The sequence below is a fragment of the Lactuca virosa genome, chromosome 9 (genome assembly GCF_052849685.1).
Source record: "Lactuca virosa cultivar CGN04683 chromosome 9, Lactuca_virosa_CGN04683_v6, whole genome shotgun sequence".
NCBI lineage: Eukaryota > Viridiplantae > Streptophyta > Magnoliopsida > Asterales > Asteraceae > Lactuca > Lactuca virosa.
In genome coordinates, this window is record NC_136434.1 from 120,371,776 (window position 1) to 120,443,864 (window position 72,089).

At 33.8% G+C, this 72,089-nt stretch overlaps 1 long non-coding RNA gene, 2 other non-coding genes and 1 pseudogene across 4 annotated transcripts; 3 read left to right on the forward strand and 1 right to left on the reverse strand.

The window, feature by feature from the left end:
• The first annotated feature begins 35,329 nt into the window (after nucleotides 1-35,329).
• On the forward strand, nucleotides 35,330-36,591 carry LOC145140956 (uncharacterized). 2 transcript variants are annotated; one of them, XR_013722372.1, is made up of 3 exons: nucleotides 35,330-35,560; nucleotides 35,627-35,719; nucleotides 35,984-36,591. It is a non-coding gene; the product is annotated as an uncharacterized LOC145140956 (long non-coding RNA). The 2 variants fall into 2 exon arrangements; XR_013722371.1 differs by having other exon boundaries at nucleotides 35,659-35,719.
• An 11,580-nt stretch (nucleotides 36,592-48,171) lies between these two features.
• Nucleotides 48,172-48,253, forward strand: TRNAS-GCU (transfer RNA serine (anticodon GCU)). The gene has a single exon. It is a non-coding gene; the product is annotated as a tRNA-Ser (tRNA).
• A 761-nt stretch (nucleotides 48,254-49,014) lies between these two features.
• LOC145139728 (E3 ubiquitin-protein ligase UPL4 pseudogene) lies at nucleotides 49,015-49,698 on the reverse strand (annotated as a pseudogene).
• A 14,336-nt stretch (nucleotides 49,699-64,034) lies between these two features.
• On the forward strand, nucleotides 64,035-64,141 carry LOC145141728 (small nucleolar RNA R71). The gene has a single exon (XR_013722922.1). It is a non-coding gene; the product is annotated as a small nucleolar RNA R71 (small nucleolar RNA).
• The last annotated feature ends 7,948 nt before the right edge of the window (nucleotides 64,142-72,089 follow it).

Below are 72,089 nucleotides of genomic sequence, written 5' to 3' on the forward strand. Positions count from 1 at the left end.
GATCTAACATGTGATAATCAATATAAACATAAGAATAGGGTTTAGATCTTACCTTGATTGTTATGTAGCAATAACAATCTATTCCTTGTTGTAATTGGCTTCTGAAAAGCTTAGAGTCACAAATGTCACTCCTCTAATGGCTCACAAACACCAAGAGCAAGAGGATGAAGAAGGAGAAGAGAAGAGGCACTCAAAAACGTCTAGAAACCCTAAGGAAACTCTTAGCCACGTTTTTGGTGCCCTAGGGGTGCTTAAATAGTGAGGCTATTAGGGTTATCTAACAAGGAAACCCTAATTTGACTGCTTAGGCCCTAAGCAACCCATGGACTCCTCTTTTAGAGGCATTGGACGATTTCTAATGGGTTTCCCCATAGATTTTGTCCACTCCTTTAATAAGAAGTCCATTAGCCCAATATTCAACTATCACACAATTGATAGTTCTAGTCCCCTAAGTTTAATTAATCTCTTTTAGCCACAAAATTAATTCTCAATTAATTATTGACTAATATTAATTAAACAATATGATTTCTCCTTTAATATATTATTCTCATAATATATTAATAAATCATAATTAATCCTCTCTCTCCATAGTTCATCCTATCAAGTTGTTTTGGTGAAGGCAACCCAAAAGGACCATGCACCATCGGGTCAAGTACATACCAAAATAATTATGGGCTTAGACACTAATCCAACAGTCTCCCACTTGGATAAGTCTAATAACTATTCTGCGTATGACTTCAGATCCTGATCCGCAATCGTAGCTTTCAAAAGCAGCTGTCAACTCTGATCTTATCATATACGCGTCCTTTAGATAAGGGATCATATATTCCTCCATTCTAGATATCGTATAGACGTGAGACATGGATTGAAATCATTCTCTCAGTCTATGTGTCATTTCCCGATTTCTGATTTATGACAACTGACTAATTGAACAAATCAAATCAGTCCTGGCCCGGCCGAGCACTTTCCTTTGTCATCACTAAATCATCGAGGGGCCCACAGATATCGCTTTTATCCTACTTTGGGTAAAAGGAACAGATAAACTTCGACTCAATGCTCGCTTGTACTCACTCACCTAATTACACACAACAATACGTTTTATAACACCAAGTTACTGGTGCGTTTACATATTATCAATGTGCAACCAACTCGCAAGATACAACTCACACATCTCGGTTTCAAGAACATAATATATTATCGTCTCACCAATCACTCGTGATAAAATCCATGAAGTGATCCAAGTGAGTGTGGGTTTAATCCAATGCTCAAATCATATTCGTAAGCACTCATGAACGTTGTAGCAAACTTTTGCTATGCCTAATACACTTTAGACAATCTACACACCAATTCATGACAATCTTCTTTCATACCTACTCCCAAAGTATGAGCGACTGTGGAACGTTCAAATAATTCGATTATTCTCAAATAACTCAATTATTTAGGAAGTCAAAACATGCAAAGTGAAACACAAGAATAATACTAATCTTATATGGCCCCAAACTTTTGAGTATAAATAAAACACTTTTATTTAATCACCATATTGATTACTCATTATTTGTTGTTTCGGGTAATCAACTTCTTACTTGAATTAAAACGACAATTGTCCCATGCTCTTAGCATGCACACTATGTTTACTTATGGTCCTTACTCTGTGAAATAGTATAATTGAATAACATTTTCAATCACACTCATTTTACAATTCCCAATCCTTACCACAAGTGTAAGAATACCAAATTCTTGCCACTTATAGAATATGTTAGATTCTAACACTTTATGCAACGGTCTTTTCGTAATGTCATGGCACAAAAGTCACCAAGACGCAGCCAATGAAATTACAAAGTCTTCTATTGGATATTTTTGCAAGACAATTCCATAGATGTGAAGTCTCACATTCAAAGTACATTCCTTTGAACATCCTTCTTGCATAAAAGTTTCTAATCTAGACATAGATCCTTAACGTCCAACTCCCAATAAGGAAACATTTCCATATTTGCCATATGATAACTCATTATTAATAGAATCGTATCTAATAACAATAATGTCAATATGGTCCTTCCATTACTATACTTCCAACTGTTCAAAAACGACCAATCCTTGGCGAACCTTAGATTATCCTTGACAGTTGTTTAACTAATTCAGTCAAATCCAATTCTAGTCCTCTTTCCCTCTTAATGCCCTAGGCATTCGGAAAATTTTAGAACGGTCGAATATTACTACGACATGATACTTTACCAGTCTTTTGCTATAATATTTCTATTTGTCATGTTCTCACGATTCGAACTATGAAAAGGGATGCCGTAATCATAATCGAGTGTGAGAACGCAACAAATATTTCCATATATATATATATATATATATATATATATATATATATATATATATATATATATATAGAATTCTCTTATGTTGAATCCTTTCAACATAACATTCATATATCTTTTTGACTAAATTTGATTAAAATTTCTCGATCTAAACCTTTAGATTTGAAACGAAGTATACTATTCTATCCCTTAATTATAGCAAAACAACTTTTCAACCTATGCAACTTTGCAAAGTGAAACTTTTGTTTTCTATAATTAACATTGCTAACTTGCAATAATAATCATGCTCCCACTAACATGATGATTATACCAGCATAACATTTATGCTCCCACTAGCTTTGACACGTATTCAGAAAACAGTTGGACTTTTAAAAGACAATACTTATTGACTTTCCAAAGTTCATTGTTTGTAATACGATATGCTTTGATAAGCTTTTATCTAAGCATCTCAAACTCATACACCTTACTTTAGATAGCTCACATGTGTGTCTAAACAATTCCAGAACTTATAGCAATAAGTCTCGATTGTTCAAACTAATTGCCAAATCTCACAATTCGAACTATGAAAAGGGATGTCGTAATCATAATCGAATTTGAGAATGCAATTTACATAATCGCTATCTCCTTAAAATCTCTCTTAGTGAAAGCGTTTCCTCATAATCATTCTCATGAAGGAGAGAAACCTTATGACACTTAGATTTTATGGTGCGTGCGTTCCTATCCATGCAAATTTGTCATAAGCATAATCGTAAGATAATGTTTGTGACAAATTCAACCTTTTATGGACAGAACTTGTTCATTCTTAATTTCTTGACATCAAGGGTCCCTCCATTGCTTCGAAGTTATTTAGCAGCTCACCTATGCCAGTCAATGTACTTTCATTGATCAAGGTGTTTTCCCTTATGCATTTAATTGAGAACTCGTAGAACTCATATGCATAATCACTCAACTGGATTGGCACAGAAATAAAATTTTGTCAACACGATAGGTTACAATCCTCAAGTCGTGTGCTAGTGTTTATTATGTTTACTTCTTGATTTGTTCTTGAAACTTTTCAAGATCTTTAGACTCCCACTGACCTCTTGACATATAAGATTCTTTTGTCAAGAAACATTTCTTGACAAAACAAATATTCAAGAGTGAGTGTGTGTCTTTATCAAGACAAACCTACACACAATTTGGTACTAGTTGGTCTTTGTCTTATCCAAGACATCACAACTTACCAAAATGTGCTAGTGTAAGAACATTCCTACTTAAGATTATGTCACTCAATTCACAATCTTCGAGTATGACTCTAATACTTGATATTGGAACGAAGTACGATACATCTTATTGACTTAACCATTTCTACAATTCACCATTCCTCTTCTTAGCCAAACTAGTGCACTAAGTTATCCTTAGAGGATGAATTGTAATATGGTTCCTACAATAACCAAGACGATCATAAAACACGATACAAAAGTACTCTCCCTTCTTCTTAGATTGGAGAACTTTTTTATCTTTCTGCCTTCATTGATTCTTCTTATTCGTTCTGCCATTCATTGAAACTTTTCAATGATTCAGAATTACACTTAATCTTGTAAGCATAATCACGTTTACTAGACTTTTAGTAAATCATGACGAATAATCTTATCGTTCTTTGTGGTGGACTTGACCAGTGCACAACATTGTGTACCAGATTTCTTAGTCCTTCACTTGACTCACATACTTATGTGAACAAAGAATTAGTCTCAATTTCCCAAATACGAAGGTTTTCATTCATCACACAATACCAGTTGCATGATTCCAAGTTTCTGTCCAATTGAAACTTGGGCGATGAGAATCTTTCCTCATTTGGTAAATTTCTGACATTACCACAAATAACATAACTAAGAATCAAATCCATTCACAATATTGCTAACAATAGAACCATTCAAACACCAATTTTCATAAAATCCATCGCAAGGAAACATAAATAAGATAAATCAAAATTTATTTTATTGCGGAAAAAATATTGTCCTTACAATGCGATTACAAATGAAAACTATGTAAATATTACTTAGCAATTTATCCTAACTCTAAAGTAGTAGCTTAAAAATCTGATCCTTGAATCATGCGATCGAAATCCATTTCTTCGCGATCAGATTCAGATTGCTCCTTCCTCTAAGCTTCCTTTCCTTTCTTTGATCCTTCAAAACATCAAAATGTAATCTTATCACATCATGTATTAAGAATCTTCAAATAGGAACTTAATAGAGTTAGATCGTGGATATTTCCTAAAGCAGAGTCATACATCTTGACTCTCCCATCTCTTAGATCTCTTAGGTAGTCAGGGCAGCTTCGTAACCAATGCCCCTTCTTTTGGCAGTAGAAACATATAGATTCTTATGGAATGGTACACAGGACTATCTCAGACTCAGCCTTTCTCTTGCGTAGAGAAAACTTTTATGGACTTCTAATGTTACCATTGTCCATAGAGGGTTGGGATATTGATTTACCAGACAGATTTGCTGACCAGTGTGCCAAATCATTTCTGATTCAGGAGCAATGAGCAAATAAGTCAAATCAACACGGGTCATGTCGTGGTCCATCATATAGTACTCTCTAACGAACTTACCATATGATTCGGGAAGTGACTAAAGAACCAAGTCAACAGCCAACTTCCTTTAAACATCGACACCTAACAATCCCAATCTATCAATATGTAACCTTTTATCCAAGACATGAGCACATATAGACTTTCCATTTCCATGTCTTTTGCCAATAGGGCTTTGACCTTTGAAATTTTCAAGTCTTCGAACATGTGGGTCAGGGAGAATTATTGGAGGAGGTGGAGGAAATGAAGCATGATTTCTATTTCCACAATACAATCGTGGAACATCATCTTCACGTGGAAAACTTTTTCCAACGGATTTAGGAAGACCATAGTTGTCAGACTTTGACATCTATAAAACAGGAGAAAACTCAAGTTTAGTTGATTAAGTCCTTAATAAAACACCCAAATGAGAAATTAAGGCTAGGACCCAACACAATATCCTACAAATAGGAAGAGGGATGCCGTAATCCAACTCGCAGAACATTTGAAGGTAGGTAAATGACGATTTACCAATTTCCACCATGAAAAACGAAAAGAAGGTTAAGTTTTAAATGAATTGAAACTCCTAGATCTTTTGAGATTCATTGAACTTTTCAATGTCATGTTTAATCTCGATCATGCCCTTCATTTGTGACTGGGATGCCGAGGATCACAAATAAGGTGTGAACAACCATGCGAATGTACGTGGTGCCCTCAATGTTACAATCACCTAATCGACGTGTCGGTTAACCACACACGCTCCATCGATCTATGACAAACATGGAGTCACCCTTCGCTACTAATGCCAATCCCAACTTAGTGTGTCGGTTAACCACACACACTCCACTAATTGTCTCGACAAGGGTACAAAGTGTAATTCCATGGAATTGCATCGATTTCATTTTTTCCTAAAGTAACTAAGATTTGGGAATTTAGTAAAAACATTTAGTTACTTTATTCATTATACTTTTAATGAGGAGAGGGGGTTTCCCTATCCTACCCGTTCGGCTAACGACCCTCCACTAGTCAAGAGTGCGGTGGGTAAGAGTGGATACCCATTCAATCGCCATTTTATAGGCAATTTCCTTATACACCCATTATAGATCAGCTTCATGAATGAGGCCTACTAATGGTAAGACTAGCAGTTTAAGTTATACATATATAATATTAGACTTTTAATGTTATATATAGTATAGGGTGTATTTTACACTTTTAAAATACTAGGTGGTTTAATTTTATAAATTATACTTTTAATTTAATTAAATATAAACCATATCATTATGGATTTATTAACTCTCTTTTAATTATACTATTAATTAACTTAATAAAACCATAAGAGTGTAATTCGAACTTTTTCAAAACTAGGGTTTTAGAATTTAAAATTTCAAAAATTAAACTTCTAATCAAAAAATTTTAATTCCAAAACTTGAGGGCAAGTTTTGAAACATTTCAAAACATTAGGGTTTAACTATTTAAATTTCAAAACTAAAACTTTTATGGTTCAAATTTAAACTATAAAACCTAAAAGGTGAAAAATTGAAACTTTTCCAAACTTTATCAAGAACATTCTAGATCAACAATTCAAATAAGGCAATTAACAATTAATTTGGTTATCTAATTTTGACCTAGTCCAATTACTTGCAAGATAATTCACCAAATAACTAAAATAATTAAACATTATCTTATAAGGCAACAAATATTTGATTAATTGGAAATTATCTACTATTTTGGCAAGGATATTCACTCAAAATCAATAAAAATCGGATTTTACTAATTAAAAACGTTTATGGTAAGTATCCCAAGCCAAAACAGGAAGCAAATCGCGATTTTTAGCTGCCAGACCCTCTGACTCGTCGAGTCCAGGCCTGGATTCGTCGAGTACAGCCGACTCGGCGAGTTCACCAAGTGACTCGGCGAGTCAAGCAGTCAGAACCAAAAAAATTCGATTTTTAAGCAATTTTCGATCAATTAAGCATCAAATTCATTAACAAACAGCCCTAGGCTCTGATATCACTGATGGGTTATGAGCACTACAACATTCCTATGGTGTACATGCAAACCCTAAAGCTTTGGATCTAGTTTGTCTAATGAACATGCAATAATCATCCAAAGCCATAAACCCTAGATCTAGCATGTGATAATCAATATAAACATAAGAATAGGGTTTAGATCTTACCTTGATTGTTATGTAGCAATAACAATCTATTCCTTGTTGTAATTGGCTTCTGAAAAGCTTAGAGTCACAAATGTCACTCCTCTAATGGCTCACAAACACCAAGAGCAAGAGGATGAAGAAGGAGAAGAGAAGAGGCACTAAAAAACGTCTAGAAACCCTAAGGAAACTCTTAGCCACGTTTTTGGTGCCCTAGGGGTGCTTAAATAGTGAGGCTATTAAGGTTATCTAACAAGGAAACCCTAATTTGACTGCTTAGGCCCTAAGCAACCCATGGACTCCTCCTTTAGAGGCCTTGGACGATTTCTAATGGGTTTCCCCATAGATTTCGTCCACTCCTTTAATAAGAAGTCCATTAGCCCAATATTCAACTATCACACAATTGATAGTTCTAGTCCCCTAAGTTTAATTAATCTCTTTTAGCCACAAAATTAATTCTCAATTAATTATTGACTAATATTAATTAAACAATATGATTTCTCCTTTAATATATTATTCTCATAATATATTAATAAATCATAATTAATCCTCTCTCTCCATAATTCATCCTATCAAGTTGCTTTGGTGAAGGCAACCCAAAAGGACCATGCACCATCGGGTCAAGTACATACCAAAATAGTTATGGGCTTAGACACTAATCCAACATTTATATCATCCCTGACCCTAGATCTTTCTAATTTCTTGTTTCAACATATTTTCACGTCTTGATAGAATCGACCGATGAATTACGACTTAAGGTTTTTGTGCTCATAATCGCGCCTCTCTAGATCCTCGAGGACTACTTCCATTTTTCCATTGTTCTCTCTCAAAATTTCGGGCTTTAGTATTGATATTGTTGAATGAACCATAGAAGCAACTTATGGTCACCAGGCCTCTATCTCTCAAAACCAAAATCACCAACTTGAATGGCAACAAAAAAAAGAGGAATCCAGTCAACCGTTGTCACTGGGGGCGGATCCAAGAAGATGACAATGGGGGGGGGTGTCCCCCCAAGTGTTATTATTTTTTTTACATATTTGTTCAAGTTTCTGGGAGGTGCCCCCAACACAACAACCAAACTTGCAGCATAATCAAATTGGAGTTGGAGAGTTCGAACCCTAGATGCTAAAGATTGAGAAAAGAATGTGTGTTCTCAAATATGAGAAATCAAATTGGAGTTGGAGTAAGGAACTGGCTGCTGCTTGATTGATCCCTAGAAAAACCTCTCGCATCTGCAAAGAGTGTGAATAGGTGCCCCTAATATGAGTCTCATGTATCTGTTCAATTGAGCCCTACAAAAACTCAATCACAAATGATCATCTTTTAGTCTCTCAATTTCAACGATTTCTTGTAAAATGGAATCTAGTGCCTATAGGTTCTCTCTAATTTCTTGATGTGAATTTTTTTCCGAGAGTGTTGCTCTGTAATTACGATGTTATTTGTGTTCCCCATAAGAGGTAAAATTATTGGTGTATTTATGATTGTAAACTTCTCAATCCTAGTGTGCTTTCGAGTTTTGTTGCTAGAATTCTTCTTCAACGCAAGAAGTTATATATGTGTTATTTAATCTATAGATGAAATTTCGAATGTTATTGTTGCTTCCTTTAATGAAACTGGGATTTGGATGAAGAATCATTAACATTTATAAGCACCAAATAGCATTATGGCTTTTGGTAGATAAAATAGATTCATATGTGCTCGTCTACTACAAAAGTCACGAGCACAAGAGATTAATAGCCAAAGGTACAACCTTTTCCATACATGCAAGTTAAAACAAAAGATTATGTAAAGAAAAATCTTACCTTTGTCCTACCCCTAGTGTGGCCCATGGGTTTAGGGATATGTTTATTCTTGCTTTTGTTGAGAGGTTATTCATAGTTATGTAATAATAGGTGAGTATCTTATAGATACACTCTCATTATTACTTCTGACTGTTTATTTCTTTATTAATAGTCTGGCGCATCTAACATTGTTTCATGTTAAAATTACATGTTTTGTGGGTGAAATTCTTCTTTTACGACGATGACAATATGATTTATGTTGGGAAAGAAATTTATTGAGGAAGATTTTGGTGGTGTTTATAGAGTTTCCTAAAGTAAGAAACCCTCTTCAAATGTACCTGCCATGTGTTTGTATAATTGTCTAAGTGAACTTTTAGTGTTGTTGATAGTCTATTTATAGTTGGTTTTTATTAAAAAAAAAATGGTCTGGTATAGGAAAAGATATTACATCTGGTTTGATGTCATATTTTTGGCTTTGATTCGTGTTTCAACTTCATATGAAAGAAGAAGATTTTATTAGAGCTATGATGGCATATCCAAAGAAAAACAACATACACACAACAATAAAAAAGAACATTAGGGACGCCACTTTTAGCGACAACTAGTCCTTTAGCGACGACATCAGACAAGACATGCCTCGTGTCGGCGCTAAAGGTGCATGTCGTCGCTACTAGAGACATTGCTCCGTCGAAGCCACACTACTTTCAATCTTGGTTATACGTTTAAAAGATGATCCAACGCACAAGATTTATGTAACATCCCAAAAATCAAGGCAAACTTTTTGTTTTTAAAACCATTCTAAAAATCCATAAGTATTACAAAACAAGTTCTCAAAAGTCACTGTCATAAATCAGAGTATCCCAGATCATAAAAACACATCAAATCCATAGATGATGTGCACAATCAAGCCTTCGCCTTTCCCAAGTCCTCTGAAGTACATGAAACTATAAACATCAAACTGTAAGCCAAAACTTAGTGAGTTCCCCCAAAATACCCCACACATTAGAATATATACAATCATGCATGTTCGTCCACAGGCATATTACCCTCGGGTCCACAGTCATCGGACTTGATTACCCCTGGCCCACAGTCATCATAGTAGATTGTCTCGTCCCAATCGGTCATCAAACTGGAATGCCCCGCTCTGTTGGCTTACGCACATAGCAGTAAATCCTTAACCCAAACCACACTATGTCGACATATGCAACTGCTAAATCATAAAAGAGAAACAAATAAACATGCAGATCTAACAGATCACCGCACATAACAATATCTTATATATTAGGATACATAACCTAGTGGACCGACATTGGTTCCTTCGACCCACAAGTACAGTAAGGAAAACTCACCTCATAGTCTGAAAAGATAGCTGAACAAATTACTACTCCAAATACTGCCTCTACTGATCACATATGCAATTAGCAAGGACTCAAGCTTTAAATCTCCTACTCAAAATACCCCAAATGACCTAAATTCAATCTTCGTCAAAGTCAACGCTCAACGGTCAATTTCAAAGTCAACTCCAGTTGGTCGCCACGTCGTGGCTGCTAAACGGAAAAACAGAGGGGTTGCAACCCATTCGTCACGTTGTAACAACCTCAGGCCATGCCGTAGGGACTGGTCTAGATAGCTTAATACATTAAGTCATCTTCCCACAACTTCAGGAGCTCTAATGTCACACCCCCGGCCGCCGGCGGAATCGCCGAGGTGCACGACATAATCAATAATCACAGTTATTAAACATACATTGAACAGTACAAGTATAATCATCTATTATTATCGAAATAAAAATTAAATTGACAAGACCATTGCTAAATCGAGACGTACGCCTAACAATTCGACGTTTACAAGGGTATGATAAAAATAATAGAGAGCCTCCGGAGCGAACACTTCCGACCTGCTAAATAACCTGAGAATACATGCATTTAAAATACATCAACAAAATTGTTGGTGAGTTCTATAGGTTTTGACACGAAGTATTTTTATAATTAAAAGCGTTTATAAATTTTATCTAGTTGAACAACTTTTAAAAATACATACCTTTCTATCAAAAGTATAAAATAATTGAGTTATAAAAATGTACATGGTCTCATTTAGCAACATAATGCATTCAAAACCAAATTTTCAAAATTTGGCAAAAAACATATAAGTAAGTGAAACTTATATAAAAAATTGTACGGTTTTCATGACCAAAATTCTTTTTAAAGGTAGCAACAATCGAAATTTGGGGGCTGTTTGTCTTGCTATTGTTCGATATTCACAGGAATGTTTGGCAGCTCCGATCAACAGGAAAGGAGGAAGAAAATGGTAGTTGCCGCCTCTTTGATCTCGCTAGAAAATGCATCACCTCTGGTGGAAGGTGTATAGCTGATACTCAGAACAAATCAACAAAAGAAAAAGAAGAGGGAGGGAGGATGGAAGTAGTATAGCAGGTGGGGTGCTTGGGTGGTGTTTCTCGATGGGAAAAGGTGGATGAGGTGGAGGAGAGCTTCCATGGTGGCCGACAACCTCTTCTTTTGGATGAAGACACTATCACCGGTGGTGAAGAAAAACGGGAAGGGAAAGAGAGAACGAGATGCAATGGATGAAAGAAACAATTATGTAGCTTCTCATATAAGCTACTTTGCATTACTGAGTCAATAGTTGACCTCCTAGAAGATATTTTGGGGTTTAATACATGTCTAATGTATATTTGTGGTATAAATCCCGATTCTCGATTCTCGTATCATCATTGTGTCTCGTCAAATTTTTCTAAAAGTGTCTGCTAATAGTTTCGATCGTTGTAATTCCTGAAACGCAGACGGAATTCAATTCGGATTTGACAGATTTTACGAATCTGATTTTGGTGGAGATTAAAAATGTTATAAAAATGTAATAAAATAATAGGCTATGGCCTGAGTTTAAAAACGTGCTCTGAAACAATTTTTGAGGTTCGTAGCTATTCCAAACAAAACAGTGTACAGTTCATTTCAAGAAAATCAGATAAATACTGCTTTTTATAACTTTAAAGAGGCGTAACTTTCCCATACGATTTCCGTTTGGACGTTCTTTATATCCACAAAATCATGAGAACGTAACCTACTCAAATATCTTATCCATAACTCTCAGATATACTTGATGCAAAATTTCACTTTTATCACAAATAAATTTAATTTTTGTTGATTTTCGATTCGATCTTCAATGGTAGATGATTTGAGCAGCTTAAGTTGTTCTAAAATCGATTATGAATATAATATATTTAATATACTTTACAAAAATAAAATTACACATAATTGGTCTTTAATACGCAACAGTTCGCGGTGGTTTGACCACCGAACTTTGACCAATTTTTACAAAGTGTTACATCTAAAGCTTAGATCTGGTCCTTTCCATGATTTGGATGGATAAAGTTTCCAACTTTATCCATCAAAACACCCCAACAAGACAAGATTCCAAACCCTAGATGCCTAAGGGTGGCTAAATGCATCAAGACACCCATTAAGCACCCTACCCCTAGAGTTTCTCACTCCTAACAAGCCTTAAGATATCACAGCCTTATGGACATGCATGTCCAATACATATCCCTTCCATTTTAGGTCAAAATCATGGAAATAAAGGCTTAAACTTGAGTATGGGGCCAAAACTACCTAGATCTTCATATGTGGAACATATAACATAGGAGTGATCCCATTGATCCATAAAGTTGCCTACTTTATGAGATCCAACTTTCTAATTCCTCTCATCATGAAAATATGGGGGCAAAATAGCCAGATCTAGACATATAAAGCATAAAAATTCAATTTTGAGGACATACAAGAGTCTAAAAATGTGCTCAATATAGAATAGGAGAGTTGCTTGCTAGAGCTAAGCTCAAGATGGTCGTCTTCTTCTTCAAAACACCACCAAAACACCACCAAAACACACACAAACTTAAGGGTAAGCAAAGGAGGCTAGGGTTTTCTCTTGGAGACTAAGAGAGAGTGAATGACGCTGAGGCTCAGCAACCATATCCGTTACATTCCTTAAAAAGGGGAACTTAAAGGCCACGAAAACTCCTGCCTTGGCCACGCCGTGGGATTCCATTACCACGTCGTGGCCACCAGAAATCCAAATTCAAATTATTAAGTTTACTTTAAAAGGAACATACCTGAAACTTGGCGTTACAATTCTCCCCCACTTGAATCATGCTTCATCCTCGAAGTATTCAGTTGCGAATAGCTCTGGGTAATGCTCCATCATTTCTGCCTTGGGTTCCCAAGTCCATTTAGAACCCTTCAGATGCTGCCACTGAACATTGACTAATTGTACCTCCTTGTTACACACTGACCTCTCAACATAGTTCAAGCGATCATCAACCTATATATTGTCCAAAGGAACCATTGTCGAATCATCAACTATACACTTTTGAAGCTGAGAGACATGGAAGTTGTTATGGATTTGGCTAAGCTCCTCAGACAGATCTAGTAGATAAGCTACCGTGCTACCCTGTCCACTACTCGAAACAGCCCAATGAATCGGGGTCCCAATTTTCCTCTCTTCCTGAAGTATATTACACCCTTCTAGGGTGATACCTTCAGTAAAACCATATCGCCAACCTGGAATTCCAACTCGGATCAATGTCTGTCAGCATAACTCTTTTGTAGACTTTGAGTTGTCTCTAACCTCTTCTTGATCTATTGGATAAGCTCTATCGTTTGAAGGACTACCTCGATCTTTCACATGATCCTGTAACCGACCTCCCCCAACAAATTGGTGTACGACACATCCTCCCATAAAGAAGTTCAAAAGGTGGCAAACCAATACTAGAGTGATAGTTTTTATTATATGAAAACTCAGGTAGGGGAACGTAGGAGTCCCAACTCCCACCGAAATCAATAACGCAGGCCCTCAACATATCATCAAGCGTCTGGATGGTCCGCTCGCTCTGTCCATCAGTCAGTGGATGATAAGTGGTGCTGAAATGCAATCTCATACCCAGTTCCTCGTGGAATCTCTGCCAAAATCGAGAAGTGAACTCAACATTCCGATCAGATACAATGGAAACCGGACCACCATGATGAGTGACAATCGCGCGCACATAAACTTCAGCTAAATTCTCGACCGACAAACTCTCCCAAATAGATAGAATGTAGGCTCTCTTAGTCAGGCATTCCATAATAACCCATATCGCATCAAATCCCTTAGCCGTCCTGGGTAATTTGGTGATAAAATCCATGGTGATCTGTCCCCATTTCCACATGGGAATCTCCAAGGGTTGAAGCTTGTCGAGTGGCCTTTGGTGCTCGGCCTTGACAATGTGACAGGTCAAGCACCTCTCAGCATACCATGTTATCTCCCTCTTCATGCACGAACACTAGTAAGTCTCAAATCCCGATACATCTTTATGACTTCGAGGTGTATTGAAAATATGGACTTATGTGCCTCCTTCATCACGGTCTGCCTAACTCCACCAAAATATGGAACGCAAACCCAACCGCACCGATTCTATAATCTGCGACTATCGGTAGAAAACCTGTCAATCTCATTCCTGATTCTCTCATGCTTCTAATTTTCCTTCTTGAATCCATCGGCCTAAGCCTCCATGATCAAATCAAGAAGTGGTGAAAGAGATATAAATCCTCATACATAGGCCCCCAATAGCAATACTAGCTGACTTGCGGCTAAAAACATCAGCAACCACATCCTCTTTTCTGGGATGATACAGAATTTCACAATCATAATCCTTGACCACGTCAAGCCATCTGCACTGCCACAGGTTCAGATTGGGCTAGTCCATGAGTTATCTAAAACTCTTATGATCCGTGTAGATGGTACACCAGACCTTATAAAGATAATTCTGTCAAATCTTGAGGGCAAACTGTTGGATTTAGTGTCTAAGCCCATAACTATAATTAGGATGTACTTGACCTGATTGTAGCATGGTCCTTTTGGGTTGCCTTCACCAGTGCAATTTGATAGGATCGACTTTTGAGAATAAGGTTATTTATGATTAATATATTATAAGTATAATATATTAATATGAAATCATATTATTTAATTAGTATTGATCAAGAATTAATTTGGAATTAATTTTATGATCAAAAGAGACTAATTAAATATGTGGGGATTGATTATGTAAATCAATGATTCTTATAGTATGGGCTAATGATCCATGGTTATTTAGGATTGGCTAAACCAATGAGATAATCCATGGAGGTTTAACCCATGGAGCCTAAGTAATATGAAAGGTCATTAGGGTTTGCAAGGTGTAACCCTAGCATTTGCTACACTATAAAAGGAACCCGTCATAGCCAAAACCGGTTACACTATGGTACACCATCATTCTAGAAGTTTGATATTGATTTTGTGCTAAGTAACTTATTCTCTCAAGCCTCCTCTTGCATATTGGTGTTTGTGAACCATTAGAGGCATCACACTTGGGGTGCTCAAGCTTTCAAAGGTCAAAAACTACAAGTCCTTCTAAGAGGTAAGTCATCTAACTAGTTGTATTGTTCATTTGACAATTTGTATGCTAGTTAGGATATATTTGGAAAATTGAAAATATGCATGTATAATTAGAGAAAATATAGATCCAAAGCATTTAAGGTTGCATGTGCACTATAGGAGTGTTATAGTGCTCAAAACCCAACAGTGGTATCAGAGCCTAGGATTATTTTCTCTTATACTTGATGCTTGTTGTTTTTCAAAGTTGAAAAAATCGATTTTTTGGCCTCTGACTGATGAACTCGCCGAGTCCACTTAATAATCTATTTCGTTTTTCATGGTAGAAATTGGTAAATCCTCAGTTACCTACCTTCAAATATTTTACAATTGGATTACGGCATCCTTCTTCGCAATTGTAAAATATTCTGTTGGGTCCTAGCGTTAATATTTCATTTTGGGTGTTATATTAAGGACTTAAATCAACTAACTTGAATTTCTCCCTTGTAGATGTCTAGTTCAGAAAACTATGGTCTTCCCGAATCTGTTGGAAAAGGCTTTCCACACGAAGATGATATTCCACAATATCATACTTCACTTCCTCCACCTCCTCCAATTATTCTCCCTGACCCACAAGTTCGAAGACTTGAAAAGTTCAAGGTCACTCAAGCCCTTTTGGCTAGTAAACACCAAGATGGAAGGTCTGTGTGTGCACATGTATTGGATATGAAGTCGCACATTGACAAGCTGGGCATGTTGGGTGTCGTTTTACCGAGGAAGTTGGTTGTTGACTTGGTTCTTCAGTCGCTTCCCGAGTCGTATAGTCAGTTTGTTAAAGACTACTACATGACAGACCGCGACATGACCCTTATTGATCTTACCTATTTGCTTATTGCTGCTGAATCAGAAATGATTTGGCGCCATGGTCAAGCAAATTTTATTGGAAGATCTACTTCCCAAGCTGCCATGGACATAGGCAGTGACATAGATAGTCCAGAAAAGATCCCTTCTCCTATAGGAAGGGAATTGGCTATGGTCAAAAGATTTGACCATAAGAGAAAAGCCAGTTCTGAGATAGTTCCATGTGCAAATGCCAAAGAGTCCACTTGTTTCTACTGCCATTTGAAGGGACATTGGAAGCGAAGCTGCCCTGAATACTTGAAAGATCTAACAGAAGGTAAAGTCAAAAAGGGTTTGACTCTACTTCAGGTAAGTCCACTATCTAACTCTATTAAGTTCATGTTTGTAGATTCTTAATACATGATGTGATAAGATTACATTTTGATGTTTTGTAGGATCAAAGGAAGCTTAAAGGAAAGATATGCAGAGTCTGATCGCGAAGAGATGGTTTTCAATCTCATGGTTCGATGATCGGATTTTTAAGCTGCTGCTTAGGAGTTATGATAGATTGCTTAGAAATATGTAGTAACATAGTTTTCATTTGTAATTGCATTGTAAGAGAAAAGTTTTTTCACCACCTTTTATAAATAAATAAAATTTTGATTTTTTATCTTATTTATATTTCCTTGCAATGACATATGTGAAAATTGATGTTTGTATTTTTAAGCAATATGGATTTGATTCTTTCGTTTGTGGTAGTGTCTAAATTTACCAAATAAGGAAAGATTCTCATCACCCAAGTTTCAGTTGGATAGAAACTTGGAATCATGCAAGATGTATTGTGTGATGAATGAGGACCTTCATCTTTGGGAAATTAAGACTAATTCCTTGTTCACATGTAGATGTGAATCAAGTGAAGGACTAGGGGATCGGGTACACTTGGTTGTGCACTGGTCAGGTCCACCACAAAGAACAATAAGACTATTCGTTATGGTTTACTAAAGTTAGTAAATATGGTTATGCTTAGAAGATTAAGTATAATTCTAAGTCATTGAAAAGTCTTAATGTATAGCAGAACGAATAAGAAGAATCAAAGTCGGCAGAAAGATAAAAGTTTCTCCAATCCGAAAAGATGGGAGAGCACTTGAGTATCGTGTTTTATGATTATCTTAGTGATTATGAAACCATATCATAATTGATTCTCTAAGGACATCTTAGTGCATTTGTTTGGCTAAGAAGAGGAATCAGGAATTGTTGAAATGGTTAAATCAGTTAAGATGAATCATACTTCGTTCCAAAATCAGGTCTTAAAGTCATACTCCAAGATTGCAACTTGAGTGACATAATCTTAAGAAAGGTTTATAACACTTATCAAATGTGGAGTAAAATGTTTTCTACTCTTGTACATTTGAAATTGGTAAGTTGTGATGTTTTAGATAAAACAAAGACCAACTAAGACCAATTGTGTGAAGTGTTTGTCTTGATAAGAAACCGCACTAACTCTTGAATATTTGTTTGTCAAGTAATGTTTCTTGACAAAGAGAATCTTATATGTCAAGAGGTTAGTGGGAGTCTTAAAGGTCTTGAAAATTTTCAAGAACTAATCAAGAGTAAACTTATTGTTAATCACTAGCACACGACTTGAGGTTTGTAACCTATCGTGTTGACATATTCTTGTTTCTGTGGCCATTCCGGTTAAAGTTGACTATGCATGTGAGTTCTATGAGTTCTCAATTGTTTGCATAACAACCTGGAAGCAATGGTAGGCCCTTGTGCTACCAGGTGGCAATAAATTAAGATTGAACAAGTTCAGTCCATATGAGTTTGGATTTGTCACTAATCTTGTCTTAAGATTTTGGTTATGACAAATTCACATGGATAGGAACACATACACCATAAAAAAATCTAAGTGTCATAAGGTTTCTCTCCAATTCATGAAAATGATTGTGAGGAAACACTTTCACTAAGTAGATTTTAAAGAGTTATCAATTGTGATATTTGTATTCTAAAATTCAATTATGATTACGACATCCCTCTTCATTGTTCGAATTGTGAGAAATTGCAAAAGGTCTACAACATTTGAGACTTATTGTTGTAAGTTCTAAAATTGCTTAGACACACATATGAGCTTTCTAATAAAAGGTGTGTGAGCTTAGATAAAGGCTTATCGAAGCATCTCATGTCAGAAATCTGAACTTTGGTAAGGAAGTCAATAAAGTATTGATTTCTAGAAGTCCAACTGATTTCTGGATTTATGTCACAGCTAGTGGGAGCATAAATGTTATGCAAGTAACAAAATAATTGTTATGCTAGTGGGAGCATAATTATTATGGTAAGTGTTGCAAGTTAGCAATATTAATTATAGAAAACAAAGGTTTCAATTCGCAAAGATGCAGGGTTGAAAAGTTGTTTTGCTATAATTAAGGGAGAGGAACTTATACTTCATTTCAATTCTAAAAGTTTAGATTGAGATTTTAATCAAATTTAGTCAAGGATTTATATGAATACCATGTTGAAATGCTTCAACATTGGAAATTCTATATATGGAAATATTATAGCAAAAGACTGGTCAAGTATCATGTCTTTATGTAAGACATTATGAATCGTATTCCATATGCTTCGGGTATAGGATCGATTGCATATGCTATAATATTCATGTGTTCTAATTTTCCAAATGCCTAGGGCATTAAGAGGGAAAAAGGACTAGAACTGGATATGACTAAAGTTATTAAACAACTTCTAAGAATAATCCAAGGTTCGCCAAAGATTGGTTGCTTATGGATAGTTGGAAGTATAGTAGTGGATGGACCATATTGACATTATTATGAATAGACAGGATTCTATTAACAATGAGTTGTCATATGGCAAATATGGAAATGTTTCCATAATGGGAGATGGATATCAAGAATCTATAAGAAAGTTAGAAACTTTTATGCAAGAAGGATGTTCAAAGGAATGTGCTTTGAATATGAGACTTCAGATCTATGGAATTGTCTTGTAACAATCTCCAATGGAAAGTTTTGTAATTGACAAAGTCTCTGTGACTTGTGTTTACATAGTCATTACAAAAGGATCACTGCATATAAGTTTAAAATCTAACAAATTACAGTAAATGGCAAGAACCTGGTATTCTTACACTTGTGATAAGGATTTGGAATTGTGAAATGAGTATAGTTGGAAATGTTTACAATTGATCTATTTCACAAAGTAAGGACCGTAGGTAAACATAGTGTGCATGCTTGGAGCATGGGATAGCTATTGTTTTAATTCAAGTATTAGTTGATAAATCGAAACAATATACGATGAATGATGTGTAATCAATATGGTGATTAAATAAAAGGTGTTTTATTTACACTCAAAAGTTTTGGGGCCATATAGGATTAGTATTATTCTTATGTTTCACTTTGCATGTTTTGACTTCCCGAATAATAAGATTATTCAAACCATCCACAATCGATCATACTTTGGAAGTAGGTAATGAGGCTAGACTATCATGAGTTGGCTTGTAGATTGTCTAAGGCGTTAGACATAGCAAAAGTTTGCTACACCATTTATGAGTGCTCCTCAAATAAGATTTGAGTATTGGATTAACCCATGCTCACCTGAATCACTTCATTAAATTTATCATGAGTGATTGTGAGACGATAATATCATATAATCTTCAAACTAAGATACATGAGTTGTTGACTACGAGTTAGTTGTGCATTGATGATACGAAAACGCATCAGTAACTTGATGTTATAAAAAGTATCTTTGTGCATGACTTAATGAGTAGTTAGTACAAGCATATAATGTCGAAGTTTATCTGTTCCTTTTATCCTAAGAGGATTAAAAGCGATATCTTGGGCCCCTCGATGATTCTGTTTTGACTATGTGTCGGGCCCGGTCAGAACTAAATTGATGTGTTCAGTTATATTCTATGTCAGACGAATCGGAAATCGGGAAACAAATTGCAGGACAATAAGTATGACTATGTTCCATGTATTTGTCCGCATAGATATCTTAAGAACAGAGGAATATATGATCCATTATCTAAAGGACGCGTCAGTGACTAGGTCAAAGTTCGACAGTGACATTTGAAAGCTTACGATTGCTAAGTCGGATCCTAAAGTCGCATTGGCAGCTATAGTTATTAGACTTATCCAAGTGGGAGACAGTTGGATTTAGTGTCTAAGCCCATAACTATAACTGGGATGTACTTGACCCGATTGTAGCATGGTCCTTTTGGGTTGCCTTCACCTGTGCAATTTGATAGGATGGAATTTTGAGAATAAGGTTATTTATGATTAATATATTATAAGTATAATATATTAATATGAAATCATATTATTTAATTAGCATTGATCAAGAATTAATTTGGAATTAATTTTGTGATCAAAATAGACTAATTAAATATGTGGGGATTGATTATGTAAATCAATGATTCTTATAGTGTGGGCTAATGATCCATGGTTATTTAGGATGGGCTAAACCAATGAGATAATCCATGGATAGTCCATGGAGGTTTAACCCATGGAGCCTAAGTAATATGAAAGGTCATTAGGGTTTGCTAGGTGTAACCCTAGCATTTGCTACACTATAAAAGGAACCCCTCATGGCCAAAATCGGTTACACTATGGTACACCATCATTCTAAGAAGTTTGATATTGATTTTGTGCTAAGTAAATTATTCTCTCAAGCCTCCTCTTGCATATTGGTGTTTGTGAACCATTACAGGCATCACACTTGGGGTGCTCAAGCTTTTAAAGGTCAAGAACTATAAGTCCTTCTAAGAGGTAAGTCATCTGACTAGTTGTATTGTTCATTTGACAATTTGTATGCTAGTTAGGATATATGCTTTGGAAAATTGAAAATATGCATGTATAATTAGAGAAAACATAGATCCAAAGCATTTAATGTTGCATGTGCACCATAGGAGTGTTATAGTGCTCAAAACCCAACACAAACACCACCGCCCCCAACTCTAGATCATGCGTTGGATATTGAACCTCATGCGGCTTCAACTGCATGGAAGAATATGCGGTAACCCTCCCTCTCTGCATGTGTACTGCCCCTAAACTAGTGATGGAAGCATCACAATATACGACAAAATACTTCACGTCCTCCAGAAGGGTCAACACCATGGCCTCACATAATTTTTGTCTCAGCGTCTCGAATACATCATGTTGCTTAGGGCCCCAGCGAAAATCTACGCACGTCATCGTCAGACGAGTGAGAGGTACAAAAACCTTGGAGAAATCCTGAATAAACCTCTGATAATTCCTTGCTAACCCCAGAAAACTCTTGATCTCCGAAGGAGACTTCAAAACCTCCCACTACATAATTGTCTCAATCTGGTTTGGGCCAGCCAGAATCCCGTTCTGGTTAACGAGGTGTCCCAAGAACTGGACTTCCCGTAACCAAAACTCATACTTTGAGAACTTGACAAAAAGCCTCTCCCTGCTCAAAACTCCCAACAGCACTCGAATGTGCTCCTCATGCTACTCCCTAGTCTTGGAATAGACCAGGATGTCATCGATGAAAACAATAACTGATCGATCCAGAATCGACCAGCATACTCGATTCATCAAATCCATAAATGCCACCGGTGCATTGGTGGGCCCAAAAGGCATCACCACAAACTCATAATGACCATAACGAGTCTGTATTGATGTGTTTTCTACGTCCCCCTCTCTGACCCTCGTCTGATGGTGCCCTGACCTCAAATCGATATTGGAAAACCAAGATGCACCCTGTAACTAATCTAAGATATCATAAAACCATAAAAGTGGGTAACGATTCTTCACCGTCACCTTGTTCAACTCCCGTTAATCAATTCACATCCGGTGTGAATCATCCTAATTTTTCACGAATAAAATCGATGCTCCCTACGGAGAACTGCTCGGTATGATAAACTGCTTACCCAACAGCTCTTGAAGTTGAGAGGAGAACTCATGCATCTTTGGTGGTGCTAATCGGTATGTCGCCTTCAATCAGCGTTGCACCGGATCGATCTTGAACTCCACTTGCCTCACGGGAGGCATGTCGGGTAAGTCCTCCGGGAATACATCTGGAAACTCTCTTACTGCAGGCACATTCGAAAATGAAACCCCCTTCTCCACCCGAGTGTCCACCACATACACGAGATAACCCAAACATCCATGTTGTAGATACTTTCGAGCCATGGAGGTTGAACAAAAACCTAAACCAACTATGGTACACTCGCCATAAATAATCAGTTCTCCCCCATGCATAAACACTGTGTTCGTTCGTGATGGAAACTCGCAACGGACACTCCAACTCTCAAAGAGGCATATCATAGCTCCTACTGAAGGACTGAGACACAAAAGACCGACTTGCACCCGAGTCAAAAAGCACAAGAGCAGGCAATGAATTTACTAACAAGGTACCTAGCTGAAATACAGTCATAAGCACATAACAAAATAACTTGACAAAATTAATAAAAGAGAACATACTAGTAACGACGCCTGGTGCCGTCTGGCCTCCTCCGCTATGAGATGAAAAGCATGAGCCCTAGCCTTCGGGCACTCAGCTCTCCCCTGACGTCCATCAGTAATCCTCAAAGTAGTTAGGTTCGGTGTCTGCACTGGTCTAGCGGCTAGCAAGGAATAGGTGGCCTTCACATGGCCAACCTGCTCATAATGGTAACAAATCCTGGTACTCGCTAACGGGTCCTGTTAATGACAATCCCTAGCAATATAGCCCTCCCTGCCATATTTGTGACACCCAAAAGAAGATCGACAAACACGCTTATGAACCTTGCCACACTTTCCACAAGTGCGACCCCTATGTCCCCCAGATCGTGAATCAGCAGACTTAAACCTCTTTACTATCAGCTATGGCTGAACCGGAGCCTTCCTTTCTGTTGGATTAGGTGTCTAAGCCCATAACTATAATTGGTATGTACTTGACCCGAGAGTAGCATGATCCATTTCGGGTTTCCTTCACCAGGACAATTTGATAGGATGGATATTTGAGAAAGAGGTTATTTGTGATTTATTAATATATTATAAGAATAATATATTGAGAAATCATACTATTTAATTGGTATTGATCAAGAATTAATTTGAAATTAATTTATTGATCAAAAGAGACTAATTAAATTTACGGGGACTGATTAGGTAAATTAGTAATACTTATAGTTTGGACTAATGATCCATGTTGATTAGGATTAGACTAAATCTTTGTGAGAGTCCATGAAGAGTTAGTCCAAAAGGCTAATGAGTTATTGGATTTAAAGCCCAAGTGAATTAGGGTTTACAAGTTTAAACTCTAGGAATTCCAAACTATAAATAAAGCCCCTAAGCTTGCAAAATTGGACACTAGCACTCCAAGGAAAAAGCTTAGCCGATTTTGAGCTCCATAACTTCTCTCTCATTATCCTCCACTTGTTCATGGTGTTTGTGACTTGTTTGAGGCATCACACTTAGGGTGCTAAGCTCTTGAAAGACGAACTTCTACAAGCTACATAAAAAGGTAATTTTTTAACTAGTTTTTATGATTCATATACACCTTTGTATGCTAGTTAGGTTCATGCTTTGGATAAAATGAAAATGCATGTATAATTAGAGAAAACTTAGATCCAAGGAATTAGGGTTGTATGTGCATCATAAAAGTGTTATAGTACTTAAAACCCAACAGTGGTATCAGATCTATGGGTGTTTTCTCTTATATAGGTGCATTTGTTTATTGTTTAAAGTTGAAAAAACTGCATTTCTGCATTCTGTCTGCTGGAATCGACGAGCCCCATGAGTGGACTCGACGAGTTGAGTCGAATGATGATGAACTCGACGAGTCCATTATCAGACTCGACGAGTTGGATCATCTGGTTGCAGGATTTTCGAGCTTTTTGGCCTGTTTTGGATTAGGATCATTACCACAAACTGTTTTGGTTCATGGTGTCGCAACGTCGATCTTTATATCAACCAAACGAGACTATTTAGCTCACATTTCCGCAACACCAATCTCGCCATAACTCAAATAGAACTATTTGGCTCACAGTGTCGCAACACCGATCTCACCATCACCCAACCAAATCATATAATCATACAATTTACGAGTAAACATGCACACATACCATAATTTCCCTAACCGTTTCCAATAATTTGACTAGCTTATATCTACTAAGTCTATCCAATTCACATTCTCTTTCTAATCTCCAGTTTAAGACTAGGAATCTATTAACAGACGCCTAATTCACTTAAACCACGTCTCTAATACCAACTTGTAACGCCTAGATTTTTTTATTACAAAGTACACCCAAATTGTTTTTTTATAAAACATGAATCAATACAAATTCGGTGTAAAACCGTATCACAAATCGGTACAAGTAATTATCAAGAGGATCTTACAAGAATCTAGTGTTAGAATCCTAAGTCGGGTGCTAATAACTCCACTTTCTTCTACACATCTATCTGAACCTGAAAGACATACAGACAACAAATAGATAAGATACAAAGAGCTTAGTGAGAAACCAAACTAACACAATCTAAATTAGTTATTCAACTAAATATATATCATCAAATTAGTTTATTTTTGTTCTATGGTATCTCAATCTCTAAGATCACCACTATAACTCATTCTCACTTTGTGGCATCTCAGAAACCAAGATTACCACTACTAATCATTCCCACATCGTGGCATCTCAATCACTAAGATTACCACTACAAATCATTCTCACACCGTGGTATCCCAATCACCAAGATTACTACTATAAATCATTATCACACCGTAGTATCCCATTCACCAAGATTATTGCTATAAATCATTCTCACATCGTGGTATCTCACTCACAAATATTACCACTATAAATCATTCTCACATTGTGGTATCTCGATAACAAAGATTACCACTATAAATCATTCTCACAACATGGTATCTCAATCACGAATATTACCACTATAAATTATTCAAATAAACTCACAATATAATACTATTCATGTTATAAGTCCATCAAAGTTATACGACCTCACTATTTTGCCTTATTGCATCATCACTACCTTAATCTAACACATACCTATACACTAACAGCATATCAATATCCCATCGAACAACGGATGTACAATGTCAAATTTAAGATAATGGAACAACTTCTCTAAAACCAATCAATAGTTATTAACCAAACTATCTGCATACAATCCACTATAATACTCCACTATATTAATTAACCATTTCTCATAGCCATAAACGGCTATACAAACATTCTACTATTCACATTTAATATAAATATATTAACTATATAATCTACATAACTCATTCATAATGCAGCTCAACCAATTCATTATTCCACATAACAATATCCTGATATAATATTCAATTATATTAGTTTCACACCACTCTTAACCATTCTTGAACCTTATAGGTTCTAATTCACTAACCCAAAAATCATAATATTGTATTTATCACAAAATTAACGCAATAGAGTAATAAGCAAACATCTAGATACATATATATATCTAGAAAGAAGTGTGGTTACCCACCTGTTTAATTAGTGAAGACTAACTACCACCCTCGGCTCCCAATCTCCAATTGATGCACTTGAATAATCTCCTTTGCCAAAAGCCTATTCATATATCATGTAGAGTTCTTTAGAAGTTATCTTAAACAATCAAGAGCTTAATAACATTCCAATTCACCAAAATCACATTTTTGTCCCAGAATACTAACTTGACAATTTCTTGTCAAGAAAATGATTAAGCTCCCGAAATTAAGCTTACATATGACTTAATTCATTAAGTTATATACTCAATTTCACTATTTTGGATTAAGGTGTCTAAACGAATAGCAAAATTGGTATATTCTTGAATTGGAAGCAAAGTCCTATTTTGGTTGCCCTCATAACCGGTAACTAAATAGAATGACTTTTAGAGAGAGATGTTGATTTGGTAATTTATTCTAAGATTACTAAATTAATTAGAAATTGAAATAAATGATTTATTAATATATTATATGATTAATATATTAATTTGAAATAGTAATAATTAATTAAGAATTAATCAGAAATTAATTAGAATTAATTACGGGTTAATTAGAATTAACTGGAAGTGCAAGGACTTAAACTATAATTGTTGAATAGTTGAATAATAGGGAATTCCAGAAGTTTCCTAGCCATGGGTGGTTTTGGGGAGGAAGATTAGGGTTTTTGGAATACACCTTATAGGTAAATAAGGAGTTGGATAATTACCTAATATAAGATATTATTATTATATTCAATTAGGATAATCCAAGGCATTAGAGACATTCAAGTTTTTGGTGTTTGCTTTCTAAAGAACTTCAAGAGGATTTTTTGTGATTATTTACTATAATAATCAAAATGTATGTAACCCTATTAATATATGAATTTCGATAGTAGTAGGGTATCCCTCGGGTTTCTTGATTTTCATTGTTTATTGCTACCAATAGAGAAAACATAGATCATTTCTAGGTTGTATGTGAACTTAAGTGTTTAAGTGTTTTTCCACTCATATGTAATCTTTATAACCTAGAAAACCCATCAGTGGCATCAGAGCTTTAGTTTTCTATTTGATTGTGCATAATAGTGAATATATCAAATTAGGGTTTATGGAAATTAAACCTTAATGACTTTAAATGTTTGCAAAAGGCTAGAGTTCTTGAAACCCTAGCCTCTACAATCTGAGACAGACGATCAAAGTTTAAAATCAAAGTAGTACAAATACACTATAAGAAAGGGTAATTAAGATAAAAAGTGTGGGTCATTCTTTTTTTTTTTCAACTATATTTATCTATATATCATGTGCCTACGATATATATATTCTTCAATATATATATATATATATATATATATATATATATATATATATATATATATATATATATATATAGCAAAAATGTAAAGAAAAGGTTAGACAAGACCTAAATTTTATCCCTAACCCGCCGGGAGAGCAGCAGATGAGAGTGGGGAGTTGTTCGTCACTTCCTTTTCTCTATAGAGGTTGTCAACGTAGGGTAAAATTGGTAAATGCGTAACCTACGTCCCAGTCCAACGATTCAAAGGGAAGGACCGAATCATCGTTTTTTCTTGGACCAAGTCCTTGATTGTAAAAACGAAATCAAACATCCTAATTTATCTTTTTTGGATCGGGTCCCCTATTGGACCCAATTAGAAGCAATATCAAACACCCCCTTAAAGACTAAGCAACCAGTAGCTAGAAATGCTACCTGCTATGATGTGGTTGTACCACATTATAACATGAAGGAATGTATATTTTGTGCTAGATTTTGACTCATAGAGACGTAAGTCTAGCCATTTCATAACGAAGTAAGGTCATTAGAGCACGACCATTCGATCTGTTATGATAGCCAAAGTAAAGACCTTATCTTGGGTTGAGTCTGTTCGAGAAGGAGCAGAAGTCTCCGATAAAGATCGAGTTTGTTAATCGAAAGTTAAGAGTAAAGGTCCAACAAAGGATGAAGAATGAGTGCAATATCGAGCACCATAAGTAGTTAGGAAGTGCAAAAGTTTCACACTCGAGTTAAGATAGATGTAAGAAGGACAACAAGACGCATGTCGACATAGAGTGGTTGGGTTGAGACTGTACTGCTTTGTGTTACCAGTCAAAAAACCGTGCAATCCAACCGAAAGGTTGTGGGCCGATGTCAATCCAACTGTGAGGTTGTGGGCTAGAAGGGGGCAATCCAATCGTAAGGTTGTGGACCCAATATGTATTATTTGTATATGTTCTATTGTGTGGTATTTAGGAGAAACACAATAAGCTTTGACTTACAGTTTAAGTTTCATGTTTCAGATACTTTAGATGACCGGGGCAAAACAAATGCATGATTGTGCACATTCTATTGATTTTGTGATATTTGATTTTGGAATACTATGATTCGTGATTATTACTTTTGGGAACTATGTTTTGTAAATAATTATGGTTTTTGTTCAGATTTTAAAAATGAAAAATTTACCTTGATTTTTGCGATGTTACAGCATACTTACAATAGTTTAATCATTAAATTAAATTAAATTATGCTTACAAAAACTTGTCATTCTTTCGGATAAGGTTTTTGTACATGTACATGTTTCTTTATATAAAAACTTTTTGCAAATAAAAGTAAAGGATCAACAATCCACTTTTACACAATAACCAAACCAACAGAATACGTATTCAAATAAAATTGGTTACAAAGATGATGAAAATTGTTTTTATCTTTCACCCTTAATATGGGTTTCCAATCTTTGAGGTCAAGGAAGGTCAACCCTTAGACCGGATGACGTTTTGATTTTTGGATGGGTCGGAGGGAAACATGAATGTGTGGACCTTACAGGGGTATCCCCTCTCGTGGGCTTGAGGGCTGGGGGTTTCACGGCGGGGCAGACTACTTTAAAGGCTGCTACAGGAGAAGTCACCAAGCATGAGAAATCGTGCATGAAAAATCAACATGTGTTCATACCATTTGCATTTAATACGTTTGGTTTGCTCGCACCGGATGCAGTGGAGCTTCTTAATAGAGTACAACGGATCATGCATAGCAATGTTATATCCCCTAGATCTAATGATGTAGTCTTCAAACGAATTAGCTTTGCCATACAAAAAGGCATAGCGGCGCAGCTTGTTGCCCGTTTGCCGTCTCATTCGTTGTACGATGATATTTAAAAAGAAGGTTAAATTTCAAAAAAAAAAATAATAAAAATAAAAATAGAAATTTAAAAAAAAAGGTGTTGTACACTACAAGTTTCATATAAAAAGTTCACATAAACACACGTCTCTCTCCCTAATAAAAGACTCTATACACCGCCACATGGCGCCCTTCTACACCTACTCTATGCCACATGTCAATCACAGAAAAACTCTTGGATTGATTTTCCAGCCCATGCGATTCTTCAGTTGTCAATAACTCATCTCCTAAAATTAAGGAAATTAGTTTTAATATCCAATTGCACTGCATTCAAATTACGTATTATATATGTAAAGAAAAATTTCAAACTTTAATAGAGATATGAAATCCCTTAAAATCAACTAATCATAATCCTCCAACTTACAAATATTAATTACGTGATTGACATCTTCTTCGCTTCTTCACTGACGTCTTGAAACCTGTCATTCAAGAATTCTTCTTCGTCTCTGCAAACTACCGAAGGTAAATCTCCATCTGTTTAGTCTACAAAAAAAAATTCTTCGTGAAAAGAATCATTATACCAAAAATGCCCTTTTATAATCTTTACACTCTAATTCCTGCCAACAAGCTTTAGTTCTTGAAAAAACTCAATCAAAATACACACCTGATCATTCATTGCTTTATATTTATGTAATCTGCAACATGTTATTTACTTTATTCCTTTTTTTCTTCTCCTTCTGTTACTTTTTTTCGAGGAATGGACCATGGAAAATCGGAATAGTAATCCAAGATTCCATTCCATGTCATGTTTGTTTCATTATAACCACTTTTATTATTAACATTGTAATTCATCATTCTAAATTTTATATGTAGAAAAAAAATTATAAGTAAGAAAAAAACTTTAAATGTATGCAAAAAATAGCATTGTACTTTGATAAAAAAAATTCTGCAATGTTATCTTTCTTTGTCTTCAAATATAATTATAAGTATGATGTTATAAAAAATACAAATGAGACCATAAGATGTATGATTTTTACTGTGTGACTGATTTGCCCCTAAAATTCTACATCTTTTACATAAAAAACAAAAAATAAAAAAAATAAAAAAAACTTCAAAAATGTGCCCGTGAAATTCATACTTTTCCTATCGTCAAGCAAAAAGTTACTCTACTTTGTATGATATATGTTTCTATTTTTTAACATTTGTTTTTGTTTTTTCATAAATCGTTCGTGTTTAAGATAACTTCATACAACTACCATATTATAGCATCATATTATTTGTATGTAAAACTCTTATAACATAAAGTTTTTTTGTCCAGCAAATAGCATCATAAGTTTTTGTTATAAGAGTTTAAAACAGAAAGTTTTAGTTTTTCATTTGTTAACTCAAAGTAACATTTAGGGCAATCTACTTTTGTTATTTCCTTATTAGCATATTATAACGTCTTACTTTTATGTTGTAACAATCTTGTAAAACTCATTTTACATAATGTTTATTTTTATCATTTTTTTACTCAAAGAGCAAAATGGCCAATTTACTTTTTGCTATGTCTATTTACCAAATGAATGAAAGTACGAATCTAAAATTGTCTACTATACTAATATAGATATATTGCTGATAGTTCTGGACATAACAGAAAAGGGACATATTTTTTTCTATTGAGAAATAAAAGATTAATAGAAAAGGGCATGATTGTCCTTTTTGCTCTAAAAGGGCAATGTAAAATAGCTATTGTCTTATTAGCATATTATACCATAATACTTTTGTGTTGTAACATTTTCATGACAAAAAGTTTATATTTTTCGTTTATTTTACTCTAATAGTAAATGACTTGGTGCTGACTTGGTGCAATTGAAAGAATAAATGACAAAAAGGGCAATTCGGTTTTTTCATGGCTGTTACCAAAACTACAACATAAAGACAAAGATGTCAAATGTTAATTATTACGAAAAAATATATATAACAATTTAAACGAAATATTTTTTTGTACTCACCACTCTATTCCTGCCATGGTTTTGATATATTGAATTCCAGTTTTGACATCCTATAACATTTACACAAAACATACATTATTTCATTTTTTTTAATTTCACTTCACTTTCAAATAAGAAAATAATGAACAGTCCACCTACCGGCACTCTACCCTTCATGCAAGAGTTTGAAAATAGAAAAAATGATATAAAACACAAACATTATTCATTAAACATTGCATTAACCAATAAGAACATAATAATGGTAGACGTTTGCTTTCTTTTAAAAGGCTAAGGTGGTTAGTCTATGTTATTTCATACATTTACCATTTTTAGATAAAATATAGATTAAAAAATATATATTACCCTTTTGAAAACAAAAGGTATCCGAGTAAATTGGATTTCATAGATTTTAGGACAGAATGTTAAAATCCACATGTTAAAGGATTTGTGAATTTCAATAGGTTCAGTCTGGTACTCATTTGCAACCAATGCCATAATGGAATGGAATTGGATTCCAATTCCAGCCAAACCTCAAGTCTATTACAACTAAACGCTTAGAGAGTTAGAAAAAGAAATTATCATTTAATACACATTAGCAACATAAGTTTTTTTTTTAAACAACTTGCTCTTAAATTGATAGGCATGCTATCCACGACACATTTGACCAGAACTGGTTTATAAGCTCCTACAAATCCTTACAAATAACAAATACATCCAGATTAATGCCATTAACTGAAATTATCATTATTTAGGAAAGTCAACAACAAACAAACAAATTTACGAAAAATATGCAAAGATTTGAAACACAAATCCTAAATAAAAATCCCAGAATAAGAATTGATTATAATATGTTTATATTTCAGTAAAAATATATATACCAACATCCGAAATTCCTCTTCTTCTCTTTGTTATCGGTTGTGTCATCGTGTTATCCTGCTGAACATGTCGCTACCGAATAGGTCACCATTTATTGGAAACAATCGTCGTCTTCCAAATACTCTTCTCCATCAGATCTTCATTTTGTTAATCTTTCATTTGCGTTGTTTAGATATCACCGACATTTCTAGGAGATTGTACCGACGAAAACATTACCCCCAAATCTTAAAGGTTTAGATCCTGAAAGAACTACTCGACAATTAGGAACGTAACATCTTCAATTTAAAGTATTTACATTTCTAACCCCCAATTTTCTTCCATTACGTGGTTTTGTTAATAGAGCTATATATATATATATATATATATATATATATATATATATATATAATCAAATGAGAACACCTAAAAGGTTAAGAACGCGAGAACAGATCTGGATCATTTAAATACTTAAATCTAAGGTCATTATTGAAAGGGGGATTTATGAAAATTTCTTAAACTGTTGGCATTAAAGTGTAACTTTTAAATGGTCAGAAGGACATAACAGGAATTTCAACTTTACCTATCTCCTATAATTTCTCACCCACTCACATATTTCCTTTAATCTTCTCGTGTATATATTTTCCCCCCTCTCTTTTTAGGGTTTCATAAAACTCACGCCATCATCACATCTGGGCATCACCTACAACCCACCACGAAGATCTGTTCCCCATCATCATCTTACACCGCAACCATCATCGCCGCACATAGCTCCAATCAAGAGTTACGACCGAATATGAATGTGACAATTGGCATTGGCGAAGATGACTGTGACAATTGGAGATGGTGAAGCAGCGACGTTTGAGGCATATTGCGGTGGTACTCGGGTGGCCCAACGAGCAGAGGACAACCCTAGTGGTCGGAAGTTGTGATTAACACTCTGGTTCGTGTTACTCTTCTTCTAGTTCATGTTTCGATTTTTCTGATGCTATTTTCTTAATTTTTGATATTATTTTCACAATTTTGGTGTTATTAAAATTATAAGTGATTCATAAATGATTATGGGCAAGATGCACTAAAACCCAATTGGGATTTACTGTTATTAAAATTATATGGTGGTAGTTTGGCGATCACAAGTGAGGATTTTGGGTTTGAATTGGGATTTTTGGGTGATGCACTAAAACCCAATTGGAAAGTATGCTTGAAGAACAAATCAGTAGAGGAATTCTCATGTGATGAAGGCTTCGAAGACGATGGTGACGAAAGCGGTTACCCAACAGAAAAAAAAATCCTGACAATATATTTTGCCGAGCACTCTTTTCCCACGATGGGTCACTGGAAGTCGGATACACTCAGAAAAAGTATGGTCAAATCAAAAGTCAAGGTTTCGAAGGTAAGTCTGTAGATTGTTACAATTGTATATGAATCAGTATTAAGGATTGATTAATTGTTAATGATTAGAACTATTAAATCATAGTAGGTAAACCATCCTTGTGGTTTTTGTCGTATACATTGATGTATTTTGTGAATCAGTATTAATTAAATTGATAGCAGGATCAAGGACGTCCCTCTTCGTTTCTATATGTATGATAGCAACAAGAAAATATGAAGAAGTCAATTGATAGCAGGATCAAGGGCGTCCCTCTTCGTTTCTATATGTATGATAGCAACAAGAAAATATGAAGAAAAAAAACAATGTTGTACTAATTTAATCTATGATTCACATTATATTCTTATATGAATATAACTACTCAAAATATATGAATTTAGATGTATATTGTATTCTTGTAAATGTATTCATGTATGATTAGAGTTGTATTCATTTATGATTGTAATGAAAGGTGTATTCATTTGCAATGAAATGATGAATTCTTAAACATTTTTTGATATCAATTCACGAACAAAAACAAAAGACAAATCCAGTCATGACATTTTCAGTTATGAATATGACACTATTTGATAAAATTAAATCACAAAATTAGTTAACTGTTATATATTTTTAATCGATTGTATACTCAATAAATTCGTTTGATATGTATTCATTTATGGACAATAATCACGTAAAGCAAGATAAAATCATTTTAAATTGATAACTTTTTTTCTCTTTCATTAATGATATAAAGAAAATGGAAAAAAAATCCTTTTTTTGTAACAGTCAATTAGAATTCCAAAAATTTAGGAAAATATCATTTTATTTTATTTTTGATAATTTAATTAAAAGACAAGTTTACCTATATGCCCTTATCTATTGATTGGTTCAGAACTGTTATCGCGTTCTCAACCTTTTAGGTGTTCTCATTTGATTATTTTCCTATATATATATATATATATATATATATATATATATATATATATATATATATATATATATATATATAGGGAAAAGTTCAATAGAGAACCATTATTAATCAAGGAACCAAGGAACCAATCCAAAGCGTCGGAATTTAAAGCGATCAACGGCAAAAGGAAGGGTTGTAAAATTTTATAATGGACGCACATATACCGTATTATAACAAAACTCACTTCCTTTTTTTCATTTAAAATTTTTTTTAGGCCAAGTTTTTTATCGAAAAAAAAACCGAATATACCATTGTTCACGATTTTTCGTCCTCTTTCCATAGAGATCCATAATGATATATAAAAAACGAACTTTTTTTTTCGAAAAAAACTCACTTAATTTTCTTAGTTTTTTCAATATTTAAGTTTATTTTTATCAAAAAAAACTAATTATACCAAAAATATTAATTTTTTGTACTCTATTAATAAACATCAACACCGATTAAAAAAAAATAAAAAACCTCGAACAGTGTAGATTCACACTGTGAATCTAAACTGTAAATATTTCAATTTTTAACATTCACAGTATGAAAAATCTCGAACAGTTCAGATTCACATTGTGAATCTGAATTACTATTATGCACACTGTGAATCTGAGAATGTTCACAAAAAAAAAACCTCGATCAGTGTAGATTCACACTGTGAATCTAAACTATAAATATTTCAAATTTTAACATTCACAATGTGAAAAAGCTCCGATCAGTTCAGGTTCACATTGTGAATCTGAGTTATTATTACGCACACTGTGAATCTGAACAGGTTTACAATATGAATCTGAACAGGTTCACAATGTGAATCTGAACTGAAATATCGTTTTTTTTTTTTAACATGAATATGAATCTATGTTTAAAATGTACAAAAAATATGAATTTTGATATATTTATTAATTTTTTTCTATAAAAAATAGACCTTAACTTTTTTAATCAAAGAAAATGAAGTGAGTTTTTTTCGAAAAAAAAAAGTTCGTTTTTTATATATCATCATTGATCTCTATGGAAAGAGGACGGAAAATCGTGAACAACGGTATATTCGGTTTTTTTTTGATAAAAAACATGGCCTAAAAAAAATTTTAAACGAAAAAAAGTGGTGGATTTTTTTGTAAAGGGTGGATCTTTTGGTATAATCTGGTGTGTGTGCGTCCAATGTAAAAGTGTACATCTATTTCCTTGCCCGTTGATCGTTATGATTTCCGACGCTCACGATTGGTTTCTTGGTTCCTTGGTTAATTATGGTTCTCTATTGAACCTCACCTTTTATATATATATATATATATATATATATATATATATATATATATATATATATATATATATATATATATTCTCATCTAATAAAAGACTCCTATACATGCCATATGTCTTTTTTTTAATCTCTTTCTTTGACACGTGTCATCCACTCCTAACCCGTCTGTCTTTTATTCCCGCCTATTCCATTACCTTTACTCTATTCAGTTGAGTTAAAATCGTTAAAATCGTTTTCTAATGTCAAAAAATCAGGAACCAAATCTATTTTAAAATTAAATCTTTGACGGAGATAAAAAAGGATGCTCTGTCAATTAAGAAGAATGTATCCTGTAAAATCTTTAAAATCCTAAATACTCACACTCCATCTCCTTCATTCACCGACACACTTTTGTGCCGCCGTCATCACCATCATCGCTAGGAACCCTAGCGCAGGCCACAACCATTTACCCACATGTATCCTGCTCAATGAATAATACCAACGCTCCCATATCAGACTTTGACATATTGAATTCAAGTTCCATTGTCAAGGTATCAATCATTTATCTTATTTTTGTTCTTATTGATAGGAAATCGATTTTTAAAGTGGGTTTTTAGGGTTTGATGTTATTGGAACCCTAATGCAACAGTATATTTTCAAGAAGATGCTTCTGACTAGCAAATCTGCAAGTTTGCTTCGTTTTTGCCCAGGTAAACTTGATCTCGATCTCTTCATTTTCTTCTTCATATTAGTTTTACATTCTAATATGTATTATATGGAATGGGTTTACATTTTAATATGTATTTATTTTCTTATGTCAAACATAATTTTAGTTGTATCCGAACTTACAACGAATATGAGGTAATGTAAATGTAATTTACCAATGCAATCGAGTTTAATTAGACTCCAGATTGTTAAAATATGTTTTTTGTTCTTATTGACCAGTTCTATTTTTTGTTCCTTATTTGTTGTAGCCGGCCTATGGAGGAAGATGGGCAGGTATCTTTTTTTATCGAACAATCCTACAGGTTGATTAGTTCTTTTGACCCTATGGTTTTTTGTATCGAATATATGTTTTTGGGATACTCTTGAATAATGGTTTCCTGTTATTAGTCTTCGGTTCAAGTCAAGGACAAACAAAAATTATGATAAAAAGGGTTTGATTGCTTGAGGTTAGACTTATGGAGCTTATTTCCATGGAGGCCATTGATAAGTATGGGGTTTGCTCACTGGTTTACCAACCTGTTTTTCAGATTGTTAAACTAATCTATACTTAATATGATATTCATGTGGAATCTTTAAAAGTGTTGTCTGAGATTGTTTTTGATTTTTTTATTTCCAACTTGATGACATTTAAACACACAAAACTTGCACGATTTTATATTTTTGATGTAACCAAATAGAAAGGAATCTGTTGTATATATATATTCTAATTTTTGGAATTAGGTGTATCCTTTTTATTTCATGTTTTTACAGGAGTGAAATATGTGTGTAATCACTCATCACAGTGAGTTTATTTTAGTGGTCTTGTGTATTGTCTTAAATCATGTGTATATTGGATATTCTTATTTTCTTTTTAGTGAGGTTGATTGTTGCACATAATTTCCTTTGGGTATGACAAAAAAAAAAGCATTTTTATTGATTTGACGATGATTCGGGTCCATTGTACTGGTTTTAACTTGACTTGTATTATTGATAGACAAGGAAATCAATGCTTAGTACTGTTAAGCAGTAGAAATATAATGTTGAGCTGGTACATATGAAATCAGAATTTGAACAACTAAAGAAAAAAGATGCTAATGATAAGAAGCACAAGCAAAACATCTCTAAAGCTCTTGAAAAGAAGGTTTGCATAGTCTTATTCCTTTGCTACCTGTATGCTTATTCCACTTTAAGATTAATACATAATGGCAGTGCAAGATAAAGCTTTATGTTATAATTGTGTATATTCTCTACTTGACATTTAATCGGTATCATGCTGCCTCAAGAACCTCATTGATCAGATTAGTGATGAAAATCGTAAAAAGGATGTTAATTTTTATCCCTTTTATGGTAAAAACTGGTCAATAATGCCGAGTTTCAAAGATTTTTTTTTTTGTTAAAATGGCTAAAAAGTTAGACTTATACTATTTTGACAATGAAAATGGTCAAATGTTGGCTTTTGTCATTTTTAGTGGTAAAAGTTGTTGACCTTGATTGTTTTTGCCTTTTAGTGTCAAAAAAGGTTAAGAATGTTAACTTTGATGTCTAGGTAACTAGACATGAGTTTATGCTTAATGAAATTATCAATTTTGTAGATACAAGTTGAGGTAACATAAGGTTCTAATAAGATCTTCCATTTTCGATCATTCAAAAGATCTGACTATATAACTTTTTGTTGTAACCTTTGTGTAGTTTTTTCCTACCTGCGGTCGACCAAGTTGTGGGAATTTAGTATGGTAACCTTGGAGTGGATCCTGCAGGGAGTTTCAAGTTTGTTATTGGAGATCATCTTCGTAGTAATTAAGGAAAAGTTGCTTACAACTAAATAGTAAAAAATGTTGATGTCAAATTTATCATAGTTCTTTTATGCCCATGTCAAAAATATTAAAATCTTGCTGTTAGAATGGTGTGCATGTTGCTATCAAAATATATTACATATGATAATGTCAATAAAGTAAAAAAATTGCCGGTCAAATTTATCTTAGTTCTTTAATGTTGTAAAAAATGTTAAAATGTTTTTATTTAAAATGGTTTATACATGTTGCTGCTAAAATGGGTTATCCATATTGTCAAATTTACAATAGTTATTTTTCTTCCATTCCTTTGATCAACAACATTTATTAGGTTTGTTTGTTATTTAAATTTGAACAATATTATTTTGAACATGATCATTTTATAATTAATTTAGACATAAAGAATTTTTCTCATATCTTCAAACCATCTTATATATTAATTTAAAATAACGATTATATAACTACGGTCAAAACATCTAACTCTTTAAACTTAATTGTTTGTAAATCTATGATTACATCACATTTTTCTAAAATTTTAATGTTGTTTTACTTTCTGAACCGTGTGGTATACGGGTTATAACCTAGTGTGTATATATATATATATATATATATATATAAATTTCATTATATTATTTTTCTTAATATATGTTGTGAATTTTTTTATCATTATAAAAAGAAAAAACATCATAAATGGTCCATGTGGTTACCCAAAATCTAAAGTTTAGTCCCCGTGGTTTAAAAACCTCATAGATGGTCCCTGTGCTTTCAAAACTTTTGATGTTTGGTCATTTTTGTTAACTCCGTTAGCTTTCTACCGTTAAACGAAGAGTATTCTCGTCGTTTAACTATCCAAAGACCTTTTATGAAGTTTTATTTTATTTATTTATTTTCTTAAAATAAATTTAATATCCAAGGGTCTCTCTCTCTCTCTCTCTCTCTCTCTCTCTCTCTCTCTCTCTCTCTCTCTCTCTCTGTGTGTGTGTGTGTGTGTGTGTGTGTGTGTAAATCCAACAACATCCATATATGTTCTTTAACCAAAGAAATTTCCAATAATGTTTCATTTGTTATCTAACCAAATTATCAAGCAAAACATTTCACCAAAACAAAAATTTGTTATGCACTTGTTTCTCCCTAGCCCTATATCGATACTCTCTCTTCCCTTTTCCCCTTGTAATCGATTTCAGGTGGTGGTGTTGGCTGTGATTTGGCAGCGTGAAGATGACCGGAAAAGGGTATGACTCATATCTCCATTTGATAAACCATAGAATGATAAACACAAGGATACAGATACTCAGATTTGGAATCAAATACAGAGCAAGAAAATCAATCCCAGATATGGAATCTCTCTATCATTTGTTTTGAAAATGTATTCATTGTAATCAAATACAGATCCGTATCAACGGAACATGAAGAAGCACTACAAGAAAAAGTCAAAATAACTACGGAAAAATTCCGTAGCTAAAACATGATATTCCGTAGTTAAAATCGATTAGCGACGGAATTTGCTACAGATCCATTCTTTAGGCAAATTCTTCGTTAGTAAAGGTTCGTTACGGAATCCGTAGCACCTTCGCAACGGAATTTACAACGGACTTATTTCATAGAAAACTTGCTATGGAATACATCCGTAGCAACATCGTAGCAAATTAACTACAATTTTTTTCCTTAGCAAGTCCGTAGTGAATTAACTACGCTCCGACCCGTAGTAAATCTGTCGCAAATTAACTACAAACTAAATTCGTAGCTAGTTTCTGTAGCAAATCCACTATGGGTAATGGCGTAGCTAGTACTCCGTAGTAAATTTACTATGACCTAATTCTGTAGCAAATATTCCATAGTAAATTCACTATAATTTACTTCCGTAGCAAATGTCTTGTAGAAAATTTACTACAATACACTTGTGTTACAAATGTTTTATAGTAAATTTACCATGGTCTACTTCCGTTGCAAAAAATATATGACGAAATAGATTACATAGCAAAATCCAAAGCAATTCAACTTGTGAAAATATCCGTAGAAACTCCATAAAAATAATAATAGCAAAAATTGATGATATGATTAATTCTGTAGCAAAATACATACATGTAACGACCCAATTTCTTACATACATGTAACGACCCAATTTATATATATATATATAAAATATAATATTAAATCCTCATAAAATAAAACCAGTCGTTACCCTTTGAAAACTACAATTAAGGTTATCAAAAACTTCCAACCATACTTATAAAATATTATTTGAAAGAAAACATTAGCGGAAGCAAAAACATCCCAACTTTAAATACATAACATTTTTTTATAAGTCTTCGAGAGAATGTCGCCTGCAGTCACACCGGTCTCCTTTCTTTATTAAAACTTGACGGTCCTGAAAAATGTTAAATAACAACGGGTAAACATAACGCTTAGTGAGCATACACATTACTCTGCCATTATATAAGTCACTTACTTACACACAACACACATAGAACATTTCACATAAATCATAACATAAACATAAATATTCCTAACACATACTGTTGGTATCAACCATAACCTTGTTCCCCCTTCCGGGAACTACCCTCCCCCCCTACCGTTAATTATGGAATAAGAGATAAGAGTGCAGTTTGCCTCACTAGAGGACAAACCACATTCTGCCTTACCTTTTTCACTCTACCGGATTAGGGTATCCGTGAACAAAACATAAAACAAGTAATGCCTACATAATAGGAGAGTTAGTGTAACTCACCTCTCTTGGTAACTTGAAATACTGTTGCAATAGCCACGTAACCTTCCTTCTTTTGAACACCTACACAACAATTATAACACTTATTTAACTTGTGCTTCATAACTATACTTTAAAATACTTTCCTTTGCATTACTTTAACTTTTCTTTGGTTTTAGTGTTCTGTTTGGGACCTGAATTTGTAACTTTAAATTCATAGTTAGGTTCTGATAAAATTGTTTTCATACAGTTCCCTCTTTTAGCTTTTTGGGAATATAAGGATCTCGTCCTAACCATTTTCGGTTGATTTTATACAAATTTTACAAGTTAACCATCTTGAGCTGTTCTTTTCTGGACTCACATGCAAACTCGGTAACTTTTAATCTAGGAGGGTTAGGATTTAAATCATATGAAAAATTCATGGTTAACAAGACATCATTATCTAACCATAACCTCTGACTTTTCATGAATCAGAGTTTTGAAGAATTAATTATGCACATCACAAGTTGATGTATAATTTTTGCAGCCTTCCAGACCACTCAGTATTATTTTAATAAATTTTAAAAATATAATAAGATTTAAATCAGGCCCTTTTAATGGTGGAAACTAGACATCTATATCTAACTACAAGCTTTGGAATTTTAGCATTTGAAGTTTTGAGGAATTTATTATGATTTTTAGAAGACATAACATGTAATCTGTGACAGCATAGACCCTTCTGAGAAAATTGACCATTTTACCCTTCAAGGGTTTGGAATTTGGAAATGTGATTTAAAGTTTGAACAAACTATACATAATAAGCTTTCAATAAAAGTAAGTCTCATGATTTTTAGATGTTTGGATTGCCTTGAACGAATTTTAGAATTTGAAGGGCCGAATTGGAAAAACATGTCATTTTAGCTTTTCATTCACTTTTGGTGTTTTATTAAGGACTTAATGGTTACGCTTTAACCTTAGAACTCTAGACATCATAATTGATTACATATTTGGTTTAACAAGATGTATTAATGAAATTTTCGGAAAGGACTTAATGCTTGGCCTAATAAGTTCTCAAAGTTATAGATTTTCAATAATATATCATTTTCTTCTAATATTATGGTTAAGTTAATAACTTAACCCATTAAGCTCTTAAAATACCACATGGCTGGAAATTCAAGTCCTTCACAGATTTATCATTAAATGGTGGTCTAATGGTGGAGTTGTGGTGGTTAATGGTGGTCAACCACCACAAGCGAATATAGAATGTTATAAAGGGCATCAAAGGGGAAAACACTTGAATGCATGGCATATGGCCTTAAAAATCATTTACAACATAGGGAAAACCCACAGCCACCTATCCATGGTGGCCTGTGGTGGCAGGTCGGGCCAATCACCGGCAGCAAAAGGTTATCGGTGATGGTCTTAGGGTGGTGGTGACGAAATAAATATTATACATTATACACACACACGAGGTACTAGAAAAAGAATTGCTTATGGGCTTCCACATCAAAACACACGTACACACCTATCCACAGCCACCGTTCGGTAGTTGATGATGGCAGAAATCCCGCCGGCAGCCTAGGCTGTTGGCCATGGGTAAGGTTTCTCGATAGAAAGAGGAAAAAGAAGAGAAGAAGAAAGGTGTAAGATCTCGATACCTATTGAAACGAGATGCACTCCCGTGGTTATTCTCTAATCCTCCTTCCACCAATGACGACTCCGACTCCGGCAGCCAACCGGCGACGTAACTCTCTCGCGATCTTCTTCTTTTGGCGCCGCAAGCGGAACGAGTACTGAATTTCGAGTGCTTAGGGTTTTATGGGGGAAATATGATCGAAGGGAGTTATTCGGCCCCAAGAAACGAACCCAAAAAAAATATGTTGATCCCATGGAGGCTTACACAAAATTTCCATTTACAGCCTTTACATAACCCATAATGACACTTTCTACCATAGGAACAATTTTCTTCACATATGGAGTTTTAAGATTGTCATTTTCAGCCCTTGCTATAAGAATTTCTAACATAATCATGCTATTGTTATTTGCTTTGATTTTCATTTTATTTTATTATTGTATTTTCTTTATTTATTATTTAACCACTTCCAATTTATCAAATGTCTTTTCTTTGAGTATTCATCGATATAATTCTTTAGAATATAATTCCCCAATCATTTGATTATTCTTATAAATTAACAAAATTATTTTCTTTTTTTTGAAATTACTAATGAGGAATAGGGTGCTACAATACAAAAGTGACAAAAAAAAATCCCAAAGCATATTTATAATAAAATCAACATTATGAAAGTGCAATAAACAAAAAAAATTACATAAATTCTTAATAAAAAAATAGTTTATCATGGAATTAAATTTTGCTTTGTCCAAAACACCAATAAAACTAATCTAATAATCAAACTCAACTAGAAATCAAAAACATGCACTAAAAAACCGTGTCAATGATTATTTGTGTTTCTCATATCATTGACCATATATGTTTCTCGTGTCATTCAACTCCGTCCTTTGTTGCTCTATGGTTTCCTCTAGTTTCTGAATTTTTGTCTCAAGATGATGTTTTTCAGAAGTTGTCTCCGGTGAAATGCATGTTTGAGAAGAGTTTTTAGAAAAATGGACCTGCCATATGATCAAATCCCATAAATTCTTTTCTTACGGTCATGTCCTCCGACGGCGTTATAAAACAGTTCACTTTCATCAACTTCCTCTAGTTTCTGAATTTTTGAACTTACAAAAAAACCATGTGGCTGTAAATAAAGGCCTTGACGAATCTGGTCCTTTTCTTACTTTTGTTGTTATTAGGTAAAGAAGATGACCGATGTTGACCAAATCTGAGTCTGAAATAAAATTGAAGTAATACAGATTATATAAAATTAATTCTTTGATGTTCAAGTTAAAGGATACTTAGTCATTTCAATTTGTTTCACTTTTCATTGACTCAGTGACTCAAGTATTTTCTAAATGGTAGAATTTCTATTATGGGTGAGCAACCCCAAACTAAAAAACCGAGAAACCGACGAAACCGAGACCGAAAAACCCGAAGCTGAAGCAAAACCGACGGTTAAGGTTTGCTATTTTTAAAAACCGAAAAATCGGGTTCGGTTTCAGTTTTTACCCAGAAACCGACCCACAATTAAAAACGAAATACCACCCCAAGAAACCGACTGATCCAACCCGAGAAACCACCAATACTTGATTGTGTTTTGGTTGTAATAGACTATTTCAAGCTTTGGTTGTACCTTGTAATAGATTATTTGTTGTAAGACTCATGTTTTTTGAAGTACTTGACTTCAATTTGGTGTTTTTTGAAGTATTTAACATGTTGCTTCATTTATGGAAAATGGATTGGAACCCAAAACCCATGGGTTTAAACCCATAACCTGTGATCAGTGTATGGGTTGAACCCAAGAAACCAAAAAACCGTCCAAACCGACCTCAGAACCCGAGAAACCGAACCAACCAGAAACTGATCTTATTAAGTTCTAAAAACCAGAAAGCGGTTGGGTTGGGTTTGGGACCAAAAGCGACCCATGCACAACCTTATTTTCTATTAAGAGGTTCGGTGAAGGTCCAATGCGCATCGGAAAGCACCACAATCGATCGAACAAATGGGATGTGACCAGCCCCCTACCAAACTATTTCTAAGATTTTGGCGGTTCTTGCTTACCTCAAATCCAACATGGTTGCTACTAAAGCTTGGACTCACAATTTAAGAAAGGCTTCAATCTTAAATATTAGAGGTGGGAATCGGTTTCGGTTTATGGGTTTTTTGGTTTCCTTGAATTGGTTTCCTCGGTGTGAGTCGTGAATTCGTGAGGATTATGAGTCGTAAGTACTGAATATTGAAAACCATAAAACGGTCTAAGGTCTAAAATGTATTTTACTTTATATTGGTTATTTAATATTTTGTTTAATGTATAAAATATATAAATAATTTTTAATTAAGTAATTAGTAAATGCAATTCGAAATTTCGGTTTTAAGGGTTTAAACTTTACTTGAGAAACCTCCAAACACTTAAAATTGTATACTGGAAACTTCTATTGTATAATATTTATGGTTTTTATATTATAGTATAATAGTCACGGCCTATGATCTTGTAGCAAATTCTATAGCGACATAGCTACAGATTTTGACTCTGTAACAAATGTCGTAGCAAGCTAGCTACGAACTTAGATGCGGTAGCAAATTTTGTAGCAAAATAGCTACATATTTTGATTCCGTAACAATTTCTATAGCAAAGTAACTACAAACTTTAATCTGTAGCAACAGTTGTAGAAAAATACCTACGCCTTATAATTCTGTAGCAAATTTCGTAGCATGATAACTACGGACTCCGATTGCATAGCAAAATTCCGTAGTTATTCAAATATTAGCTATAGAATGCAATTCTGTAGCTAATTCCGTAGCAAATATACCTACGTCTAATTAGTCTGTAGTATATTCCATAGTAGAATAGCTACGGTTTTTAATTCTGTAGCAAAATTCCGTAGTTATTCAAATATTACCTACGCAATGTAATTTTGTAGCAAGTTCCATAGCAAAACAGCTACGACAAGCCATTCCGTAGCATAATCCGTAGCAAAATAACTACGGATTTTACTTTCATAGCAAATTTCCGTAGTTATTTCAACTTTTTCTTGTAGTGAAGACTGAAATTGCTTGTACGACCTCCTCTCCCTGAAATCTTTCTATTGCGTCTTTCTCTTGCCACAGATCCTTGAGGGCTAGAAATTAATGGCCAGCATCGTCATGGCTGCAACAATGGTTGCCCCGCCAAAATACATGATGAAATTTCACCATTTCCCCCCAATCTGATACTCAGATCAACTACAAAAAACGAAATCTTCACAACCTCCTTATAACCAAATCCAATTTACAGGCGATAAATTATAAAAAGTAACATGAAAGTAGAATGATGAACGAAAGCGAATAGAAAAGAGTCTGAAGAAACAACACAGGAAGCGATTGGAAATTTCACACTCATACACCTGTTAGTGAGTGGAAATAGTTTTCTTTTGTGTTCGGTCATACAAGTTGTTGATTGTTATGATTCCTGAAAAAAGGGAAAGTGAAATCATTGACTCGTATGATCCGATCGGCGCTCAACGACATGGATCTGGTCATACGGTGGTGATCGATGGGCAACCGCCATTGATACCTCGATCTCACTTACGGGAGCCTGGTAGCAGACCTTGATGGAGAAGACGAAGAATGTGGGTTTCGTTTTTGGAGGATTAGGTGGTAGACGAAGCTTTAAAGGTTAGGGATCACAATTGGGTAGAGAGATTGTTGCATCTAGGAAGAAAGGAAGTGGAGACGGGTTGGTGGTGCAGGTGGAAGAAGCCGACACGAGAGAGAGAGAGAGAGAGAGAGAGATATTAATTTTAATTATTTTTTTCTTTTTAAATAAATAAAATAAAACAAACCTCATAAAAGGTCCCTGGATAGTTAAATAACGGAAATACCCTTGAGTTAACGGTAGAAAGCTAACAGAGTTAGTAAAAAGAACCAAACATCAAAAGTTTTGAAAGTACAGGGACCATCTATGAGGTTTTTAAACCACATGGACTAAACTTCAGATTTTGGGTAACCACATGGACCATTTATGATGTTTTTTTCTTATAAAAAATAACATAATGGAGTAATGCTTTTATAAATATAAAATTACTTAGTTTGATATATAAAAACAAAAGCAAAATATAATAAATATATTTTAATATTTTATAATTACTTATTTTGATAATAATTGAATACAAAATACTGAACATTTACTTATGTTATTTTGCCAAGTAACTCATATCGCAAACAAATAAATCCAATTGTATTATTTTTGTTAATTTTATTAATATTTTATATCATTAACAAATAAATATAACCTATTGTATGTGTCCTAATAGGTGCTAATGTTTATTGGAGGATTATGATTTAAAAATTCATTTAACTTATAAAATTTATATAACATTATACTATGAATATTTTTAAATAATTTATTCCTAAACAATGTCTTAAATATCGTCAAAACATATTAAATATTTTGCAGAATCATACGTTATGACATTAAAGACATAATATAAATATATTAATTAATAATTGTTTAAAAGTAACCAAATGACTTCTAACCCATCGGTACCGGATGTTGTCCTCCCTCTTAGAGGTTGAGGGTTCAAGTCTCATTGAAAGACATATATGAAATTAGGAGTAGAGTAGATTTGCCGTTCTAAAATAAAAAAATTTGTTTAAAAGTAATTGATTACTCACCATGATTTATAATTATCATTTATTCCTATTTCTTTATTATTCAATTTGTGAATTAAATTTTATTCAATGTACATACTTACCAATCTTTTTTAACCCTTACTTTAAGATTGTTACTTTTATTTTTATTTTTAATTTATTATTTTTTATTATTAATCAAACAAGAACATGGATGTCAAAAATAGAAAGTTATGCTTGGATAATAGATAATCCAAGAAAAACTATAAAACATCATCCTCTCAATGTTTTCATTTTAGCCAATAAGGTAATTTTCCAACTCTTTATTTAATATGTAATATGTTTTATTTATTTATTTTAAATCTATTGTTCATTATTATTTTAAAAATTAAAAATTTTTTATAAAATATAAAATCTTTAACTTTATACCAAAATATTATTTTTATTAGTTCTAACTATTTTTTTTTCTCATTATATAACAATTGTCTACAATCGCCGTCGTCATTTATAATATATACGAATTATTAATTTTTTTTATTATCATTGCTCAATAATTAAGTTATAATTTAACTAAAATTTGTTTTTAAATTTTTTGTCCGTAGTGTCCACGGGTTATAACTAGTTGCTATATATAAAAAGCTTTACGACAGAAAAAAGATTTACGAAAGAACAGTAAAACATCAATATTTTTGGTTTCACCCAATACATATTTACGCTAATATTTTTTAAATTTTAGTTTAATAATATAATTATCAGTAAATCATAACTTTGAACCATATGGTGTACCCATTTTTTTTCCAGTTTGGCCCAAAGCCAAAAGGATCATTTTTTAAAATTTAACTAAATGACTCAAAAACAAAATCAAACCTCGCAATAACACCAGTGTGAAAAAAAAAATGGAATCAGTATATTAGCTTCAGATTTTAATCAGTAACTTTTGCAAGAATCAGTATATTATTGTATCTTCATCTTGGGCTGAGACCACACAAAGGAAAGAGTTTAAATTATAACTTTTATTGATTCTTCTCCTTTTCCTCACTGGCATTAATCACGAGAGTTTAGCCACTGGTTCTATGTACTTTTTCTCTTTGCAATTGTCGTGCACACCAACTGTTCGACATATTGCTTCATAGACTGTTTCTTCACAAAATATGAGGAGAAGTTCAATCTTACCATTGTTACGTCTACACCGACCCTTAACATCTCCCTATATTTTATGTGGATTGAAAGATGAGATTCCTCCCTTGCGATAACTGCCCGAGAGGAAAGATTGATCCAGGATAGAATTTCGTGCAGTTCCGGGCAGCCGAAACGGGCACGAATTTCAAAAGATGGAAACTTTCATGGCCCTTTTTCTTTTCATTTAAAATTCCCAGTTGGGTTTCGACCAAACATGAGTTATCTTCAAGAACTTGAAAAATGGCAGAAGATGTATTTTCCTTCTCCTTATTTGAACGCAAAAAGATTTGAAGTTTCTGATCCTAAAGCTCGAAAGAGGGTGATTGGAGTTCTTCACGAGGTTCTTAGTTTGACTATGGAGAAAAGGTTGACTTCTGCACAGCTGGACGCTTTTCATTCGGAACTTCGATTGCATGCTAGATTGTCGCTTTGTTTAATTAAGCATCATGGTTTGTTTTATCTTTTATGTTTCTAATAAAGATGCAAAGAGTAGTGTTTTTCTTAAAGAAGGTTATGAAGGGTCGAAATTGGTTGATAAATGTCCCGTTTTCATGTTTAGGGATACGTTTGTAAATCGTCAAAGTCGCTTTGGCCGAGTGGTTAAGGCGTGTGCCTGCTAAGTACATGTGGTTTCGTCGCGAGAGTTCGAATCTCTCAGGCGACGAACGTGGATTAAGTTTTTACTATGCAGCATGTACTTTTTACTTTTGGAATGGTACGTCATACGTGGGGGTATTCTACTGTTTATGTTGTGCTTTCTGGTATCTTCTTCGATTTATATAAAAGAAAGTAAATAAAAATAATGTATAGTTGTTTAATTTAGGATAAAGAGTCCGTAAGTTATACACATTTTTTTGTATGTTTTTGTTACGATTTTGTTTCAAAAAAATAATAATAAATTTGTCTTAAAATTAGTTTTATCTAAGTTTAAAAAACTTATAAATTTTAGAGTAAACTACTGAAATCATCCCTACGGTTTGGTCAAAATTGCACGTTTGGTCATTAACTTTTTTTGCATTCGAATCGTTCTTGTGGTTTGATTTTGTTGTGTTTTTCGTCCCTTACATACATAAAGTTAGGGACCAAACGTGTAATTTTGACCAAACCATAGGGACGAAAAACACAACAAAATCAAACTATATAGATGACCTGAGTGCAAAATAAAAGTTAGGAACCAAACGTGCAATTTTGACCAAACCATAGGGACAATTTAATAATTTACTCTAAATTTTATTATAATTTCGTTTTATAAAATTTACATATTTGCACCAAATAGTTTCCTACCCAACGGTATCAGGTCTTGTCATTCCTTTTTGAGATTGAGGATTCAAATCTCATTTGTGGACATAAGTGAAATTAATGAGTAGTTTAGGAGTAGATTAGATTTATAGTTTAAAAGAAAACAAACTTGCCTCAAAATAAGCTTTAAAATTTCTATTAAAAGATTTAAAAATAAAAATTTTAAAAAAGTAAATTTGAACAAAGTTCCCAACAAATTTATAAAAAAATTACTAAAATATTAAAAAAACTAAAGTCGGTGGCTTGGTCATATATTAATAAAAACGGATGTAGATGCTCGACACTTCTATTTGATCTATCTATCTATCTATCTATAAAGTTCGTTGGAGAACTGATTGTGATGTGTTTAAACGTTACAGTTCCTTCTTTAGTTCTCTCATAAGCGTTCTTCTTCATCGAACCCTAACAGTCTTATACCTGGAGACTAGTGGAGAAGAAATCAATGAAAGTAAGAACAACCATGATTGCACCAGATTGTAAACAAGCAAGTGGTTGCTCACGTGATATCTTCTCTAATGCTTGCAAACACTATGTGAGAAGAGAAATGTGTGAATTAAAATCAATAGAATCAGAAGATGTTGAAATCAATGAGGGTTTAGAAATTTGACAAACCTGTTCAACTACATCTTCGTACACAAAATCCAACAATCTCTTACAAAGTGTTGTAACTCCATCACGTCGTATAATTAAACCAGAGGGTTGAGGATGAATGTCATAGAGATAAGTTAGATCCCTAATAGATAGAAGCATGATCTCAAGATTGCTTTCATGGCTAGCCAGCTTTATAAGAATGGGAGACAAGGAATCCATAATTAAACTAGGTAGTCTGCTTAAGGATCTTTGGCCACTTTGATTTTGTGGTTTCGGTACTATGCGTCAGAAGTATCTACAATATTCCTTTGCTTGAAGCTTGGCAATTGAAGATTTCAACTTTCACCTACCTTCTGGACCATGTAGATCATAAAGTTCCAAGTTTTATTGCATTTTCTCTTTGGATCTATGTGTATTTGGTGTATGCTCCATTTTAATGACTTTTGTTCCCTTTGAGGCTTGTTGCATAGAGTTGGAGAACTCTTGAGCTTTTTCTCGATGTTGGGTTCAGATTTAGTCATTTGGTGGAGTAGGGAGTGCATTCAAGAGCTTTCCTTACTCAATGCAAGAAGAAAAGTGTGTTTTGGATATCTTATGATCTAGGGCTTTAGATCTTCGTTTCTGGGAGGTTCTTAAGGGATAAAGGTTGAAATTTACCCATTAAACATTAAAGGAATCAGATCTGAAAGTTAGAAGTCTAGAATTAATGGATTAGGAAGATTTATTTTTGCGTCTCTCAAGGATCCTTCCTCCTTGGTCGCAGGGGAGATTCAAGGATTGGTCAGATCGTAAGTATAGCGCAAGTTGCCGTCAATTTTATACCTTCATGGACACATGCATTGTCCTCACACCAGGAATCTGATGGGCAAGGAACTCATTGTGGTTAATAGTTCCGTGTAGAAGCGCCAAGGATCTTAATAGAGGAGCGTTTGAGCTACTCAAGGTGAGCCTCAGATATAGAGAACATAATTACCTCGCGGTATGGGTTAGTTATCTTTGATTGAGATGGGAAATTGTTGATCTGTCGATCGACTTCAGAGTTCGGTAAGAGTATTTCCGCATGGGCTTTGTTCAGTATATTTACGATCGAGTTGTTAAGAAATCAATCATAAATGAAATCAGATTTAAAATGAACACCAGATGTAAATAAAATCTTGATTCAAATCATATTATCTAGAAAAAGTACAAGTACATTTGTGAGAGAAAATAAGCACGATGCACAAGTTGTAAAAGTTACAAATGACTTAGGTACCTACATTATATATAGTGTACTCGACGGATACAAAAAGTATATCAGGACTTCGATAGTTAAAGAGAAGCTATAAAAGCACCTGATAAAATACATACAATATCAAAGTCATGAAGACCTTGACTATTGACAAACTATTTGACACTTCGACTACTACCTAAGACTTTGATATATCACAACATATTTGACTCTACAATCTCCCCCTTTGTGATCAATATCAAATGTTCAAACTGTGGGTAGCGTCTTTATCACTTGCAACAAAACTCTTCTTATTTCCATGTACCAAATGATAATCTTCCTTATCTCTGCCCTATCTTCATTTGAGTTCTTCTTGCATTTGTTGATACTGAGTAAGACACTTAAAAGATTCTAATTTGAATATCTTTCTTTATCATCAGTATGGAAGAATTATTTCTTTTTCCGTCCCCACAGGTTCTTTCATTGAAAGACAACACCTAGAGGTTGATTGATGATTTCACCATCTTCATAATCATCAATATTTATTTTCCCTTTATACAATGACTTGGAAATCTTTGGCTTTTTCTTGAAAGAAGTAGTGAACCCAAAGTTTGTTAATGCTAAATGAGAAAAATAACAGTCTAAGAAGCTTTTGATGTGACTATACCTAATGATGTACGAAGCATTATCTTGAACTTGATTATTATTTAAATCTCCCATAATCTTCGTAATGGTGATGAGTTCATTCAAATTCATCGAGGGAAAGTTAGCAATGGTGAAGTCAAAAAGAGAATTGTTAGCTCTAACAACTTTATATCAATAGTTTTGAATGACTCCTTCGAACATAACATCAGGAGTTATCAATATAAGTTTAACAATTTTCACCAATGACCAAGCATCTTCTTTTTTCTTTCCAAGAACAGCATGAAATCGAATCTTCATACTTTTGAATTCTTTAGTAACATGAAAATTCTCAGCAAGCTTGAACTGAGAAACTGTGAACATCGAATGATTGAACGGAAAGTTCAATTGATTAAAATCTTACTCTTCGATGTCATAGTTTATCTTAGGTCTTTTATCAAATGCATCAACTTCGCCATAAGCCGCAGTCTCAATTGTTTCATAACACCACACCTTATTTGGATATCCCTTGTCAAGACCAGGTGGGTCATTTGCTATCATTCTCATAATTTTGTTAAGCTGCTTCATTCCATCTATTTCAAGCTATTGAAGTCTCTTTTTCTCTTATTCAGAAGGCTCCACTAGAACACCTTTTCCTTTTCCTTTTGGTTCTGAGGTTGCAACATGTTTAATAATCTAAGAACATGATCCTCCTTCTTTTATGTTCATCCCCTTCTTCGATTGAAGCTTTGACATGTCAACTTTAATAGTAGGAGTTGCTTTTGTTGTTGAACTTGTCATAATAGGTTTCATTGGAATTGAAACTGGAATTTGTGTGGAAATCACCTTCCTAACTACTTTTCCCTTGTGTTCACCTCCATCTTTTGATGAACCACCCTTATCTACCCCTTGTGACACAAGCATTAATGGGCGTGCAGCATTAGTAGGTAATCGAAGAACAAGATCCAAGATTGGAGCAAGTTGAGTTTTAAAACATGATTCCAATGAAGAAAGTACAAAAGAGATTTGCATCCTGAGAAATCGAAGTTGTTGATGGAATATCGAACTTCGATAGGCGATCATGAAAATGTGTAAGAGAGTTCTTAATGTTTGTAAAAACATTCCCATCACATTCTTTCTTTAACTTCCACTCTAGATCTTAAGCTTTATTAAAAGCACGAATGTCTTCGATTAATGTTCTTGTTGCTCCAAAAACAACATCAACATTCTGTTGAATTCCCAAAAAGAACTTATCAAGCTTTGTAACTTCTTTTGAGACCAAATCAACCAAATCTTTAATCTTCAACTCAATAGACTCTTTTGAAGAGTTTACCATCTTCTCAAAAAATTCATTTCTCTCCCGAGCAACATTTTGAACTTCTTTAAGATCAGACGTATAATAAGCCATGTCGGCCAAACGAGTCTCCAACTGTAAAAATGCACCATCAATAAGATTCTTCGTCTTTGTTTCTTGGCCTTTCAACAAAAACACAACATCTTCTTTACTCACAGAATACGTTGAAAATCAGACGATTCATTCAAGAACTGAAGAATCGTATTCAACTTTGAATTAAGGATCTTATATTGCTTGCCATACATGATAGCATGATCTTCTACATCTTCTTCTTCTGAATCAAGCTTCAACTCGCAAACTCAATATGTTCATCTTCTTCAACTTTCATCATATCCCGATCAAGGGATTGAGAAAAGAACAACTTAATAATTGGTTGCTACATGATATTGTCAAAAGAAGCATAATAAACAGGAACTATGGTAGTGTGACATCCCCCAATTTCACGGCCAGAAAAGACCGATTTGTTTATTCTTTATCTCAAAATCAGAGTATACTTTTAAAGAAATATATTGCGGAATTTGTTCCCAGAAAAACATGATAAATACATTATCAAAGCATTTCTGAAGAAATGTATTTTATTCATTTTAAAACATTAGGATGTCATCGTCAATACAGAAACATAAATATAAACAGACCTTACTTTTATTTACACTAGTGATCTACATTTCTTTTAATCTCTCCCGGTGTCGAGTCGGTTTTGTCACGAAACTTCGACGTGTCATAACTTCTTCATTATAACTCGGATTTCGGCGTTCTTTATATGTACGGAAACCTTGTGACATATACTACAACTTAGTTAATATTATTTATTCTAAATAATCCTTTATCAAAACGTCATTTTTGACGCTTATCATCTCTAAATTGACTAGCCCGAATCTGTGGGCGTTACAATTATCTCCCCCTTAGGATGATTACGTCCCGGAATCATCAACAAAACAGGGCTTGTATAATTACTCCATGCATTATCTTTTCATCCTAGGTAATAACCGTAACTTCTATGTTCCTTCGAATGAGTATCTAACTCTTGGATTTCTTGACTGCAGGCAATGCTCAATCTTGCACCTGCTCTCTATATCGCGTTGGACTTTCAATCGTAACCTTCGAGTTACAAAATCCTTATTGAAGACTCCTTCTTCTTCTTAAAAGACATAAGATAATTTCTTTCCTTCATTTATCGTAACAGGCCGATGGGTCATGTTCTGATGACCTCTCATCGTATGATGCAACGCTTAGACTCAGGTCTTTTAGAGTCAATCTCCATAATGGAATATACCTTCCTTCATGTTCTAATGTGATATAATCACTTTCTAGCATGTATCACTTCTAGCTACAAGCTTCTTTCTTTAACAACGATCGCGATACTTCTATTGCTCGCTTCGATTATCTTTCACTTCAATCTTCTGGCTTAAGTCGGATGCTACATTGATCTTGGTTTTCTAAACCACGTAACATACTCGTCTTAGTCGGACTCGATTTGATATGACCACTAGGGTCGGAAAAACAATCATATTCTTAGTCATTACCGAAACAATGGTAACGACATACATGAACAAAACAGAATGAATTACTAGTGCCTTGGTAACCTTGTGACTTTCCCTGATCCAAGTGCGAGTCTTGTGCTTCCGATAGTATAGACCTCTACTACCATTCACACCTACTCATACTCGTCCTAAGTATTTTCTTGCAGTCCTCCAAGTCGCTATACAAGAATTTCACATAGTCATTTAACACATCAGATAACATAACCAAGGTTATTATTATTATTATTATTTCTTGAAACGATTACATAGACGTTCAAGTTTACCTTATACTATGCCTCTAATATGCTACACCACGTGGTACTATCTACATGGCTACTTCATATCTTGATCTTCATATATAAAATCCTCACTCCTGATTCCTTGCGTTGTCACCTGCTTCGTCAAGGATTATCTGAGATGCTTTTTGGCTTCAGAGGTGCATTCGCTCTTGTTGCTTCATTTTTCTTCGGGCAGTCCCTAGATAAATGCCCTTCTTCCCTACATCCGTAACACACCTTCTTGCTAAATGTACACTCATTGGCGTAATGCCTAGTCCTTCCACATTTGAAGCAAGTCACCTCCCTTCCAGAGTGTTTATTTTTGCACTTCTTACACCATTTTTCCTTATCGCCTCCTTTGCCAGACTTTGAGAACATGTTGCACTTGTTGGACCTTGAAGGTCCTTCAAATTTCCTCTTCTTTCCAACTTCAACCTTGTTGGCAGCTTTGTCTTTGATTATTTCATCAATAGACTTAGCAGCCCAGATGGTTGCCTCAAGAGTAGGTGCTTGGCGTACTGGCACAGTAAGTTCGTCCTTATTTTGTTGAAGTAAATGCCTTGTCTCTTCCATCTGATGATCCAACATCATCTGCATCATTTGTTGTACTCTTGCCATCGTGATTGGCTCGGGTGCAGCTGTTACTTCCGGTGCACGCTCAATCACTTGTGGCTCAGGCTGCGGGTTACCGTTTCTGAATCCGCTTTGAGTACTCACCATGTCGATCTATACGCCAAATTTAGACGTTCGGTGTGTAGTGACGAGAATTTAGATAAGGGAATCAGACGTATAAATCTTCTTATCATTCCGAAAAGTTACATGACAGTTCTAATATCGTAATTAAACATTTAGAAATCTGAACATAATTTTTTTTCTAGATCCGGTCGGCAATAGACCATGGATCCGATCAAATAATAGCATCATAAAGCACATAAGGCTATAACATAAATCGTTTAGCACACAAAAGCAATTTAGGCATCTAATCCTAAAGTAAGCTAGTGCTTGTGTCAATTCAGGTGTACTACCTAAAATATAATAGTCACACTCCTCACGATCATCACTTAGCATTCTAAGTTTAAGTCTATAAATTTCCTAAAATTTCTAGTTTGCTTAAACTAATACTCTGATACCAACTGTGATATCCCCCAATTTCACGGCCAGAAAAGACCGATTTGTTTATGCTTTATTTCAAAATCAGAGTATATCTTTAAAAAAAATATATTGCGGAATTTTTTCCTAGAAAAACATGATAAATACATTATGAAAACATTTCCGAAGAAATGTATTTTATTCATTTTAAAACATTGGGATGTCATCGTCAATACAGAAACATAAATATAAACAGACCTTACTTTTATTTACACTAGTGATCTACATTTATTTTAATCTCTCAGTGTAGTGTAGCTTCGTATCGATATATGTGATACAAATAAGCTGAGTGGGTCAGGTTGGGAAACCTGGTGAGTACATAGGGTTTTCAACCCACAATAATAAGGTTATTATGTTTCATCATCAAACAATTAACCCAATTACCCATCCCCATTATCTTCTTTATTCTTAAGTATCTTCCCTATAAATCATCTATTCCTCATTATTTATTCCTAAGGATTGTCCTAAGGAATAGGTACGAAGTCCATCGTTGCCAGGGTTTATATAACAGGCACTAAGTTCATAGTTGTCGGGGTTCATCCAACAGGCGCTAAGTCTACAGTTGCTAGGGTTTATCTCAGTTATTGACAATATAATTTTCTAGAGTCCACTCGCAATACATGTCAGTGGGTTTTTAGAGTACAATGGGTGAACGTATCATTCATAACACCTACAGGTTACGAGCCTGCTAGTGTTCCACCAGACCGTCTAGAATAGTCCGTGGTTGTCATCCATACTCTGCAAGATGACGGGGCCAACGCATGGGTCAAGGCTTATCATCATTTTTCACCTCTCATCCTCATCTTTCATTTCTCATGATCTATATTATCTTTCGTCTACCCATCTTTACACATTGTAATTTATAGGTAGAAAATACATATACAGTTTAAATTGAATAAAACATATACATTTTGTTCATCTAGCATAGATATCATAAACACAAATAATATGCACACATAACGCGTAATTTATATTAAATATTCATATCTATGTGTAAGATGAAAGTAACTATGCAGTCACCTTAGTTGCGTGAGTTGATAGAATCTAACTAGAAATGGTCAGCGGTTCGTGATCGTCTGGCTCGGGACACGGAACGCGTTCAGCAAACAAGAGAGAGAGAAAAGAATTTGGTGTAAGAATGGTTAGGGTTGAACTTGCTATTTATAGGGTATTCTGGGCAAGTCCACGTCATGTAGATGACATGTTCATGTTGTGGAGATGGCTGAATCACTTCGTAGGCTTGCCATCTGCGTTCTAGCTTTAAAAGGTGGCAGATGACATTTCCACGTCGTGGCCTTTATGTCCACGTCGTGGAATCTTAACATATCACTCTCGTAGACTTAGAACGTGTTTTTCTAGCCTCAGTTAGTGTCCTTGACTAATTTCACGTCGTGGACTTTAATGTTCATGTCGTGGACTTGAGGCGGCTAGGGTTTCTGCCACCTGCCACGCCCTCAGACAGCTACATCTTCGGAAGGTCATAACTTTTGCATACGAGCTCCGTTTTTGACGTTCTTTATATCCACACGTAGGCGGAGACGTACTCTACAAATTTTTTAGGTCACTAAGGCTAAAAATTACTTTATTGTAAACTCACTTTTTACGATTCTCGGTGTCGTGTCGGTTATGTCGCGAAACTTCGACAGGTCATAACTTCTTCGTTATAAATCGGATTTTGGCGTTCTTTATATGTACGGAAACCTTGTGACATATACTATAACTGAAGTTAAGATTATTTATTCTAAATAATACTCTATCAAAAGTGACATGATCAAACCGAATGAATTGATGATGTTTTCTTCTAGATCTCTTCAACACTTGAGCTCCAGTCGTTTCCTCCTCTTCTAAGGGTTTTCCAGAGGTTCTTTTTCGTAATACTTCTTGAGAAAGTCACCTCCAAGTTCCCCAATTCTTCATAATGTTCAGATATATATACTTGCCTAAAATTTGGCCACCACGACGTGGTAATGGCACCACGTCGTGGTCCTTGTGTTTATCCCGTATTCTCCAAGCCAGCGTCAAGAATCCCAAAGATTCCATTCACCACGCCGTGCTGGGATAACCACGTCGTTGTTATCGAGAATCATCATTTTCTCAAAACATGAAAGTTGTTCGAAATTGTGTCTAGTTTTCAGATCATTTTGAATCATGTCAATCGGAGTTACGAGTAATGATATTTGGCCAAAATACTAATGGGTTCAAGATGTCCAACAACATTCTTTTTGTGTCTTCTTCTTGCCTAAGCTCTTCATTCCTGCTTCCAGCTTCCATATTGCTTCCGAGAATGTCTTTTACGCTTCATAACAGATATTGAACATAATAAGTACCTTTTGTTCTATAATAAGCATAAATATAGCGAATAATATTAAGATATGATGTAAAATATATATGTAGATATGCACATATCAAAATACCTCACACTTATCTTTTGCTTGCCCCCAAGTAAAACTAATTTTTTAAGTCTAACTTTCATCACCAATATCACATAAGACAATCCATTTTGAACTCAACCATTATACCAATACCTTAATGCGCATATTTGTGTCTAAGGTTCCTAAAAACTTCCCCAATCGTAAATACTCACAATCCTTATGAACCTTCACCCCTTAGCTTATACGACACCCATTTTAACAACCCTCCGAATCAATCCTCAGAAATCTTTCTTAACCTCAAGGTATTTTTGTTAAGCTTCCCAAACACACATAATCTAGAAATTACAACTTTTGATACCACAATGGAGCTCTTTGAAATTCTTCACTTCTTTGATATTTGATCTTTGATTTCTTTGAATTCAGCACCTTTTTGTTTGATTTTTGGTATCTTCAACTTTTTGATTCTTCAGAATTTTTGATCTTTTGATCTTCATACTTGATAGCTCCAAAATTCTTACAACTCTTTTGTAATTTCTCTCTCTCTCTCTCTCTCTCTCTTTTTTTTTTTTTTTAATTTCTCACTTTTTTTTGCTAAAATCCTACATGATTAAGAAAGGGAGCTTAACTTCAACCTTTATTGGTTAGAGATATTAGTCTAAGTGCAATGACTACATAAGCTCTCCTGGATAGATTTCAAGTACAGGCTGCAAAACTTATTATGCCATATAAACTACCATATTACCTTTCATATCTCATGACTTTTCACTAGAAATGAGAAGCCACAAATATACTATAACATATATTGGCTCAATTAAACATTTGAGCTCGCATTGGATCATCCCACGCAACACTAGCAACTTAAGTTTTTAAATTATTACTAGATTCAATTTTTAGATTATTATTTCAAATCTATTTCTAAATTTTTCAAAATTTTAAATTTTAAATTTTCTAACAATTTACTTTTTCGACCTCCTACCCCACACTTATTACATACAATGCCCTCATTGTATGCAATAAAATAAATTAAAAACAAGAAAAGGAGAAAAAGGAACAGACTCCCCTACGATAGTAGTGACGATATCGAACTCTGAGACTTGTGGAAAACTTGAACATCTTGAACTTTGACATCTTCAATTATGGAGAATGGAACTTGGATCTTTAACAAGTGAGATATTGAAATGTGCCGGCAAAACATGAATTCGAGACTTTAATCTTCAACAAATGTAGTGTAGAAAATCTTCAAAACATAAAAGAGCAATGTGGGAAAGCGTACGTCACATTGCATGGTGTAGAGAAAAATATTCGAACTTCTTCATTCCACGTCGTGGTGTATGAGTACACGACGTGTTGTCGAGTAAAAACCTTTTCTAAAATCGTGATTTATACTGACTTCACGATGTGGAGTTAATGTCCACATCGTGTAAACTGGGCGTCACAATTTTTATAATCTGTGAATCAAGTTAGATGTAACTTGATTAAATAACTTTTAGACACTATCAAAACTCTTAAACTTCGTAACTCTTCCCTCATTGATTCAACTTGTTTCTCTTAATGAATATAACCCCCACACTTATCAAAGAAAGTCGGTCTTGAATCATAAATCTAAATGACACGGCTTCTCTTGAAAACTCCTATCTCTAACTCTTAACATCCCGCTCACGAAAACTCATGAAATTTGCAAAAAAACAAGTTATAGAGAAGAACAGGAAATAACCATCCATCATTTGGGTACAAGTCTAAAACATAATAAAAACAAACAAACTTCAAAAACCAAATAAAAACTAAAAATAAAAACTAATAATCATCGTCATCGCCTTGAGCTCCACTTGTTCCTGCTCTGTCTCCTTGTCTCATCCATAACTCTTCCCATGTTGGAATGTATGGGCAATGAGGTGGTATTGTGGGAGGTCGCTCCATATTCATATGTGTACATAATTCGTCGAGCACTTGGGTGTTGTAGTTAACACCTCCATGAAGATTATCCAAATACAAACCCACCCGACTCTGAAATGGATCGGTCGGTATCCCATCCTCAAATTTTTGAGGTGGTTGCTGCGGTTGGCCTCTCTCTCTCCGCAGGCTCTAACATTGTGCCTCCCTCGTTGCCTAGGTTGTTCCCCTTGTTCCTCCATGGGTTGATAAACGTCTTCTGGAGGTATAACAAAACCTCCTATCGTATTCACCACGACCCGCATTACACTCAAAACTTGGATAGTCAATTCATTGTTCGGAAAGCGCGTGAGATTCCTAATAAAATTAGGACTCAAGATACCATAGGACCGGGCGAGTCGAGTGACTAAGTGTCCACCCGTAATAGGTCTACCGGGTCTAGAATTAGCCCCCTTCCTCCCCATGAACCGTGCAAGCATATAAGGGATGTCACAAAAAAACCCCGGGTGTAATTATGCTCCACAAATGAAACAAAATTTGAATAGGCACCTTATCCCCGTGATTCTTATGATTGATTGAGAAAGTAATGAGGCGATGCAGAAACCGGTAAACAGGATTCCAGATTTGTCCTTCACATGCATCACGAGAATTATACCCGTGATTAGAAATGATTCTCCAAAACTCGACATCAATAACCCCCGAGGTGAAACCCCGAACACAACCTTGTAAAAATAACACAAAATATGGTGATTGTGTTTCCTCCTCGGTGTAAAGTCCCATCCGCCATGCAAACTCCCTGAGGCTACACTTGCGGTACACACCCCCAAACGAAAAAGCAAGCGCCCGATTGTAGTTATGATCGGTGGTCTTGTCTTCAAAATTTACGGTAGCGAAAAACTCAATCGATAACTCCCGATAAACGGGTTCTTGAATAGCAAAGAGATTCCTCCAACCGTTGCATGTGAACGAAAATCCATCTCCCAAAAACATTTTGACCAAACCTTTCCAACTCCAAAACCATCCCTACCCCGCGTAACCATGCCCAATCCACAATAGGAGCAATCCCGAACTCGTGGTTGTACAACCACCCCAACCGATTCTCATAATTATTTAGCATAGCATGAGAGAGGTTTTGAGGAAACCGGTAGAGCGGGTGAATACTTGATACATCAATAGGATCTTGTGCTTGAGGAACTGCCCTTTGAGGACCCATTTTTTTCCTGAAATAACCAATAGCAGACAAAACAAACCAAAACCACCAAAAGATTAAAATGTAAGGCAAAACAGAAAACTGATCGCCCAGAATCCACGTCGTGGGTTTCAAGTCCACGTCGTGGAACGGGTTCGTGTCGTGAATCCAGATCGTTCTAAGTAAGGTCAAAACTAACCAACAATAGCACTTGGGGTTTGTTAATTTCGTCAATCTAAGGTCTTACATTACACATGCAGTGGAAAATTATCAATCAAACGACTCAATTTTGGGTATTTCAACTCTAAGAAAAACCCTAACCACTAAATGCATAAAATGATGGGAAATTAACAAGATTATTGAATGTAAAACTTACCAAATGTAGTTAGAAAACAAATAAAGCCAGAAATTGTGGAAGTAAAATGCAAAAACCGGGTGTGGGGTTGCTCGTTTTTCGTCAATGCGTGTGTTAACATATGGGGTTGGTCAAAAGTGAACTATCCTAGACTGCCCCCCCCCCCCCCCCCCCCCCCCGGTGACTTTTTAAAGTCCACGTCGTAGGTTCAAGTCCACGTCGTGGGCTTGTCCTTTGGGCTTAGAATCATCGGGCCATATGAGAATACCACGAAGTGGCTGTTGGGCCACAACGTGGTGTCGCTAAAATGAAAAAAAAAATCAATTTTTTAACACTTCAATTTTGTTTCTAAAAATTCTTTCAAACAGTTTTTATGAACCCCACACTAGATTTCTGCCTTTTTTAACGTTAAGATGACTTAGATGATTATTATCCTGAAAATAAACTAAAAATGCAAAAACTAAAAATGCAAAAACGAAAAATGCAAAAACGAAAAGAATTTCAAATCGAGCTCGGGTTGCCTCCCGATAAGCGCTTCTTTTTTTGGAGTCATGAGCCGGACTCCGTGCCGCTTCACGTTTAATTTGTCAGAGTATCCATCACCATTTGTATCTTTTGCTCCTTCCACCTTCTTTTGTAAGCTTGAACTCTTTTAAGATAAGCTTTTTTATAATTTTCTTTCTTACCTTTCACATCACCCTCGTCGAGCTTTCTTTTTACTCCCTTATTTACCACAAGTTGAGGTTTTGCTCCTTCTTCATTTTTCAACTCTATTGATTCAAATTTCTCATCCACGATTAGTGGTTTAAATTCCGAAGTAACTTCATCATCGTCACTAGAGATTAATTCTTCTTCACTCTCCTTGCTTACCCAAGATCTCGGAGTTTTATAAGCAACTACTTCAAGGACCGTTGGAACTGATGCTCTTGGCTTTGTATGTTTAACTTGTTGGATTGACTTGCGTTCTTCTTCCATTAACTTCTCCAATTCTTAAAGTTTAGTTTCTTCATCAATGTTGAAGACTTCACCTTGAGCATCATTTCTTGGAAAACCATCTTCCACTCCAAAGGTAACTTCATCATCTCCAACTCTCAAAGTAAGTTTGGACTCGTGAATGTCAACCAAGGCTCTAGCAGTATTTAATAAAGGGTGACCAAGAATGATTGGGACATTAGCATCTTCCTTCATATCCAAAACAAAAAAGTCAATTGGAAAGACAAATTTCCCAATTTTTACCAAAATATCATCCATGATGCCTCTTGGATGTGTCACTGAACGGTTAGCCATGTGAATTGTCATTCTTGTAGCATTCAAATCTGGAAGATTTAGCTTTTAATAGAACGAAAAAGGCATTAGATTTATGCTAGCTCCAGAATCGGCTAAAGCATAAGTCTTTGTATTATTTCCAAATTCACACGGAAGAGTGAGGCGTCCAGGATCTCCCATTTTCTTTGGTAACTCTCCCAATATTACTTTAGAACTTTGCTCACTAAGTATCACCTTGTTATTCTTTTCTAATTGTTGGCGAGTGTCTAGTAGATCTCACAAGAACTTAGCATATTCAGGAATTTGAGACAATGCTTCAATAAAAGGGGTATTTATTGAAATACCCTTCACTTGCTTCATAAATTTCAAGTGTTCCTGCTTTAGTGGGTGAATATGAGCTCGAGATGGAAATTGTAAAGGAGGATGATAAGTTTGAACATTACTAAGATTTTTCTGTTCTGACCCACCCCACATCGTGGAGATTGAATCTCCACGTCGTGGATTCGAAGTTTCAGCAATATTCTTTTCTTCTATTTTTGACTTCTTTGGCTTTGGTCCGGACGAATGTGGATCGACTTATAGTGCTTCAAGGAACTCAGAGATGGTATCCTCTTCAGTTTCGACAACCATAACATGTGATTGAGGCTTTTTCTCGGGAATTTGTGGAGACAATCTTTCATTTACCAAAGTGGTTAGTTGACCAAGTTGGGCTTCAATATTTTGGATCGATGCTTGGTGATTTCTAACCAAAGCTTGCTGGTCCCTTATCACCGCATCTGTCTCATCGTGTCTTTTCTCCGAAGCCTCCATGAATCGTGCTAGCATGGACTCAAGACCAACCTTCTTTTCAAGTGGTGGTTGCTCCTTTTGGTAGAAGCCTCGGTCAGTCTGTCTATATTTTTCTTCTTTTTGCTTCTTATATTCTTCATACGGCAACCACTATTTCTTTGGCTTCCTCCAATCTTCATCATATTTATCTCCACTCGACTAGCAAACTTGCACCTTCTTATTCCCATTATCTTCCAAGTGGCAATCTTTGGTCAAGTATGGACCATTGCATCTTTCGCAACCAACTCTTATAGCATGAATTGATTGGTCCATCTTTGTCATCCTTCGGTCCGTAGTGTTTAGCATGGCTAACACAACTGCCATATCTTCTGACGTTCCACTACCAATTCCCTTCGCCCCATCATGTCTAGGATTATGGTATTCATGAGAATGCTTGGAAAATTCTTCAATTAATTCCTTGATTTCAGTCGGATTTTTCTTAGTCAATGGTCCTTGAGAATCAAGGAGTTGCCTTGTCATGACATTAACCCCATCATAAAAGATAGACACTTCTTGTTGCTCATTCAAGTCATTTTGGGGGCAATTCCTTATCAATCGCTTGTAACGTTCCCATGCTTCGTATAATGACTCCCCCGGTTGTTGCTCGAAATTTTCTATGGCTTTCTTGAGTTTAGCAACTTTGGAAGGTGGGAAAAAGTGTTCAAAAAATTTCTCCCGCATTAGTGCCCATGTAGTAATTGCATCTGGTGGTAGTGCCTTTAGCCAATCCTTAGCGGCTCCCTTGAAAGTAACGGGAAGCATTCTCAAGAGCACCGTCTCCCTTGGAACATTCGGGATATTAAAGTAGTTAGCAATGTCATGGACTTCATCTAGGTGCTTATAAGCATCCTCATGATCCTTCCCAGAAAATGGTACTTCTTTTAGTGCGGACAGAATGTGTCCCTTCAGCTCGAATGTGGCAGTGGCTGGAATCACGGGCTGCACTAGACTGGGACCAGTGTCCTCTCGGATTCTCTTCTTATATGCCTCCATGGACATATCAGCAATGTTGGCCATCTCGTTCTTTGGCTCATCTTCGGGTTCACTTGTTTTGAATTCGAATTCGGTTTCGAACTCGTATTCAGATTCGTGAAGATTAGGATTTTGCTCAAAACTTTCAATCTTGTTTTCGTCCTTCTTTTGATTGCTTGATTCTCCCACTTTTTTCCCTTTCTTCTTTCCAAAAAATGATTTAAGGTATTTGAAAGGCGACTTCTTTGGTGGTTGGTTTTCTCCTACGTTCTTATCTGTCTTTTTGTGAAGGGCTGACTGTGGATCTTCAAGCGGTGCTATCAAAGGTGTGTTGGATCCACTGGTCATGAACTACTGCAAGAAAAACAAAAATAAAACGTAAAACTGAACAAAAGCGAAATAAAAATCCAAACTGACTGATCACCATGACGTGGTAAAGGGCACCACGTCGTGCTGTCGCAACAAATAAATCTAAACCAAAACGAGAAACAAAAACGTGAAACCACTGAGTTCGCGTCGTGGACTTAAGGTCTACGTCCTGAGTTCAGTCTGAAGTAAAAACTAATGCAAAAATTTAACTTTTCGCAAGTTTTACCCCACAAAAAGGATCTCTTAACTTAAAGCAAATAAAATTTTAAACTAATTAGCCGTTCCCCGGGCAACGGCGCCAAAAATTTGATGTGTTAAAAATTATCCACTAGTTTTAAATTTATAACCTAACAAACTTAACTAGCTAAAATGCACCTAGGCAGGGTACCTAGTCGGATTGTAGTGTAGTAAAGTAAGTTGGGGTCGAACACAGGGAACAAATTTAATTAACTAAAATAATTACTCTAAATTAATCTAAAATCAAACAATAATTTAAAAGGGTTTTATCTGATGTTTCAAGTTCAGACAAACTTAAACACTCAACAAAAACGGTTGTAATCAATATATTAAAAACACTTTCGTTTAGTTTCAAGTCCACATTTTTCCTTTGGTTAGCTCTTATTTATGGATTAATAAAGTTGGTTACCAATTTATATATAATTAGAAATTTGGTCAAATCTACTAATATTTTCACCAATTCATGTACTAATTTGTAAGGTCCTACACAAGCAAACACAAAATTAGTAATTAATTATAATTGAGCTATGTAAGATTTGTTAAACACAATTATGGTCACAATTATGTTCTCTAACACATTTAAATTGTTACTTTTATCACTTAACTAAGATGTGGTCAATCCTAGCTCTAGCAATTTAATGGTCACTAAATCACTAGGTAAACAAGTTCATGTAATTTAATGGTCACTAAGCTACACTTAACTTGAATTAAAGCAACAAAGAGAAACACTTTAATATGCTAGGTAAGTTAATCAAACACAATTTCCAAACCAACTTTTATAAATCCATAAACTAATAAACTAAACCATAGTTATTAGGGTTTCATCTAACTAAACGAAAGTAAAGAAGTTTAGCTGCTCATATTTAAAATCAAACACACAAGCTCATGGAAAAGTGACATGATCAAACCGAATGAATTGATGATGTTTTCTTCTAGATCTCTTCAACTCTTGAGCTCCAATCATTTCCTCCTCTTCTAAGGGTTTTCCAGAGGTTCTTTTTCGTAATACTTCTCCAGAAAGTCACATCTAAAATTAGGCTTGATTGTATCCTTCATGTAAAATTAGGCTCAAAAAACAAGCACTAGCAATCTCAATAGACTTCTTTGAATGCGTTACATATGATGTAAACTCTTCCCACAATAAAGATGAATAATCAACCTTCATTTCATAATACAAACCAGCCATGACAGAAATGAAAATTGAAGTTTTTTTGTATCAAGTCCATAACTCCTTCTAGTCAAACAACAAAGAGTAACGTCAAAGAAAAAATTCCACATAATTGGAAGATTGGACTTCTTAAAGTTGCTAATTAGAGAAATTGGAGGATTATATCCCATTTCATTAAACAAATAAAGTACCTATTCAGACGAAGTAACATCAAATGAACCCTCAGATTCCAATTAAAGATTATGTGCAAATTGTTTCTTTAGTAATCGTTTGTTGCCTTTGGATTCCATCTGAAACGTAACAACTTCATTTGGCTTGTTGTAAACTGCTTTAGAACATGCAAGCGATATAGAAGTCATCGGAATTGAAAAAGAAGACGTCAAAGCATGAGCAAGAACTGAGTCGTTCAAACATTGAACGAGCATCTTCAACTCTTCAGTGTACGCAATGTTGGATTAAACCAAACTTTGTTCGATTGAATCTTCATATGAGGAACAGAAACCTCGTCGTCAGTTGTATTGAAGTGATCAATAATAGTATTAGCAGTGGACATGATGATCGAGAAGAGAATTTTTTAGACGATCAGAAAAATAGGGTTAGGGTTCTTACGTGAATTCAGGAGACCAGAAAGATTGAACTGAACCGCCAAGCCTTCTTCTATAACTGACGTGAAATTCAAATTTGAACTGATACCCAATATATAATTGTCACATGTAAAGCACAAAATTGAAGCAACATCATCCTAATCTTCCACATATACACGCAATGAGTATTTTTCTCGATCCAAGATAAAGCAACAGTAACATCACTTCGTAGTTGTGTGAATAGAAGTAAAATATGATATTTTAATAATATAATTTAGTTAATTTATTATTAGAATTTAGGTTTTGCATTAATTAAACACTATTAACCAATTTATAATAATTATTAGAAAGAAATTGAAAAGTCATGGAGGTTTCAAATGCATGTGGTGTAAGTAAAAATGCCTCTTTTATAAGTATACTAGGCGAATTCTCGCACGTTGCGCAGAAACATCTATATAGTTGAAATCTTTACAAATATGTTTTTTCTGAAATATAACAATAACGTTGTTGTTAAATTTGATATACTAATTTGTATACTAAATTGATATAATATATTCATTATTTTGAATTATATAGTAATATATACATCTATTAAACTACATAATCTCAACCGTTTGAACGACCTTTACTCGCCGGTTTCTAATGAAAAAATTTTAATATAATATATGGTTTAATGTTATTTATAGTTTTTATTGTTAATTAAATTTTAAAAATTTATTTTCTTAACGTTTTAATTTCTATCATTGAAATTATTTAAAAATCAAACATTGTTTTTCGTATTTAAGGTAACAATATAATCATTTATATATAGTTATTTTTAACTATTGTTATTGTAAGTTATTTTAAGCTACTTATTTGAAAACTTTTAAAGATTATAAAAATATCTTTAGGAAATATTTTAGTTAAACTGAAATTACAATTTAGTTTTTGCATTTAGCATTACAATTTATTACTTTTAATTATTCGCAAAATATTCTTTGGGCTTTTTAACTGGCACTGAAATTTATATTTAAGTTGATCATGTGATGTTTTTAATTAACAATTTAAGTATTTTATCCAAACTGTTCAAACGTTGTAGCTTTAAACTGATAATTGTTTACATACAACAACATATTAAATTTACTAAATTAAGTATAATATGTTAAAAGTTAAAAACATAACTTTGTAAATAGAAGTAGATATATTATTTTAATATTGACATTTAGTTTATTTATTATTATATTTTAGGTTTGCTATTTATTTAACCTTATTAACCAACTTATAATCATTATTAGAAAGACACTACAATTTATCACTTTTAACTTTTTACAAACTATTCTTTAGGTTGTTTAAGTCGAATTAAAATTTATATTTAAGTTGACCCTATATTTAAATTAACAATTTAAGTATCTATCCAAACTGATCAAAAGTTGTAGCTTTAAAATGAAAATGTTTTACATATAACAACAATTTAAAACTAATAAATTATGTATAATATGTTAAAAATTAAAGACATAACTTTATAAGTAAAAGTAAAGATAAACTTATAATCATTATTAGAAGTAAATATATTATTTTAATATTAAAATTTAGTTTATTTATGATTACACTTTAGGCTTGATATTTATTTAGCCTTATTAACTAACTTATAATCATTATTAGAAAGAAACTACAATTTATCACTTTAAGTATTTACAAAATATTCTTTGGGTTGTTTAAGTTGAACTAAAATTTATATTTAAGTTAACCCTGTAATGTTATATTGAAATTAACAATTTAAGTATTTTATACAAATCGTTCAAAAATTGTCGCTTTAAAATGATAATGGTTTAGATATAACAACATATTAAAACTAATAAATCAAGTATAATATGTTAAAAGTTAAAAAAATAACTTTATAAGTAGAAGTAAATATATTTATTTAATATTGAAATCTAGTTTATATATGATTACACTTTAGGTTTGATATTTATTTAACTTTATTAACCAACTTATAATCATTATTAGAAAGAAATTAAAAAATCATGGGAGTTTCAAATGAATGTGGTAAAAGGAAAAATGCTTCCTTTATAAGTATACTAGTTGAATGTCCGCGCGTTGCGCAGAAATACCTATATAGTTGAAGTCTTTACAAATATATGTTTTTTTTAAATATAACAATAACATTATTGTTAAATTTGATATAATAATTCGTATACTAAATTGATATAATACATTGATTATTTTGAATTATATGATAATATATACATCTATTATAACTGCATAATCTCAATCGTTTCAATGAATTTTACCCGTGAATTACACATGAATAAAACTAGATATAATATATGGTTTAATGTTATTTATAGTTGTTGTTATTGTTAATTAATTTTTTAAATTTTATTTGCTTGACGTTTTAATTTCAATCATTATAATTACTTAAAACATCAAACATTGTTTTTTGATTTAAAAGGTAAAAATATAATCATTTATATAGAGTTATTTTTAACTATTGTTATTGTAAGTTATTTTGAGCTACATATTTGAAAACTTTTAATGATTATAAAAATATCTTTTGGAAATATTTTAGTTAAATTGAGTTTACAATTTAGTTTTTGCATTTATCACTACAATTTATCACTTTTAACTAATTACGAAATATTGTTTGGTTTTTAAGTCGAACTGAAATTTATATTTAAGTTGACACTTAATGTTATATTTAAATTAACAATTTAAGTATTTTGTCCAAACTGTTCAAAATTTGTAATAAATTAATGATAATATGTTAAAAGTTAAAGACATAATTTTATAAGTAGAAGTAAAGATATTATTTTAAAATTAAAATTTAGTTTATTTATGATTAGATTTTAGGTTTGATATTTATTTAACCTTATTAACCAACTTATAATCATTATTAGAAAGACACTACAATTTATCACTTTTAACTATTTACAAAATATTTTTTGGGTTGCTTAAGTTAAACTAAAATGTATATTTAACTTGACCCGGTAATGTTATATTTAAAATAATAATTGAAGTATTTTATACAAATTGTTCCAAAATTGTATCTTTAAAATAATAATGGTTTGCATCCAACAATATATTAAAACTAATAAATTAAGTATAATATGTTAAAAGTTAAAAAAACATAACTTTATAAGTAAAAGTAAAGATATAATTTTAATATTGAAATTTAGTTTATATATGATTACACTTTAGGTTTGATATTTATTTAACCTTATTAACCAACTTATAATTATTATTAGAAAGAAACTGAAAAGTCATGGGAGTTTCAAATGAATGTGTTGAAAGAAAAAATGTTTCCTTTATAAGTATACTAGACGAATTCCCGCACGTTGCGCAACGAAGATTAAAAATATATTGTTAAAATATTGAAAAATATATGTTTAAAGTGGTTATGTTATTGACATTAACTTTGAGGTAATATTTTTACACTAATATATATATATATATATATATATATATATATATATATATATATATAATCCCTATTATTTTGAACAATAATATTCATTGACATCAACTCATATTCCTCATTAATAGAATTAAATATAATTATCTATTTAGTATTATTTTTAACAATTATTATTATTGATTAATTATTTTTTAATTATGCGATCATTTTCTAATTTCAATAATGATGTTCATTTAAAATACTATTTATTTATAGCTAAATGTAATTTATAATTTGATGTTATTATCATTTAAAACTGTTATTCATTAGTTTTAAACCACTTATTATTAATAATAAGTTAAAGAAGACTTTTAAGAAGCACTTAATATTATTATTAAAATGTGAAACATACACTAAATAATAAAGTGATAAGATAGACAATTTGCATTTCAAAAGAGACTTGCATGGATAATATGACATATCCATGTAATTTAATTTTATTATTTATAATTATTGCTTATTAATTTTAAAACCACTTGTTATTATTAATAAGTGAAAGAAACTTTTAAAAAACACTTATTGTTATAATTAAAATGTTAAACATATACTAAAATATAAAGTGATAAGATAGACAATTTGCATTTTATAAAAGGCTTACATGGAGAATATGGATAATATGACATATCCATGATTTTTAATTAATTATTGTTTTGAAGCAACATGAACATACAAACATGTATATAATAGTTAATTAAATATTATATATATCATCTTCCATAACATATGATCGATAACATGAATCTAATCTAATTTACATTAAAATTTCAACCACAACATACAATGATATTCGTAAAAGAATACTTAAATCAAGAAAATACAAAAAAGAATTTGTATATAACAAACTTATAAATTAAAAACTTCAACATAATAACATGGCTCGAAAAATTGTTCAAAGCCGTCAAACCAACATCAAAAACTTTAAACTTGTTTTCTTTGTGAATTTTGTATGTGATTTGTATATGTGTGTCTACTCAAAAAGATTGATATTTTTATAGTAGAGTATCCATTAATTGTTTATTAAATATATTATATAAGTTATAAAACCTTTGAATTGTTAATCATTATTAAGAGACTTTTGAGTGATATTCATTAAAATAGGAGGTTTCAAATGCATGAGGTGTTTGCAAATTTTTATGGGGGTTTCAAATGCATGAGGTTCAAGGAAAAATGCTAGCTTTATAAGTATGTATGACTAGGCGTAACCTTGTGCGTTGCGCAAAAATGCATTTAAGTGGTTACAATAATTATGGGAAAAATAGAAATATGTTGAAATTTATGTTTTTAGTCATGTTTTGGGCATTAACCGAATTATCAAATAACATAAAAATCCATCAACTTATATTTTGATACTATCTAATATAGTCCATACCTTATAAACTTTACTTTTACTTTTATAATATCCAATATATATTATATGTTTTTGTATAACATTAATATAATCTACTTTTCTTATGTCTGATAATATTTTTTGGATAAAACAAGAAATAAGTTGTTTTGAATGAGGTATTAATAAACAATATTGAACTAATAAACTTTGTATTACACTATTTATATTACACCAAAACATCCAAGGTTTCATATATGAAATTTAAAATATTAAACATTGAAATTAAGAATGAAGTCATACAAAATATATCATTATACATAAATGTCATCAAGAGTTTTAAAATAAGTCGATTAGTAAATATGATATTTAATTTTAATTACATATTTTGCAAGGCGTACGTTTGTCTTTATGTTGGTGCGCCGACAATCCTCTTCCTTAATTTGTACCTAAAAAATTAAGGTGAATAAGAATATATAATAGATATTACTAAC